This window comes from Scomber japonicus, chromosome 21 (genome assembly GCF_027409825.1).
Source record: "Scomber japonicus isolate fScoJap1 chromosome 21, fScoJap1.pri, whole genome shotgun sequence".
NCBI classification, from domain to species: domain Eukaryota; kingdom Metazoa; phylum Chordata; class Actinopteri; order Scombriformes; family Scombridae; genus Scomber; species Scomber japonicus.
Genome location: NC_070598.1, coordinates 2,627,175 through 2,686,463, shown reverse-complemented (window position 1 = coordinate 2,686,463; position 59,289 = coordinate 2,627,175). Strand labels below are relative to the sequence as shown.

General features: G+C 36.1%; 7 protein-coding genes across 7 annotated transcripts; 3 read left to right on the top strand and 4 right to left on the bottom strand.

Annotated features, from left to right (window-relative positions):
- Positions 1 to 8,384: 8,384 nt before the first annotated feature.
- On the bottom strand, positions 8,385 to 9,642 carry LOC128382795 (GTPase IMAP family member 7-like). Its single transcript, XM_053342801.1, has 3 exons — positions 9,419 to 9,642; positions 9,201 to 9,238; positions 8,385 to 8,968 (listed from the first exon to the last, which is right to left on the bottom strand). The coding sequence occupies exons 1-3, from the start codon at positions 9,640 to 9,642 to the stop codon at positions 8,385 to 8,387; spliced, it is 846 nt and encodes a 281-aa protein (XP_053198776.1).
- Positions 9,643 to 10,294: 652 nt separating this feature from the next.
- Positions 10,295 to 11,190, top strand: LOC128382794 (GTPase IMAP family member 7-like). Its single transcript, XM_053342800.1, has 2 exons — positions 10,295 to 10,313; positions 10,475 to 11,190. The coding sequence occupies exons 1-2, from the start codon at positions 10,295 to 10,297 to the stop codon at positions 11,188 to 11,190; spliced, it is 735 nt and encodes a 244-aa protein (XP_053198775.1).
- A 12,494-nt stretch (positions 11,191 to 23,684) lies between these two features.
- Positions 23,685 to 24,683, bottom strand: LOC128382793 (GTPase IMAP family member 9-like). The gene is made up of 4 exons (XM_053342799.1): positions 24,662 to 24,683; positions 24,542 to 24,574; positions 24,346 to 24,378; positions 23,685 to 24,262 (listed from the first exon to the last, which is right to left on the bottom strand). Exons 1-4 carry the CDS (start codon positions 24,681 to 24,683, stop codon positions 23,685 to 23,687), a joined length of 666 nt encoding a protein of 221 aa, XP_053198774.1.
- A 2,858-nt stretch (positions 24,684 to 27,541) lies between these two features.
- Positions 27,542 to 28,745, bottom strand: LOC128382792 (GTPase IMAP family member 7-like). The gene is made up of 3 exons (XM_053342798.1): positions 28,600 to 28,745; positions 28,389 to 28,426; positions 27,542 to 28,128 (listed from the first exon to the last, which is right to left on the bottom strand). The coding sequence occupies exons 1-3, from the start codon at positions 28,743 to 28,745 to the stop codon at positions 27,542 to 27,544; spliced, it is 771 nt and encodes a 256-aa protein (XP_053198773.1).
- Positions 28,746 to 29,387: 642 nt separating this feature from the next.
- On the top strand, positions 29,388 to 30,261 carry LOC128382790 (GTPase IMAP family member 4-like). The gene is made up of 2 exons (XM_053342797.1): positions 29,388 to 29,406; positions 29,546 to 30,261. The coding sequence occupies exons 1-2, from the start codon at positions 29,388 to 29,390 to the stop codon at positions 30,259 to 30,261; spliced, it is 735 nt and encodes a 244-aa protein (XP_053198772.1).
- Positions 30,262 to 49,806: 19,545 nt separating this feature from the next.
- On the bottom strand, positions 49,807 to 51,135 carry LOC128382789 (GTPase IMAP family member 8-like). The gene is made up of 3 exons (XM_053342796.1): positions 50,912 to 51,135; positions 50,588 to 50,700; positions 49,807 to 50,504 (listed from the first exon to the last, which is right to left on the bottom strand). The coding sequence occupies exons 1-3, from the start codon at positions 51,133 to 51,135 to the stop codon at positions 49,891 to 49,893; spliced, it is 951 nt and encodes a 316-aa protein (XP_053198771.1). The 3' UTR covers positions 49,807 to 49,890.
- Positions 51,136 to 51,773: 638 nt separating this feature from the next.
- LOC128382788 (GTPase IMAP family member 7-like) lies at positions 51,774 to 52,672 on the top strand. The gene is made up of 2 exons (XM_053342795.1): positions 51,774 to 51,795; positions 51,939 to 52,672. The coding sequence occupies exons 1-2, from the start codon at positions 51,774 to 51,776 to the stop codon at positions 52,670 to 52,672; spliced, it is 756 nt and encodes a 251-aa protein (XP_053198770.1).
- The last annotated feature ends 6,617 nt before the right edge of the window (positions 52,673 to 59,289 follow it).

Sequence of the window (59,289 nt, the reverse complement as noted above, 5' to 3'; positions counted from 1 at the left end):
GCCAAATCACAACAAAGTTATCTCAAGGCACTTTACACATAGAGCAGGTTCTAAACCAAACTCTTCAGGTTTTAACTTTAAAGAGACCCAACATTCCCACATGAGCAACAGTGGCGAGAAAAAACTCCCTTTTAACAGGAAGAAACCTCAGGCAGAACCAGACTCAGAAGTGGGCGGACATCTGCCTCGACCGGTTGGGGTTGAGAGGAGAGAAAGGAAGGATAGAGGAGAGAGGCACAAAACTACACTGCCCTACAAAGCAAAAAGGCAGTAACTGCATTTTTGGTCGAAAATGAGTTATTATCATTTTCATGACATTCAAAGCATCCTTTGTTATGTGATGAAATATCTTATCTCAAATGTGTGTCGTTTTGGAGAAAAATGGTAGTCGTTTGTACAGTAACTGCAAAAAGCCCTAGTAAAACAAAGCAAAAGTACAGTAACTGACATTACTGTATTCTTGCTTTGTTTTTATGTCAGTTACTGTACTTTTGCTTTATTTTACTAGGGCTTTTTGCAGTTACTGTACAAACGACTAACATTTTTCTCCATAACAACACACATTTGAGATAAGATATTTCAATCTTTTAAATATGTTAACTATTGATTGTTGGCAAATGTTAATGATAGGTCTACTACAAAGAGAATCGTTTTAGGTGTTCATCAATTTATGTATTATTTCCTAATCCAATGATTATTGTAGATAGAGTTAGAGTAGAGATAGAGTTGTCTTTGTAATATATAATATACTGCACCACATAAAATCATCAACTTGTTCATCTTAGTTATCTTCGCAAGAGTTTGAAAAGCCTTAGAAAAATCAAGGCAAAATTATTTTCTTTTGCTCTGTTGAATTGGAGTTGTTTTGCAGTGCTTTAACGTTAATGTGATTTGTTATATGTATAGCAGATACATTACAGATACAGAAACACACCCAGATACACATAAATTGAATACTTACACATAATAATGTGGTCCTATTCAAAATAAATTGTCCCTATTTGGGCCTTGATACAGCTTAGCAATGTGAGATACTTTAAGCAGCAAATTCAGCACCAGAACAGCTTCCGGGTGGCCTAAAATGGTCAAATTACTTTGAGTTTGTTATATTCATGTTCAGGAAAACAAATAGTTCCAATTAGTCCAAATACAGTGTATCTAACACACCTAGAGCCCAAGTTGTGACAAAATAGTTCTTGAAGAATCTGCAGTTACTGCCTTTTTCCTTTGTATGGTGCCACATTTTTGGTAAGTAATACAAAGCAAGAATACAGTAACTGCAAAATAGGGGTAAAACATCAAATCAAATATGAAGATTAATATTTACAAAGAATAAGCTAATATAAAGTAACAAAACGGCCACATGTCCATTAATCTACCTACAACTACTTGGGCTGGACAACCGCATAACTTTAAAGTCATTTTTCTCAGTTCTGCACTCTGCGTAGTTACTGCCTTTTTGCTTTGTAGGGCAATACATTCCTTTCTCAAGAATCACACTTCTGCTAAAAAATATAAAGCATAAAACATTTGTTTTATTTTGTTACAAATTGGTATGAGTAAGCAATATGTTTATAAAACACTTTTTTTTTGTTTGGAGATGTAACATTGTTCATGGTTCCAGTGACTTTGGTCAAATCTGTCTATATCTCTAAATTAAATTGAAAGGAAAGTATCTTTACTTTAAGTAGAATGAAAAAGCACTGTGCGTTGTCTATTGCTGACACAGGAATTAACACTCAAGCAAAGACAAGAGGATGGAAAATAAACAATAATTATTTTACTCAAGAGGTCATGTGACTGTTGATTGTCAGATTATCTAAATTTAACTGTTAACTGTTTTTGGTTGGTTTGGTTTATTTTTAATCTTAAAAAGCTAAATGAGTGGCAAATTAGATGAAGGTTCAAATCCTTTAATCATTTGCATAAGATTACAGCTCCCTCTAGCTTTGGTTTAGCTTCCACCAACTCCTGAGAAAAGTGTCTCTCTTCAGCTAGTGAATTCAGGTAGTTTAATTCATATATATACATACACACATTTATGAATTACAATATATACTGTTGAGAATATTGCTGTTGTTTATGTTTTTTGTTTGGTGTGTTTATATTGGGATACTTAATTTGAGCACAGTCTAGAATAGACAATAAAATAAGAGTTATTTAGAAAAAGTGGAGACAGTAAAAGCATTGTTACTAAGAATAATTGACAGAACTTAACATCAATAACAAACTATTTTCTGCCACACACAGAAAATACTGAAAACTTTCATCAATAAGGATTGTTGATAATAAAGACACAGGCAGCTGTATTCCTTCTCTCACACTGAAGATATGAAAATGTCACGTGTGGAAAGCGGAGCATGTGGACGCAAATGCAAGAAACTGCAAACCGGGCTGATTAAAGATGAAATAAATAACTTTACTCTAGAACTGCACAAAAAGCAGATACAGGACAGGACAGGACAAGACAAGACAAGACAAGACAAGACAAGACTAGGACAAGTAGAGTGAAACTGAACAAAAGCAGGTGAAAATCAAACAGAGAATCCAACAACAAAAGAACAGAAAACCACAAGACTTAAATACACAAGATGTGATTACAAACAGGACACAGGTGAGTTAAACAAGACACAGGCGAAGCACAGGAGGAAATCCATAGACATATATACATAGACACCGCATTGCCTGTGGAGAGGCGTGCCTAAAGCGCCGTCATCTTGGTACAGCGAGTGGCCCTGTACCAAGATGGCAGCTATGTAGGCACCATAGACTGTATGGTAGGCACTTCAAATCCAATCGGCAGCAGCAGTCAATGCGGTGTCTATCTATGTATATATGTCTATGAGGAAATCAACAAGAGCAGGAAAACACAGGAACTACAATGAATGGTCTCACTAAGGGGAGTAGCTCCATCTTGTGGTGAGAACTGGAAAACACCAGATCAATTCCATAATAGATTTCCAGTGAATGAACAAACACTGTACTCAAAAATAAATAATAAGTAAACCTAATAAATAATAAAATGCCATGAAAGTGACAAGCACATTTATGCAGAAAAACGTTCAACAATATTAAAGAGCGAATTAAATGCTACGTCTCACCAGTAAGAACAATAACACTGCAAATAAAATCAAACATTGGCTGTGAACAGAACAAGATCCTAACTCTCATCAACACATGATTATGATAATCAAACCGAGAGGGCGTCCATCTTCCCACCTTACCAACACAAATGGAGGAAAACCCTGGGTTAAATTACCGAGTTGATAACCAGCTTCGTAGTACCGCTTATCAAAATTGCAAATGTCTGGTTAAGTCAACCCTGGTAACGGAGAGATATCCCGGGTATGTTAATCCAGCTTCGTAGTACAGGCCTCAGGTCAGCACAATCCGCAAAACTCACAGGGCATTGTAAAGCTCTTTGCATACTTTCCCCCAATAAAATGCTGACAAAATACCACTGAGCTGTAAACATCAGCATCGAGGTGGAGTCAGAGGTCATCTCAGTAAACTGGTCCTCTTCAGCAGAACTAAAATCAGTGGGTGCTTCAGATAAAATATAAATAAATAGGCAGCAGGAGAATCGCATGGTAAAAGCTGCAGCAGTTAACAGTAAAGCACAAATAGCTTCATACAGAGTTGCATACAGAAATGCTCAATGCAAAAAAACCCAAATACACACGATAACTGAGCAGGCATTAATTAAGAGGGTCACACCAGATGTGCAGTGAACACACTGTCATTCATAGGTAAGCGGCAGCATCAATGTAGCTCAGCCCTTAACTAAATGAGGTTGTGAATGTGGTAAATTTGATCATAACCCCCTGATAACACAACTGTTCTCTGCACTTTGTGAGGAAATGGGAGCTAATCATACATCTGTGTTGTTTTCACAGTGAAACAAGTTGGTTCTCCAGGAGCAAAGTGTTGTCACGCGTCTTTGAGCTGAGAGCGGAGTTTTGGACCATTTCGGAGACTGATTGCATGTATGAGGCTGAAAGCAACTTAAGTGATGAACTGACTTGTGTTTCTCAGCTGGCGCTGGATTGCCAACTTTGTATCCATTTTGTAACGTTAACATTATTGCCCACACCAGTCTCCTACCTCACTGTGTGGAAGTTTGTGTTGTTCTGCTGCCATTAACATGCCGACGTTAATCATTATTTTCAAACTATTTTCTTCTGGTCTCCTATCTAATGTTCTTTTAATTTAGGCTACATGTAGGTTAGTAATGATTGCTTTGTTTGTGTGTGGGTTTTTGTTTTGAGTGTTTGATCTTTATTGTCAATAAAGTAAGGCATTAATAAAGATAAACATAAAAAAGGGCAAATTTCCTCCTGTTTGTCGCACCCCACCTGTGATGTCTCTATTCCCCACCACACACTTTGAGAAACATGGTGTAAAGAGTTACCCCTTGTCTCCACCCCTAATTAGGGCCCCTCTTTATGTTATTTTATTTTACTTAAGCTTACCTTAATCCAAGTGGAGATCCAGAAGACAACCCAGCGTCTTGGCTCTGACTCACATGTGACAGCAGTGGTCCTTCATAAACCTCCCACTTGCTGAAGATCCTCTGTCATCCTCCCTGAGAAAGCAACCATTAAAAAAACAATGCTTACTGTATAAATTAACTTTAGTTCATTTTTTTAGTGTACAGATTAATATAAAGATCTTAGAGTTACTGTCTAACCTTCTGTCAACTTATCGCTGGCTTAAATGTTCACAAACAGAACATCAAAAACATGGCCATAAAAATAAATAAATAAATAATATTCACACAATGTCTGCTACAGCAATAATATTTCACATTCTCATATCACTTCTCAGAAAATGCACCCGACACATTTTTACAGTTTCTTCCGTTTTAGTCACTCACAACACTTTTATCTGATAGTTTGTTTGTTTTTTGCATCCAGTCAAAGTGAACGAGCTAACATCGATCTTTAAGCTAGCAAAGAAAAAAACACTCACCGGAGAATTTGTCATCAAAAAACATGTCTACAGTGATCCTCCTTCATCCTCTGGCGAATTCCTGAAACAGGGTACGTCTCTTCTGGACAATGTTATATAGTATAACAAGTTTTTCTCTCTTTTACTCATGCTCATCATACAAACGCTAGGCTCCATTTTCTTTTTCTGTCTCATACTGCCCCCTGTCTGTCTCTTCCGCATCACTACTGACAACAACAGGCTAATTCTGCAGGTGTTTACCGCCTCCCTGTGGACATTTAGTGGAACTGCAACAATAACATTAGCATTAAATTTGACTGAATATCTTTTCTTCTCACTTTGCTGCCCCGACTCTCACTCTCCAAATACCTTCGTGACTGCTTTTAATGTTTGATTGATTTATTGATATTTATTTAATTTATTGTTTTTATTTATTCTGTATAGTTGTATTGTTTAGTTGTTAATTGTCTTGCTCTCCTGTAAAGTGTATTTGGGTATTGTTAAAACCGCTCTATAAATAAAATGTATTATTATTATTATCTTTTGAGTGTTACATGAATCACCACGGTTGTGAAGGTTACTTTGGAAATGTAATAGATTACAGATTACTAGTTACTCTATTTAAAATGTAATAAGTAATGTAACTATTTCTATTACTTAAACAAAGTAATGCAACTTATTACATTTGATGACTTTTTGATTACTTTTCTAATTTTCAGCTGTTTTTCATGGATACTGACATGATTTATAAGGGAGATAATTTCTTACAAAGCAACATTTATATCTCATTTGAAAATGTATTCATTAGTTCATGTAGATTTTGGAATATAAAATAAAGATATTTGATTAATAAAGTGGGTTTAATTGGTACTGTGACTCCATTTAAGCCCATGTGTGGTCCAAATAAGCCCACGTTATGAATAATTAATAAATATATAAAACATATTGATTTCATAGGATTAAAAACAGCAATATATGTATTCAGTAACATGTTAAATATTAAACAATGAGGAAAAAACCCTCCTGAGCAAAATTCTTAAAGGTGTGACTTCAGATGTAACCTCCTTTGTAATCATCAACATTTTCATCAGTAACAGTAACAGATTACAGTTACATTTATTTTGTCATTACACAGCTACATGTAACTTACTTCCCAACATTGTGAATCAGTGTGTATACAAAATCAATGAAGATTTAACTATAACTGCAACTTTCTTATGCCGAATACAAACAATAAACAATGGGAGTTTAACAATAGTCTGTTAAATTTATGGGGGTTAATGTTTCTATTTCTTTCTATGAAATGTTATTATTATTGTTATAGTGTAATGTAATCCAACCCCTGCTGAAACAATCGCTTGTGTTAGTTAATTACTTAGTGATGTTACTTATTGTCAAGTGTCTAGTCAGACTTATAAGACAGCAGATGTGCTTCTTTAGTGGTGAGACAAGAAAATCTTCTTACATGACAGAACCCCCTTTGTCTCTTTACAAAGAGAATCTGCAACAAAAAAGGTTTCCTTTAAAAACACAGCTTGACTATATCAAAAAAAAAAAACTTTTTAAAAATTTTATTTTTTTGTGTAATGAACTATAAAACACAAAATGGCCTTCTGGGCTCATGATAACTTGATCTAACCAGAACAAAGTCTCATGATATTAAAACTGTCATTTACAGCAGTAAAACATGAAGGTTAAGTTAACATACAGGACAAAATTAAAAGAGTACAATATGAACAAAATAATCAGAGATCAGTAAAATAAATACATGATTAAAAAGGTAAATATTAAAATGGATGAAATAACAGTAACCAATATACTGTTGACAGGGATTAAAAGCAGATACAAGTCAATTAAAATGTATGTTTTAATGTTTTAATATGTAAATACAATAATAAAACACTGATAATCACTATATATCCCAGTATTACAACAAATAAGATGCAGTTGAAGTTTATGTCTAACTGAAGTCCAGTGCGACCAGAGTGAGCACCTTCAGGACAGAAAGAACATTTACACCAAACGTCCAGCAGATGGTGATATTTTACCTTTTATTGTACAGTTTACTGTTCGGTTTAGGCCGACAGAGTTCAGTTGATCCTCACACAGAAACACAAGTTTGATTACACAGTTTAACATACAGGATGAGGAAAAAACATTTAGACATTAAACATTTTAACATACCAACATGAGAGGAACCTGTTTATTAATTAAACCAGCAGTAAGAACATCATTGTGTTACAACCAAAGGAATCAGTTTGTGGAATAACTGCAGTGATGAGCTGAAAACAGGTGAGACTTTATCCAAACTAATACTAAACAGTTAAGAGATGGACCAGTGATTTTTATTTTGTTTTGTTCATGGGTTGTTTGAAGGATTTAGTGAATCTGTTTGAATTGTATTTTGGTCTTGTTTTGTCCTAAAGGGTTGATTTGTTTGAGTTGATTGGGTTAGATAACACAGACACTGATGGCTGTAAATTGAACTTTTCTATTATCAGTGTATGTACAGCATGAGGGTGTAGGACTAGAATGATTCTCTACTTCTTCCTACCTTTTATGAACATGATTGGTATTGTTTGAGTTGTCAGTTTGTTGTTCATATGTTTGTTTTTTGTTTTATTTTAATATATTCGATGAACTAAATTCATTCATTCACATAACTGACCCAAATGTTATCAGATTTGAGAGTTTCAGGATACAATCTGATGGGAGGGAGAGATTGACTCTTTATATTGTAGAAAATAATTAGACCAGATTTAGTCTCAACTAAATATTTAAACTATTGATATCCATGTGCCATATTTGGAGGGAAACATGAAATTACTCCTTTTCTATTTACATATTTCTGTTGAAAAAGTTTTATAATTAAAATAAATACTGGTCAATGTTAGCCTAAATGTAATAAGGGGGATAAATCAGACAAACCATGTTACATTTTGCATTGTGACACACAGATAAAGAGTAAAAAGTAATGTATCTTTGTGTTATTCATTTTCTAATGTTTTATAAGTATCTGGTTAACCTCTGAGATGTGTGAGGTAATGATTATCAGGAATAGAGGATCAGTACTTCAATCACTGCAGAGACACTGAGTTTATCACACAACTAAAGTTTATTTATCTCATCAGTTTACAAATGTTAACATAAAAAGGGGAAATACTTTCATCAGTACAGAAATATTTGGCTGATTTTACAGACTTTATGCACCAATTTAAAACAAACATAGCATTAAAACAAAAGTGATTAAATACTGATTATTATTAAGAAGTGAGAGGAAAACCAGAAATGAAATTTGTAACTGACAAATAATTTCAAACTAAACACTCAGTTAATTTAATCTGTTGAATCATTTTACAGTCTGAACTGTTTTTATCTATATACAAGAAATCACATCCATCACTGCTCTGATACATGAACAGTTATTGTTTCTGCTATTTATTTAACATCCTGTTCACTGTCTGCATTAGCTCTGTTACTTGTTGATGCTGACGTGAGGTTTTGTTCTCAAAAAGAACACACCTTCCACCACACTGTTTAACTATATTATTGAGTTCAGGCTGGCATTCTTGCAAAAAAGCCTCAAAGCTCATTCCTGCACGCTGCAACTCTTCTCCACGAGTAAACAGGATGATTGTTTGTTCTTTAGCTCTGCGACCAAAAGCTTCTTCAACCTTTCTCAGTATGTCTCTCTCACCATCTGTGAATCTGCTAACATGCATCACAAGTAAGTAAACACAAGGATCTGACTGACAGAGCTGTTTACACATTGTCACATGACGGTTCTTATCTGATGATTTGATTTCATCATCAAACATGTCTGGAGTATCAATGACACGCACACGTGTACCGTTTATCTCAGTTTCTGCTGCCTGACACTCTCTGGTGATCGGCTTTGAACTGGCTTCTGAGAAGAACTGTGGGGTCCTCTTTCCAAGGATTGTGTTTCCAGTCGCACTCTTTCCAGTCCCGGACATTCCCAGCAGAACAAGATTCACTTTGGTGACAGAGTGATTTCCTGCATTGGTGTAAAACAAAAATATTAAATTTGTAATAATAATTGTCAACTAAACTGTTCAGACACAAATTGAAAAGCCTGGTCTCACCCTTTAAACTCTTATTGGAACCAAGAGAGTGTTCTGTGTTATTTCTGACAACTTATTACAAAGACCAAAGAAGACTTTATGTGAGTTGCTATAAATACTTTGATTTCCCTTCAAACATACAGTCATTAAGAGAAACTGACTTACCAATCTTCCTGTTTTGAGTGTGGGTTTGCGCAGAAGACCTGCAAAGTAGAGGCATAATCATATTAACTGAGCATTAACTGCCTATAACCAATTCATCTTTAGTGTTTTGGTATAACATATTATTTATAATAATTCCTATTTATAATAATACATTAATAGTTTGTATGTTAAGTTAGGTATAATTCTACATCTACATCTTTAATTTTAAACTTTTTTACCTTTTTTTGGTTGGAATGAGCTCTCTGACTTCAGCCAGTTTTCTCAGTGTCTTGAATAAATCCTCCACGGTGTAGAACTTGAATGGGTATTCTTCATGTTTACATCTTAATGGCACCACAACTATGAACTCGTCTGTGTGTTTTCCAGTTAAATGGTGCAGCTTTTCTATCTGCTGCCACACCTCTTGTGGTAAAAACCCATCCTTTACCACCAACAAACACATGTCAGGGTGTTGTTCTGAAGACAACAATTTTTTTATGTCCTCATCTGCTTCACACAACTTTGGGGAAAATGTGATCTGATATGTATCACTTTCACTTAGCCCATCACTACTTCTCTGTACACATACATCTCTTCCTAGGATGACAGATATTAGATGTTTCTTCAAATGTACATCAGTCCCCAGGACAGTAATTGAAATCTTCCTTTCTGTAAGAAGAAGAAAATTATATACACACACACACAAAGTTACATACATAAATACAAACATACATACATATAAATACACATGAAATGTATATCATAGACAGTGAAAAGTGATCTGATTTCTCTTGATAATCAAAAATTAAACTTTTTCGTCACTCTGAAAGTGCTGTCTTACTAACATTAAGAAATCAGAATATTATCATCATGCTGTATAGAAACTTATCATGGTCAAACTTACTCGGAGACATAGTCCTCAAATCCAGAGCCGGAAAGTACAGGAGACAAGCTGTGTGTCAGCTGCAGGAATCACTGGTCTCCACCTGCATTATATAGACCTGTTGTACAAATATTATGGGGCGTGTCAGCTGTAAAGCTATAGTATAAATTGTGGTAAAGTAATGATGTAACATTCATTGACAATTGTGCAGAGGCAACAGTGTTGGGAAAAGATGGCTTCATTTCCTACAGGTGAGATTTCAAGCAGTTGTTTTATTTCATCTAATGTATTTAACAGATTTGCTTTAAATGTATCACAATGTGGTTATAGTCACTAAGTTATTCATAAATTAAAACAATAAAAACATAAACTCTTTCAGGAACCTAAACAGAACACCTTCTTTGTTTTTCAGGTCCTGATTTGAGAATTGTGATGATTGGAAAAACTGGTGTGGGCAAAAGTGCTGTTGGAAACAACATCCTGGGAGACAATTACTTTGAATCCCAACCCTGGTCTAAGTCAGTGACTCAGTTCTGTCAAAAAGGTGTGACACGCTGGGGTAACAGAGTGGTTAGTGTGATAGACACACCGGGGATCCTGGACACGTCAAAATCTGCAGAATTCATCAAAAAAGAAATAGTGAGATGTGTCAAAGTCTCATGTCCTGGTCCTCATGTGTTCCTGCTGGTCATCCAAGTTGGTCGATTCACCACTGAAGAGAAAAACTCAGTGGAAGCTCTGCAACAGCTGTTTGGTCCAAAAGCAAACCAGTACATGATCGTGCTGTTTACCCGTGGTGATGATCTTGGAAACAGGACCATACAACAGTATCTACATCATGGCGACTCAGACCTCCTACGAGTCGTCCAGAGCTGTGGAAACAGGTTCCACGTCTTTGACAACACCAAAAGAGACAGAAAGCAAGTGGTGCAGCTGATCAAGAAGATCGATGACATGGTTGCTGGAAACGGGCTGACATACTACACAGATGCCATGTATCAACAAGTTCAGGACATCGCAAAAAAACATAACGTGAAAGCAGAAAACTTGGGCGATGACAAGCTTACATTTCTTGGTGCATTGCTGCAACGTGTTATCAATTTCCTCAAAATACTTCGTAAACGGTAAAACACACAGTGTGAAACCATAATCAGCGACCACAATACCTAATCAGTAATCATAAATTAAGTGAAATAAAGTGAAAATATCAAAATTTCTGTAGGCTGGATGTATTAAATAAATAATCATTTTGAATGAAAATGAATGTTGTAAACTGTATGATCGTAAATAAGGAGAGAATGAAAGAAATGATTAAGACTAATAAGTAACTATTATCTGTAAGTACTTTTTGTGGGGTGTATGATATACAAGTATACTGTATATGTAGTTTTGTAATTTTATTGGAAGTTAAATTTTACAGTTTGGTGGCATAAGAAATGGCTTAAAAAATAAAAATTAAAAGTGAAATAAAATGATCTGAGACTGAAGTGTTTATTGTAACTAATTTCACTGAATATGATTACTAAAACAGCAAATTCCATCTTACATTTTTAAATCCACCACCTTCTCAGTCCAACAATTACAAAACAAATTGGATTAGTATAAACATTTTCATAAAGTGCTTAAAATATTTTAGTATGAATAAAATATCATGAGTAAAACATGTCATATGGCTGTCCATTCTCATTATGATAATTATTTAAATAACTACTAATTATTTAATTAAAAAAATGTAAAATATGTAAAACTTTGAGTGGTGATGTTTTGTTTTTCTGCCTCTGTATATTTTACAGATTGAGCATCTCATTTCTCTGTTGTGAAGTTGTTACACTGCTGCTTCACTTCAGTAACATTACCAATAGCTATCTGAGCATTAACATTGTTAATATTGACATTACTGGTGCTGCTGTTTGCATTAGTCCTTTCGGGCTCTGTTGTTTTTTTCTGAGCAGGTTCCACTTCAGATTATGCAAATTTATGTTGAAGCCAGTGGTCCATGTTTGTATGACTTCAAGTTAATATCATTGCACGTTTGTCTGTATAAACTAACAAGAGATGCTGCAGCAGCAGAAGGGGCTCATAGCCTTGTAGAGAGCAGGTCAGAGTGCGCTCCAGGTGTGTTCAGGGTGGAAGCCAGACAGTCTGACGCAGCAGTTCCAGCCAGTCCTGCATCCTGCGCTGGTGCAAACCTTGGCTGAACATTAATATATATCACTGTAAATGTGTGCAAGAATCTCCTGCATAACAAGCATTAGATTTGGGGCAATCAATTAAACAATGCACAAAACCTGCAGTCCTGTACTGAAATTCAGGGCCTATACCCTACTTAGGTATTGTGCCCAAAGGTTAAACTCATCAACATAGCGTGAGAGATAACTGAAGCATGAATTCTTGACATGAGATGTCAAAAGATTATGGAAATGAATCTAAGATAAAAAAACAAGACTGATTCCTGACAGATGCCAGTAAAGATAAAAATGTTTGTACTTTGTCCTTTTACTTTTACTTTACAACATTTTTGTATTTACTGTGCATAGTTTCAATTGCAGGACAAAGAGCAACGGGTATAGTGAGGGGGATGTTTCACAATGAAAACAAGACCAAATGTTAACATCCACACTAGCAGCACTAAAATTGCAGATAAGCTAGACAATGTTGATGCTTCAGAAGTCAAAATTCCCTTTTTGTGTTTCCTTGGACAGTGTTTCCCTGTTGAGCTGTGGTGGAAGTAAAGTAACAAAAAGAGGGACTTTTATGCTGTCTATTTCTGATCCATATCTATCATTATGGAGGTAAATGTCAAAACTGACCAGGGGTGCCTTTGGTAACCTGAATTGACTGTTGACTGTCCGATAATTTAAAAAATATAACATAATGGTCCAGACCCTGACTGTTTTTGGTTGGTTTGGTTTATTTTTAATCTTAAAAAGCTCAATGGGCGGCAAATTAGTTGAAGGTTGAAATCCTTTATGCAGTTGTATAAGATTAGAGCTCCTTCAAGCTCTGGTTTAGCTTCCACCAACTCCTGAGAAAAATAATCTCTCTTTAACTAGTGAATAAGAACTTCAAGTTTAAATGGGATCTCTACTGTATTTCCTATATTTCCAAGATCACAGGGAATCAAAATTAGAGAGAAAAATAGTACCTCTTATGCACAGGAATATAAAGTCCTGTAAATTAGTTGTATCAACGTTTTTTTTATAGTAGTTTTTAGTTTGGTTTGTAATTGTAATTTATAAATGAATTGTTGTAGCCTGTTGGGGAATGAGGGATGGGTTCAGAGGGTAGAAATATTGTGTGTACAATATTGAGAGTATTAGTCTAGAAAAATAAAATAAGAAGAGTTATTTTAAAAATGATGATAATGATGATGTCATACTGCTGTTGCAGTATCATTTGTTGCAGTCGTGGGGGAGCCGCTGCCAGAGGCTTTCGCATGATTGACTCCAGCGGTTTGTGACAACCACCTGTCGACTGTAGAGGTACTGATGAAACCGTTTGCATCCAAACAGCACTGCATACCTACTCCTTTTCTATTTGATCATAGTTTTCCTCAGTCTCAGTCAGTGCTTTAGATGCGTATGCGACTGGTTTCTTTCCTTGGAGTAGCAGAGCTCCTAACCCACATTTTGATGCATCGACCTGCAGCTTAACATCCTTTGTGTGGTCAAAGAGTACAGGGCCAGGTTCCTGTGTCAACAGGTCTTTCACTTGCCAAAAAGCAATGTCATGATTTGAGTCCCACACAAACTCATTGCTCTCTTTTAACAGTTGTCTGAGGGGAGCTGTAGCCTTGGAGAGTCTGGAAGCAAACCTGGAGAGGTAAGTGACCATGCCCAATATGGTCTCCAGCTCTGTCTTGCTGTGTGGTGGAGCCATTTCTCTGATCACCTTGACCTTGTTAGGGTCAGGCCGGATACCGTCTCGTGTCAATAGCTCACCTCAGGCACACATATGACGCTCTTCTCCTCATTGAGATTCATCCCTCTCTCTCTAGTCTTCTCCAACATGGCTCGCAGGTTTGCGTCATGCTCCTCCTTGGTGCGGCCATATACCAGGATGCCGTCCACGATGGCTGCGATGCTCTGAAGCCCTTCGTAAGCCTCATCCACCCTTCTTTGAAATTCATCCTGTGCAGAAATGATTCCAAAAGGGAGTCGCTTGAATCTGTACCTGCCGTAGATGGTGTTGAAGGTGGTCAACATTGATGATTTATGGCTTAGTTCAGTGTTCATGTCCAGTAGCCGGATCTGGCATCTAGTATGCTGAAATATTGTGCTCCAGCTAGTCTCGGTGTGATGTCATCTAGAGTGGGAAGCGGATAGTGTGGTCTCTCTATGTCTTTGTTTAGGGGGCGAGGATCAAGGCACACCCTAAACCTTCCAGTTTTAGGCTTTTCCACTGCTACTAAAGCATTTTTTGAATAATATCCATTTTCTCCATTTCAACCAGTTTATCCTTGAGCCTGCCGCGGAGAGCGTATGGGATGCGGCGAGACGGACACACTACTGGTATAGCTGAAGGCTTGAGGTGAAAGACACATTGTCCAGGAAATAGTCCAATGCCCTTGACACATCAGCAAACTCTGTTGTGATGCTTGTGTGTGTTCCTGGCTGTTCTTCAATTATGTGTACCAGTTGAACTATATTTAGGTCTAGACATGCTCTCAGACCCAAGACAGGGGGAGCATTTTTAACATATATTATGTAAAAATCTAACATGGCTGTTTCATTTCTGTATCTGCATGTTAGCCTGCAAGCTTCTTTGACATTAAGCCTCTGTCCTCCATATCATGAGATGTCACTGTCTAGTGGGCCTAGCATTACCCTTCCAAACATTTTGTGGAACATGTTTGCTGGTATCACATTAGCTTGGGCACCTGTGTCAGCTTTTAACTTTAATTTGTGCCTCGATTTGCCAATTTCTACTTCTGCAAGCGTCCTGTTCTCTGGCTGTGTTTGCATGTATAGTTTTGTTATAGTGTCAATATACAGTTCAGGTGATGTCTGCTCTGTGCAGTCTGAGACGGCATGCACTTTTTTGGGCATAAATTGTGCCTGTCTCTGTGGTGTTTGTGTCCTACAAACTTTAGCAAAATGGTTAAATTTCTTGCATTTGTTACAATGACATCCCTTAACTGGGCAGTCTTCTGTGCGGCTGTGCTCTCGTCCACATGCACCACACTCTCTGCTCCTGTCAACGTCTGTCCCAATGGTCATTTTACTTTGATGGCATGTTTTCTCCGTTTTGGTTGTCCTCCTGCTAACTGCATGCACGGACTGACTAGCCATATTGGCAACAGGGCTAACCATTGTTGCTGTGATAGCTCGTGTGAACGAGCAACGTCAATAGCTTTCTCCAGCGTGAGGTCTGGACCGTGGCAAAGTAGCTTTTCACACACTCTTGGTGAGTTTATGGCAAAAACGATATGGTCTCTAATCATCTCATCGATAAGGTAAGCCTTAGCTCAGTTACAAACTGGTCGAAACTCTAATTTTCCCCATGTGTCTTTTCATGGAACTAATATCGTGCAAAAATGGGGTTTGCTTTTGGCATCACATAGGCATCAAACCTGTCGTAGTACGTCTTCAGCAGTTTCCTTTCATCCGTTGTAAGAGTCCATGTGTTCATGTGTCCAGTTATGTCGGTCTCACTGGGCGAACGTATGCCTCAATCTTTATTGTCTGTGTAATACAACTACGCTCCGGCGCACCTTGCTTACGTCATCACAGTGGACAGTGGTTACAACAGACATGCTCAGAATACTACAGTTATATACAGAGCCCGTAAAGGGACATGGTAAAAAAAAAAAGACTTTGGTTTCTCGTGAGCATGAGATACAGTTTGGTGAGCACGAGAAACATTTCTTGTGCTCACAAGCAGCTGAAGATAGCATAATTAAGGGTAGTTGTGCCTCCTGTGCTTAGGCCTCAATGCTGCTCAAAACGCTAAGTGTACCTGAAAGTGTCAACAAACTAAAAGATGATAAGGTGAAGATAAATGTCAACTTTAGTCACATAAAGTAAGCAATACATGTGTAGCCGAATGTCCTAATTCTCCTTGCATTTTGTGTACATTCACCTATATCCACAGAGCTGGCCAGATGTTTGTAACTGTTAATGAATGAAATTAGTAGTAGTACTACTAGTAATAGTACGCGATCCAAGGCCAGTTGTTCCCTTCCGTGCTGAAGCACGAATGTCCCCCCTCCCCTGTCTCCCACTGACCCCCACTCAAACCCAAGTGTAGCCACTCAAACACGGTTGCCTCCCCGACACGTGTTGCGTGTTATGTACGTAACCGTGTGCTCATTAGGGTTTAGTCCCAGGATGGGAATTCCCGGGAAACCCAATCAAAACCATTTCCCAATTCCTGATAAATGTAATGACGGGAACCGGGAAAATATTGTTATTTAAAAGTTAAAAAACACCGAACATAGTGAAATATGTTTTAGTTTTAGTGAAATATATTCACTAAAACATCGGCAGACAGTTTACTCTCATAAAACATGCACAGGTGTGTGTTTGCGTGCTGTGTCCCGGTAAAACACAACACAGCAGATTAATTAACACAACGCACTATGATTAAAAAGTTCAAGCTTGTTCTTCTGAGTCATGCCTGAGTAGTATGCAGTACTACAGATACTTGTGTAAAAAAAGACTAAAAGCAGACGTACTGATTAAACTCTTTACTCCAGTAAAAGTAAGAAAGTTCGATCACTTGGAGTGATCATTTACGCTCACAGGAATAAACTTAGTTTAACTGAATGACTTAAAAGTCGCCAAATAACTTACTTTAACGAATTTGGTTAGTTTATATAATGCAGATTTTTAAAACATTACTTTTATGAGGATCACAGTCACAGACAATAAACTCAGCATTTCATAATTGTGGTAGCAGCGGTGCAGCAAATGAAGTCCACGCAGCACGCTGGATACAAACTAATATTAAGCCTATAGCCTATTCATTATAATGTTAATGGACATAAATTTAGTTATTTTGCCTTAATAATGATAAAATAATACACAAAAAATGGTCGGATTGGGAACCCATGCATAATGTCTCTTCTTTCACACATCATGTGCGCATGCAGTACTTTTGGGTGAGCACAAGACACTTTCTCGTGCTCACAAGAAAAGTTTCTTGTGCGCACCAGAAACATTTAATTATTTTTATTTTCCCCATGTCCCTTTATGGGCTCCATAGCTATATGTAAATCTATTAGTTTTTGTTGACAAGGAGGTAATAATTCTACTTTACGTTTATTATGAAGTGATGGAGGTGCATTAGGGTACATTATATTGAAAGGTGTTCCTAATATTTTGCCCATCCCATTAACATACATGAGGAGGGCAAAATATTAGGAACACCAGTCAATAAAATGCACTAGAATTATCACTTTTCTAACAACGTTAACAAAAACTGGAAATGTATACAGTAAACTTCATAAAAGTAGAATTTATAGCAGAGCTGTTGTATTGGTTTGAGTTAGATTACACAGGTGTTCCCCTCATGAAGTAGACGGTGACTAGTTAATAGAATGTAACTACTTAAGTATATACTAAATAACTTAATTACTATATAATGTAGTTCAGAGAATACTTCAAGTTGAAGGAGAGCAACAAAATGCAATCTGCGGTGAGAATAGGACACAGTTAGACCTATAGTCCCCTTCAACAAAGTAAAATAACCCCTATGGGAACCATTTACGGGGAAATTCTCCTGGATTTTATAAAATGAATTTCAGGCCCTGTATATTGAGAACATTGTTGTTTAAGTTTTTTGTGTAGTGTGTTTATGCTGGGACACTTCATTAAAAAACAAAAACAATGAGTTATTTTAAAAAGTGGAGACAGTAAAAGCAATGTTATATTTACTAAGAATAACTGATTGAGCTTATAACTTAATAACTAGCTATTTTCTACAGCATACGGGAAATACCTTACTTAGGTATTTTGCCCAAAGGTTATATACAGCAACATTACGTGAGAGACAACTGAGAACAACTTCTTGACATGAGATGTTACCACGTATAAAAGATTATAGAAATGAAACTAAGATTTAAAAAAACGATAAGAAAGATTCCTGTCAGATGACAGTTAAGATAAACATGTTTGTACTTGCATGTTAGACACAACTAATTGTCCAGTCACTCTACAACATTTTTGCCTTTACTGTGCACTGTCTCTATCATCTGATTGTCTGTGAAGCAAGCTCATGACAAACAACAACAAGTATAGTGAGAGGGATGCTTAATAATGAAAACAAGACTACATGTCAACACTCACACTAGTAGCACTAAGATTGCAGATAAGATGGACAATGTTGAGGCTTCAGAAGGCAAAATTCCCTCTTTGTGTTCCCCTGTTGAGCTGTGGTGGAAGTACAGTGACAAAACAGGAACCTTTATACTGTTGATTTCTTTTCTTTTCCATAGCTATCATTATGAGGTAGATGTCAATACTGGCTGAATTAAAACGGTTTATGATGATTTAAGTATGAAAGGGTTAAGAGATGTTCATTACATTGGGTTTTTTTGTGTGGGAATGGTGAAACAGAAAGGAAAATATATTAGGCAACTTATGAGATTTTATGAGCAAATGAGCTCATAAAATTAAAGTGAAGTAGCATAAGCACGCTCTTTCTACAAGCTGGTAATGTTTAAACTCATCATCTTAGCTTAGCATATTAGCATGCTAACATTTGTTAACATGCCAATTAGCACTAAACTCAGCTGAGGAGGATTTTTTCTGAGCAGGTTCCACTTCAGATTATGTAATTTGACATTGTAGCCAGCAGCCTATGTTTGTATGGCTTCAAGTTAATCACTGTAAGCTTGTCTATGCTATCAAGAGATGCTGCAGCAGCAGAGAAGGCTCATAGCCTTGCAGAGTGCAGGAGAAAGCGCTCCTGTGACCTACTAACGCAGGAGTGTCAAACTAATTTTCACTCAGGGCCACATCAGCATTATGGTCGTCCTCAAAGGGCCGGTTGTAATTGTAAGACTGTATAAATACGTTGCTGAATAATGGGGGCTGAGGGATGGGTTCAGAGGGATACTATTGAAATTATTGTTGTTTATGTTTTTTGTTTATATTGGGATACTTAGTTTGAGCATAGTCTAGAAAATAAAATAAAGAGTTATTTTAAAAAGTGGAAACAGTTGAAGTACTGTTACATTTGACTAAGAAAAACTGACAGAACTTAACGTCAATAACTGCCACACACAGAAAATACTGAAAACGTTGATCAATAAGAATTGTTGATAAGAAAGACACAGGCAGCTGGATTCCTTCTCTCACACTGAAGATATGACATTTTAACATGTGGAAAACGCAGCACATAGACCCAAAGGTAAGAGACTGCAAACAGGACTGATTAAAGCTGAAAAATAGCTTTACTCCAGAACTGCACAAAAAGAAGATGCAAGACAAGGACAAGTAGAGTAAAACAGAACAAAAGCAGACAAAAATCAAACAGAGAACCCAACAGCAAAATAACAGAAAACCAATACTTAAATACACAAGATGTGATTACAAACAGGACACAGGTGAGTTAAACAAGACACCGGTGAAGCACAGGAGGAAATCAACAAGGGCAAGAAAACACATGAACTACAATGAATGGTCTCATTAAGGGGAGTAGCACCATCTTGTGGTGAGAACTGGAAAGCACCCGATCAATTCCATAATAGATTTCCAGTGAATAGACAAACACTGTACTCAAAACCTAATAAATAATAAAATGCTGTGGAGGTGACAAGCACTTTTATGCAGTAAAACGTTCAACAACATTAAAAAGAGAATTAAAAGTTAAGCCTCACAAATAAGAACAATAACACTGCTAATAAAAAAACAATGACTGTGAACAGAACACGATCTTAACTCTCATCAACACATGATAATGATAATCAAACTGCACTGTGATGAAGCCTACAAGACCAAGAACTAATATTAAGCTGTAACTGTAGTGACTGAGATTTGAGGGAACATCCAGATTTATACAGTCAATATCTCACAATACCATCACTGCACTGGAACTTTAGTCTGGTAAAACTAAAGAACTGTATGCTTTACCTCAGCCCCTCATAATCACTGTTCAACTAGTGGAAGGCTCATTCTCCACAAACAGAACATGAAAAACATGCCCATAAATTAAAAAAATAAATAAATTCACACAATGTCTGCTACAGCAATACTCCATATACTATTTCACATCTCATATCACTTCTCAGAAAATGCACACGACACATTTTTACAGTTTCTTCCGTTTTAGTCACTCACAACACTTTTATCTGATAGTTTGTTTGTTTTTTTCATCCACAGTCAAAGTGAACGAGCTAACATCGATCTTTAAGCTAGCAAAGAAAAACACACTCACCGGAGAATTTGTCATCAAAAAACATGTCTACAGTGATCCTCCTTCATCCTCTGGCGAATTACAGTATCCTGAAACAGGGTACGTCTCTTCTGGACAATTTTATATAGTATAACAAGTTTTTCTCTCTTTTGCTCATGCTCATCATACAAACGCTGGGCTCCATTTTCTTTTTCTGTCTCATACTGCCCCCTGTCTGTCTCTTCCGCATCACTACCGACAACAGGCTAATTCTGCAGGTGTTTACCGCCTCCCCGTGGACTTTTAGTGGAACTGCAACAATAACAGTAGCATTAAATTTGACTGAGTATCTTTTCTTCTCACTTTGCTGCCCCGACTCTCACTCTCCAAATCCCTCAGTGACTGCTTATAATGTTTGAATGCTTTGATTGATTTAATATTTATTTAATTTATTTGATTGATTGTTTTTATTTATAGTATGTATAGTTGTATTGTTTTTAATTGTCTTGCTCTCCTGTAAGGTGTATTTGGGTATTGTTAAAAGCGCTTTATAAATAAAAAATATTATTATTATCTTTTGAGTGTTACATGAATCACCAGGGCTGTGTTGGTTACTTTGGAAATGTAATAGATTACAGATTACTAGTTACTTTATTTAAAATGTAATAAGTAATGTAACTATTTTTATTACTTAAACAAAGTAATGTAACTTATTTGATGACTTTTCTAATTTTCTAACAGTTTTTTCAGCTGTTTGGGTAAGTGTTCCCATGAAGCACCAAAATCTAAGTTCAGCTGTTTTTCATGGATAATGACATGATTTATATGGGAGATAATTTCTTATAAAGCAAGATGAATCTCTCATTTGAAAATGTATTTATTAGTTCATGTAGATTTTGGAATATAAAATAAAGATATGTGAAAGAGGGTTTAATTGGTACTGTGACTCCATTTAAGCCCATGTGTGGTCCAAATAAGCCCAGGTCCATGATTTATTTACTAAATATATAAAACATATTGATTTTGTAGGATTAAAAACAGCAATATATGTATTCAGTAACGTGTTAAATATTAAACAATTAGGAAAAAACCCTCCTGAGCAAAAATCTTAAAGGTGTGACTTCAGATGTCCTTTGTAATCATCAACATTTTCATCAGTAACAGTAACAGATTACAGTTACATTTATTTTGTCATTACACAGCTGCATGTAACTTGCTCCCCAACATTGTGAATCAGTGTGTATACAAAATCAATGAAGATTTAACTATAACTGTAACTTTCTTATGTCAAATACAAACAACAATAAACAATGGGTTTAACAGTAGGGTGTTAAATTTATGGGGGTTAATGTTTCTATTTATTTCTATGAAATGTTATTATTATTGTTATAGTGTAATATAATCTAACCCCAGCTGAAACAATCGCTTGTGTTAGTTAATTACTTAGTGATGTTACTTATTGTCAAGTGTCTAGTCAGACTTATAGTCAGACTTATAAGACAGCAGAAAAGCTTCTTATATGACAAAAAACCCTTTGTCTCTTGGCCCAAACAACTTGACTATATAAAAAAAAATTAACCTTTTTTTTTTCAATGTAATAAACAATAAAAAACAAAATGGGCTCATGATAACTTGATCTAACCAGAAAAAGTCTCACAATATTAAAACTGTCATTTATAGCAGTAAAACATGAAGGTTAAGTAAACATACAGGACGAAATTAAAAGAGTAAAATATGAACAAAGTAATCAGAGATCAGTAAAATAAATACATGATTAAAAAGGTAAATATTAAAATGGATGAAACCAATATACTGTTGAAAGGGATTAAAAGCAGATACCAGTCAATTACATTTTTAAATATGTAAATATAAAAATAAAACACTGATAATCACCATATATTCCCAATATTACAACAAATAAGATGCAGTTGAAGTTTATGTCTAACTGAGGTCCAGTGCAACCAGAGTGAGCACCTTCAGGACAGAAAGAACATTTACACCAAACGTCCAGCAGATGGTGATATTGTACCTTTTATTGTACAGTTTACTGTTCGGTTCAGGCTGACAGAGTTCAGCTGATCCTCACACAGAAACACAAGTTTGATCACATAGTTTAACATACAGGATGAGGAAAAAACATTTAGACATTAAACATTTTTACATACCAACATGAGAGAAACCTGTATATTAATTAAACCACCAGTAAGAACATCATCTTGTTACAACCAAAGGAATCAGTTTGTGGAATAACTGCAGTGATGAGCTGAAAACAGGTGAGACTTTATCCAAACTCATACTGAACAGTTAAGAGATGGACCAGTGATTTTTATTATGTTTTGTTCATGGGTTGTTTGAAGGATTTAGTGTATCTGTTTGGATTGTGTTTTCTTCTTGTTTTGCCCTAAAGGGTTGATTTGTTTGAGTTGGTTGAGTTAGATAACACAGACACTGATGGCTATAAATTAAATTATATTTTCTATTATCAGTGTTTGTACAGCATGAGGGGGTAGGACTAGAATGGTTCTCTACTTCTTCCAACCTCTTATGAACATGATTGGTATTATTTGAGTTACCAATTGGTTGGTCATGCGTTTGTTTTTTGTTTTATTTTTGTATGTTTTCGCTAGATACTACTTGTATAGCCTGAGAGAACCATAGAAAAGTGCAGACAGTAGTTTTGAATGCATTTTTACAGCCGTGGAACAGCCTTGAATTCTTTGGCAACATATATTCTTATATACTGTACAATAAGGAATTCAACTTCAAAGTAATAGTCTCACATTTTTTTAATATGTTCAATAAACTAAATTCATTCATTCACATAACTGACCCAAATGTCAACAGATTTGAGATATTCAGGGTAAAATATGATGAGAGGGAGAGATGGACATATTATTCTTATTGCAGAAGTCAATTACTGCAGAGACACTGGGTTTATCACACAACTTGGTTTTATTGGTAAATGTAAAGTTTATTTATCTCATTTCATCAGTTTACAAAGATTATCAAAGAAACAGGGAAAAATGTCACCAGCTTAGAAATATTTGGCTTATTTGACAAACTTTAAAAACAAACATAACATTAAAATAAACTTGGTTAAATACTGATTATTAATAAATGAGAGGAAAACCAAATATGAAATTTATAACTGACAAATCATTTCAAACTAAACACTCAGTTAATTTAATCTGTTGAATCATTTTACAACTGTTTTTATCTATATACAAGAATCACATCCATCACTTTATTGATCTGGTCTGATACATGAACAGTTATTGTTTCTGCTATTTATTTAACATCTCGTTCACTGTCTGCATTAGTGCTGCTACTTGATGCTGACGTGAGGTTTTATTCTCAAAAACAACACACCTTCCACCACACTGTTTAACTATGTTCCTAAGTTCAGCCTGGCAGTCCTGCAAAAAATCCTCCAAGCTCATGTCTGAACTCTGCAGATCTTCTCCACGAGTAAACAGGATGATTGTTTGTTCTTTAGCTCTGCTACCAAAAGTTTCTTCAAACTTTCTCAGTATGTCTCTCTCACCATCTGTGAATCTGCTAACATGCATCACAAGTAAGTAAACACAAGGATCTGACTGACAGATGAGCTGTTTGCACTGTGTCACATGTTGGTTCTTAACTGATGATTTGATTTCATCATCAAACATGTCTGGAGTATCAATGACACGCACACATGTTCCTTTTATCTCAGTTTCTGCTGCCTGACACTCTGTGGTGACCGACACTGAACTGGCTTTTGAAACAAACTGTGTTCTTCCAAGGATTGTGTTTCCACTCGCACTCTTTCCAGTTCCGGACATTCCCAGCAGAACAAGGTTCACTTTGTTGACCGAGTGATTTTCTGTGTTGGTGTAGAACAAAAGGATTAAGTTTGTAATAATAATTCACAACTGTTCAGACACATCTTTAAAACCCTGGTCTCACCTTTTAAACTTTTCTTGTTGTCAGTAGAGGACTCTGTGAGATAAAAGCCAAATAAGAGTTTGTGTGAGTTCTTCTATAGAAATTTTTGTCTGGTTGAAATAATTACTTCAACCAGTAATTGGTGTAGAACAAAAAGATTAAGTTTGTAATAATAATTCACAACTGTTCAGATACATCTTTAAAACACTGGTCTCACCTTTTGAACTCTTCTTGTTGTCAGTGGAGGACTCTGTGAGATAAAAGCCAAATAAGAGTTTGTGTGAGTTTCTATAGAAATTTTTGTCTGGTTGAAATAATTACTATTCACCACACTTACTTTTGGACTGAAAAAGACCCATGTCTGTTTGAGTGTGTTGCTCTGCAGACCTATAAAGTAGAGACAGGATCATATTAACTGAGCAGGAAGTTTTTTGTAGACCAGTTTAACTTTTGTGTAATAATATTATTAAATATATTAGTTGTTGTAGTTGAAACAACAACAACAGCTACAACAATAATAATAATAATAATAATAATAATAAGAACTGTGTAGAAAGTTATCATGACCAAACTTACTATCAGACATGACCCTCAGATGCAGAGCAGTGCAGTACAGGAGTTATCTGCAGGAATCGTTGGTCTCCACCTGTTTATATAGAGCTGTTATGCAAATGTTATGGGGCGTGTCAGCTGTGAAGCTATAAATAAAAAGCATCTTAACCCTTGTTTAGTCATATCATTCTGTATACGCCTCTTGTCCTAAGAGGAGAGGGAAACGACCTACCTTCACTAAACCCCTAGAGTAAAGCAGATGAAACAAACTGTCATTCAAAACAAACTTTATGAATATCTGGGTTTTTCCTCTTCAAAGTGCAGGAAGAATGCATTTAATCAGTGGACAACACACCTGTCATAACTGTTTTATTTACTAGAGGTTTACTATGTCTATTATGATTATTATTGCTAAAGGTACTGCATAGGGGTGGACATTATTTTTCTGCTAGATACTACTTGTATAACCTGAGAGAACCGTAGAAATGTGCAGATTGTAGTTTTGAATGCATTTTTTGAAGGGTAATAGCTTTGAATGTTTTGGCAACATATATTCTTATATACTGTACAATGAGGAATTCAACTACAAAGTACTAGTCTTCTCCCTTGTTTGAACTATTGCCCCCACCCACAAGGTGTATCTGCTGTTACTTCAGGTCCTGGGTTGTAGAGGTATAGCAGATGATTCACAGTTATCAAATCATACATTCTTGAGAAAGTGTGAAAGACTTTCAGTGATATTGTGGCACGCATTGCTCTTCCACTCTGCATCCCAGAAACTAGATGAACTATACAGACCTGCTAAGATTAGCAGTACTATACACAGATCAATCTAATCCATCCTTTTCCAATTGTTCCCATATTTACAGAAACACAAATTTCTATCTCCAAGATTACTTTTTCTAAGACGGGTAAGATGAACATGTAGAGCATTGAGGTTGTGTCCTGAACAAGGACAACTGCATGTCTTGTAGGCTCTGGAGTCATACTTACCACATTTTGTGCTGCCATCTTACTCTGGTTGCCATGGTGATAAGAACCATGACATTTTTGCTGTTGTTTGACAAAGATGTCTTGGGAGAATACATCATCACGGTCTGGGTTATGTTCTTCCCCATCTTCTTCTTCAGCCACCTCTTCCTCTTCTAAATCATTGTTCTCTTGTTACATCTGAAAAAAATCAGCTCTACAAACTGTTGGGTCCTGAAACTCATGGCTCCAGCTAAGAGAGAACTGGGGTTAATTTCATCTGCAGCACCTTTATAGCCTGTGACCACATTCATCATTAGTAAGCAATGATTTAAAGAAATGTTTACTTTGTCTTAAATTGTTTTTATTTTGTCTGTGAGTTGTGTGTGGTTGTGAATGGAGATACTGCATAATGCACAGGAGAGTTCAATCATTAGCACACATAATCTCAAGTTATTATTGAAATAATAACAATAATAATAATGATATAACAATAACGCTAATAATAATCATAATCATATACTACTACTGCTAATAATCATTATAATAATAATTGTATTTGTATAGCACTTTTCATACAAGAAATACATGAAGTGCTTCACGTTATATAAGGTGGAAACAAACCCAGTTGATGGTATTAATAGAAATAAAATGAAATAAAGATCTCTCTTTTCACAATACACACAGACCCATTACCAGCTTTAATTAACCTGAATAAGCCTATATATGCTTACTCCATGATTTTAACCTCGCTGTGGGTCTGATTTATGTCAGCTGCAGCCTGGAGCTCCATGGTGCACACTAGGTGGTGCTGTAGAGGTTAAAAACACACACACACCACAGTTTGTTGTTTTTTTTGCTCAAACCTACCTACCACTGACCTCAGCACTTTCTCTCTCTCTCTCTCTCTCTTTGTGTTAATGATTAATTACCTATGTACTATGGTGGTGCACCATATCATGAAATATGAAATGTGAACAAAGGAGATATTTCACTTTTGTTGGAGTCAATCTTGGACAATTAATCCAATTTCAAGCTGAAAAATATAACTAAGATGTTTTTCTCTGCTCTTTAACATAGTGGTGGGTATTTTTTCATTCTTGAGACATCACAAAAGCTTTAACATTCAAACTGTCAAACTGCAGAGACAGCAGTGCTGAGCAAAGATGGATTCAATTCTGACAGGTGAGATTTCAAACAACTGTTTTAATTTCACCTCATAATTTCTATTTTTCTGTTATTTATTTTTTTGTTTTAGGAGGATCTGAACCTCTGAGATGTGTGAGGTATTGATTATCAGGAAGAGAGGATCAGTACTTCAATCACTGCAGAGACACTAAGTTTATCACACAACTTGGTTTTATTGGTAAATGTTAAGTTTATTTATCTCATTTAATCAGTTGACAAAGATTATCAAAGAAACAGGGAAAATGTCACCAGTAGAGAAATATTTACTTATTTTACAGACTTTATGCACCAAATTCAAACAAACATAACATTAAAATAAACCTGGTTGAATACTGATTATTAAGAAGTGAGAGGAAAACCATAAATGACATTTATAACTGACAAATCATTTCAGACTAAACAATCAGTTAATTCAAGCTGTTGAATGATTTTACAGTCTGAACTGTTTTTATCTATATACAATACATCACATCCATCACTTTATGGATCTGGTCTGATACATGAACAGTTATTGTTTCTGCTTTTTATCTAACATCATGTTCACTGTCTGCATTAGCTCTGTTACTTGATGCTCATCTGGGGGTTTGTTCTCAAAAACAACACACCTTCTGCCACACTGTTTAACTATGTTCTTGAGTCCAGGCTGGCAGTCCTGCAAAAAATCCTCAAAGCTCATTTTATCACGCTGCAGATCGTCTCTGCGAGTAAACAGGAGGATTGTTTGTTCTTTAGCTTTGGGACCAAAAGCAGCTTCAAACTTTCTCAGTATGTCTCTCTCACCATCTGCGAATCTGCTAACATGTATCACAAGTAAGTAAACACAACGATCTGACTGACAGAGCTGTTTGCACTTTTTCACATGTTGGTTCTTGTCTAATGATTTGATTTCATCATCAAAGATGTCTGGAGTATCAATGACACGCACACATGTACCGTTTATCTCAGTTTCTGCTGCCTGACACTCTCTGGTGACCGGCTCTGAACTGGGTTTTGAATCAAACCGTCTCTCTCCAAGGATTGTGTTTCCACTCGCACTCTTTCCAGTCCCGTACATTCCCAGCAGAACAAGGTTCACTTTGTTGACAGAGTGATTTCCTGCATTGGTGTAGAACAAAAACATTAAGTTTATAATAATAATTCACAACTGTTCAAACACATGTTGGAAACACTGGTCTCACTTTTTAATCTCTTCCTGTTGTCAGTGAAGGATTCTGTGAGAGATCCCCAAACTGAATAAAAAGCCAAATAAGAGTTTATGTGAGTTGCTATAAAAGGTTTTGTCTGGTTGAATTAATTAACCTTCACAAGGCAAACACACATGCAGTTGACAGTCTTTGAGAGAGGCTGTGGCTTACCTGCCCCACTGGTTTGAGGGTGTGTTTCATCAGCAGATCTATAAAACAGATGCAGAATCATATTTACTGCCCAGGAAGCTTTTTGTAGAACACTTCTACTACTACTAATATTACTACTACTTATAATGATACAGAGAAACAGAAGAAGAAGAAAAAGAAGAAGACGTTAGATCTAATTCTAAATCTACATCTTTCACCTTTTTTTTTTTACCTTTGGTTAGTTGACATGACATTTCTCTTTTTGGCCAGTTCACTGAATAAACTCTCCAGGGTGTAGAACTGGAATGGGTAAGATTCTTCAGTTTTATATCTTAATGGCAGCACAACTATGAACTCCTTTGTGGGTTTCTTAGTCATCTTGTGCAGCTCATCTATCTGATGCTGCACCTCTTGTGTTGAAAACCCATCCTCTACCACCAACAAACACATGTCAGGTTGTTGTTCTGAAGAAAATAATTTTCTTATGTCCTCACTTGAATTGTACAAATTTGGGGTAAATGTGACCGCATATGTCTCATTGCCATGTGTCTCAACTTTCACATCACTAATTCTCTGTGCAAATACATCTCTCCCCAGGATGACAGATATTAGATTTTTCTTCAAATGATCTGCTGTTCCCAGGACAACAATCTTTGTTTCTGTGGAAAAAAAACACAATGAGTTTCTATTATATACATATAGTGAAAAATCCTACATGTGCTTAAATTTCCCATGATAATCCAAAAGACTTTCTCTCTGACAGTGCTGTCTTACACAAAGCATCAACAATCTTGCTGTGTAGAAAGTTATCATGGTCAAACTTACTGTCAGACATGGTCCTCAGATCCAGAGCAGTACAGTACAGGAGACAAGCTGTGTGTTATCTGCAGGAATCACTGGTCTCCACCAGCTTTATATTGACCTGTTACACAAATGGGGCGTGTCAGCTGTGAAGCTACAGTATAAATAAATGTCTTAAACAAATGTTCTAACATTCATTGACAACTGTGCAGAGAAAAGATGGCTTCAATTCTTGAAGGTGAGATTTCAAATTGTTTTATTTCTTCTACTGTATTTAAATGTATCACAATATGTTTATATTCACTAAATGAATTGTCCATCAAGCCAAAGATAAACTCTTTCAGGAACCTAAACAGAAGTTCTGATTCATTTTTCAGGTCCTGATTTAAGAATTGTGATGATTGGAAAAACTGGTGTGGGCAAGAGCGCTACTGGAAACACCATCCTGGGAGAGAAGCGCTTCAGATCCTGTCCTGCCTCTGAATCAGTGACTGCGACCTGTGAAAAACAAATAACACGCTGGGGTGACAGAGTGATTAGTGTGGTAGACACACCAGGGATCCTGGACACTGCGAAATCTGCAGAATTCATCAAAGAAGAAATTGTGAGATGTGTCAAAGTCTCATGTCCTGGTCCTCATGTGTTCCTGCTGGTCATCACAGTTGGTCGATTCACCACCGAAGAGAAAAACTCAGTGGAAGCTCTGCAAAAGCTGTTTGGTCCAAATGCAAACCAGTACATGATCGTGCTGTTTACCCGTGGTGGTGATCTTGATGGTATGACCATACAACAGTATGTACGTGAGGGCAGCCCAGACCTCCGACGAGTCATCCAGAGCTGTGGAAACAGGTTCCACGTCTTTGACAACACCAAAAGCAACAGAAACCAAGTGGTGCAGCTGATCAAGATGATTGACATCGTGGTTGATAGAAATGGGGGGGAATGCTACACAGATGCCATGTATCAAGAAGTTCAGGCCACTGCAAAAATACAAAACATGAGAGTAGAGGACTTGAATGATCACATGCTCACATTTAATGATTCATTGCTGAGACGTGTCTTAATCTTCCTCACGATACTTGGAAGAGAGTAAAATACACAGAAACCATAATCAATCACCACACCACATAATCAATAATCAGTGAAAATAGGACAGCTTTTGTAGGCTGGATGTGAAGATTTTTGAGAAGACAAAATATTATAATCTAGTAATGTGAAAATGTCACTGCTGCAGGGTTATCATCTCCAATAATACATCAATGAAGAAAACTAATGTAACTATATGATCATTAAGAAGAGTATGATGAAGAGTTTTATTAGGGGGTATAATATACATATGAATTGTTCAGAATTTTATTGTTATGTGAAATTTTACACACTTTAATGAAGTATGACTGGAAAGGTATGGAAATATAATAAAAGTTAAATGAAATGATCTGAAACTGAAGTGTTTATTGTAAGTCACTTTACTGAATATAATCATTAAAACACAAAATTTCATCTTATGATCTTAAATCCATCACATTTACAGCCTGACAATTAAGAAACAAATTCTATTAGTATGATGACCATCATAAAGTGCTGAAAATATGTAAGAGTAAAATATAACAGGTAAAAAAAATGTTATTAGTACAGTAACATTTATGTTGTATGTAGATCATTCTTAGCTTATTCTTAACATGTTATATAAACGAAACAAAATAAACACTGTATTCATATAATTACAAAACATATCATATATATATATATATATATATTATATATATAATATATAGGTGTTATAACAGAAAAGAAATTTAGACAGACAACAAATTAACAACCATCCAATGCAATGAAGAGCTGGTTCCCTTTAATTAAATAAATAAACCACCACCACAACTACCCATAATAATAATAATATATTATTGACAATAATGAATAATATATAATAATGATATTAAATAATAATGATAATAAATCATTTTGTGTGAATAGATATGCTTTTATGTTATATGATTTTATGTTACTAAAAACTAAATAAATGAACAATTAAGCAAAGTCACCAAAGTCAAAAGTCAAAGTCAACTTTATTGTCAATCTTGCTACATGTACAGGACATGTAGAGGATTTAAATTATGTTTCTCTCACAACAATGAAATAAAAAGTAATAATAATAAAGTGGCCGGTGCAGAGGTGGGAGCGAGGGGAAAGAGTTCAGCTTCCTCACAGCCTAGTGGATGAAGCTACAGTCTTGAGGTGCGTAAGGCTGCATAATCTAGGGGTGGGTGGGGTTATGTGCAATGTTGGGTGCTTTTCGGGTCAGACGTGTGCTGTAGATGTCCATAAAGGAGGGGGTTGAGGTACCAATGATCTTCACTGCTGCATTCACTATGCGCTGGAGGGCTCTCTTGTTGGATGAGAGGTGCAGCTTCCAAACCACACAGTATTGCAACTCGTCAGGATGCTCTCAATCGTGCCATGGTAGAAGGAGCACATGATGGGTGCCGGAGGTCTGGCTCTCCTCATCATTAGTTGGGGAGGTTAATGAATGTTGCCCAGGTACTTGGTTCTTTTGTGTTTTTAATGGAGGCAGACAGGTTTTATATTAATATGTAATCAGTAGGAGGTTTTTCCAGTATGTTTTTTCTTAATTTCACGTTAAAATAGGTTTTGGGGTTTTTTGAAAAAAGTTAGAGCTATGAAAGTATTCAACTGTTTTTCTTGTCTTGGTTAATTGTTGTGTCCTGGTAGGCAAAATGGGGGCAGTGGGATGGGACAGTCCAGGACAAGGCATAGTGAGCCATTGATGTTTTCCCAGAAGTGGACCTATTATGCTATTTCTTATTTTCAGTCATATACATCAGGGTTTGCATACTCGGGAAACTGATAGGAGGAGACACGAAAATATAAGAAATAAATAAAAGAAAGGCATCTGAACAGCTGTGGTTAAAGCATCTGTATTAAACTGTTTTAATAACCCCTCAACAAAAAAACTCCATATGTTGTTTCAACCAGATTCTTGCACTGGTAGTGGATCTCTGCTAACCGAGTGAGGAACACATTTAATTTGAGTAAAAGTCTCCTGTTATTTAGTAATGCCATAAAGAAAGAAATGTTGAGTAGCTTTACATGACTCTGACTTGGCTGCCCCTTGTTCTTCTTCTTTCCTCTTTTTGTGGCCAAAGAAATACTGAAATGATTTTTCTTCTTACTACGCCTTTGTTTCCTAGAGAATAATTGGTGTTGCTGAATAATCACTTATAATACTTGGAAGGATGTCCACTCTTTTGATATAGCTGTCAAACACAGGAACTTCGAGGAGAGAGGTATTCAAGGACCACCTAGTGATTGGTCTGTGCAGACAGTTTATATTTCATGACAGTGATACAAAAGCATGGTTACAAATGGTAATAGAGTGAATCTGTGAGTCTTAAATATTAGATACCTGTGAGAAAAATGAGTATTCTCTGTTGGGCGCTGTAATTGTCAACTATCGTAAAGAACAAAATCACACATGCACTGTTTCATTGTTTCTGTGGATTGCCAGGTATGTTTATTGTTTGAAATGCTAGATCTGTCACATGGTGGAGCCTGTGAAGACACAGGCTGATCCTCATCCCAAATTAAGGCCCTTACTGATGCTGACTGCAGCACAATAACCATGAGACGGCATTTGCGAGAGAAGGGCTTAAAGAACAAAAAACAAAGAACACGTCTCCTCCCATGCCACAAACTTACCTCGTCATTCTGCTTCTATTGCAAAACAATGGTGAGCAATTCTCTAGAGCAGTTGCAAGGACTAATTAAATAATGAACCTAACCTCTTAATATCTGCAGGATACCTGTGTAAAATTAGTAATATATAAACTTCCAAACAGATTCTTATTATTATTAACACAATTTCTGTTTTATGATTTCCTTTCCTGTGTTTTCCTTCCTCAAACACAGGATTCTTGAATGATTACAGTTGATGTGCAGAGTCAGAAAACTGTTGCTCTCCCTGATCTAACCTGACAAATCAAAGACCTACTTACTTCTGACACAAACCGTGTACAGTGTCTGAGTACACATGCAGTCGCCTGTGATTAGCATGTGATGATAGCATTTGTTAAAAAGCATGCACATTTGCCATGGGAATCAATAGAGACTGACGGAGCTGTCCAGTTAGTATCTGTCATCTTCTTCTCTCTGTAGAACAATGTAATATGGTGGGACCTGAGCAGGACCTTAACATTGCTGAAATGCAGTACCAGGTTGGCCAATACCTACAGTGGGGCAAAAAAGTATTTGGTCAGCCACCAATTGTGCAAGTTTTCCCACTTAAAAAGATGAGAGAGGCCTGTAATTTTCATCATAGGTACACTTCAACTATGAGAGACAGAATGGGGGAAAAGAATCCAGGAAATCACATTGTAGGATTTTTAATGAATTAATTGATAAATTCCTCGGTAAAATAAATATTTGGTCACCTACAAACAAGCAAGATTACTGTCTCTCACAGACCTGTAAGTTCTTCTTTAAGAGGCTCCTCTGTCCTCCACTCGTTACCTGTATTAATGGCACCTGTTTGAACTCGTTATCAGTATAAAAGACACCTGTCCACAACCTCAAACAGTCTCACTCCAAACTCCACTATGGCCAAGACCAAAGAGCTGTTGAAGGACACCAGAAACAAAATAGTAGGGAAGCCTGAATCTGCAATAGGTAAGCAGCTTGGTGTGAAGAAATCAACTGTGGGAGCAATTATTAGAAAATGGAAGACATACAAGACCACTGATAATCTCCCTCGATCTGCAGCTCCATGCAAGATCTCACCCCATGGGGTCAAAATGATCACAAGAATGGTGAGCAAAAATCCCAGAATCACACAGGGGGACCTAGTGAATGACCTGCAGAGAGCTGGGACCAAAGTAACAAAGGCTACCATCAGTAACACACTACACCGCCAGGGACTCAAATCCTGCAGTGCCAGACATGTCCCCCTGCTTAAGCCAGTACATGTCCAGGCCTGTCTGAAGTTTGCTAAAGAGCATTTGGATGATCCAGAAGAGGATTGGGAGAACTTTTTGGTAAAAACTCAACTTGTCGTGTTTGGAGGAGAAAGAATGCTGAGTTGCATCCAAAGAACACCATACCTACTGTGAAGCATGGGGGTGGTAACATCATGCTTTGGGGCTGATTTTCTGCAAAGGGACCAGGACGACTGCCATGTATCGTGAGATTTTGAGTGAAAACCTCCCATCAGCAAGGACACTGAAGTTGAAACGTGGCTGGGTCTTTCAGCATGACAATGATCCCAAACGCACTGCCCGGGCTACGAAGGAGTAGCTTCGTAAGAAGCATTTCAAGGTCCTGGAGTGGCCTAGCCAGTCTCCAGATCTCAACCCCATAGAAAATCTTTGGAGGGAGTTGAAAGCCTGTGTTGCCCAGCGACAGCCCCAAAACATCACTGCTCTAGAGGAGATCTGCATGGAGGAATGGGCCAAAATACCAGCAACAGTGTGTGAAAACCTTGTGAAGACTTGCCAACAAAGGGTATGTAACAAAGTGCTGAGATGAACTTTTGTTGTTGACCAAATACTTACTTTCCACCATAATTTGCAAATAAATTCTTTAAAAAACAGACAATGTGATTTTCTGGATTTTTTTTTTCTCATTTTGTCTCTCATAGTTGAAGTGTACAGAATGAAAATTACAGGCCTCATCTTTTTTTGCACAATTGGTGACTGACTAAATTTTTGCCCAACTGTACCTTTTCCAACAATTTGTGAGATGAGACCACCCATGATGACCTGCTGCTACAGCATGACATATGTGGCTAAGCAAAGGCTAGGCACTGGAACGCATCTGTGTGATGCTGGATAACGTTAGGGTATTCCTTAGCTTGAGCAACAATAGAACAGTATCTGTAGGTTTTTAGCAGATATATTTTGCCACCGAAACCAACTTAACCTGCAGCTACAGAGGAGAGACAGGACCATAGTAGACATGGTTGAAAATCTTGAATCTTTCAGGAGGAAGCTGGCGTCGTTAGAGTTAGACCTATCAACCGGCAGCGTCCTTCATTTCAGTACACTGAAAAACAGACACCAGTACAATTGACAGGCTGCTGGTGGACTTCATCGAGCAGCTACAAGCCAACTTCTCTTCTAGGTTTGAAGACTATCCCTAAGGACATCATTGCTTTTGTACGTGACCCTCTCACAGTCCGACAGTGCAGACTTCTCCTCCCTGGTGGGGGGGAAAAAAACATCTGTTCCTTGGAGGAGGCTGCGTTACAGATTAAGTTAATTGATTTCCAGGCAAACTTCCTGGTCAGAGATGTGTTCATAAGTGTGTAGTTGGTGAGTGCCTTTTGGCTGGCATGCTCAGAGTAGTATATGATCAAGAGCCTTGCATTTTATGCGTCTCTGTTCTTACTCATGACAGGTGCGTACCGGCCAATTTTGATCTCACCATCTTGTGTTTGAAGCATTTTTGGCTTGTTAAAAAGGTGCAATTTAATTACTTTGAAAGACAGAATATCTTGTTTCTGTTGCAGAATATTTCTGTAATAGACCTCAGGTCTGGACAATGCTAAGTATGGACAATATGTTTTCCATAATAACACCTCTTTAAATCTAATCATCCAAAAAGTATACCTGCTAGAATGCTGGGACTGACACTATTTGATTAAGGGGTTACATTAAAAAACAAAAGGATTGAATTCTGCGTTTTGCACATTGCTACATCAGATTCCCTCTGTGCTTATTTGCCATCATCAGTTATGCTTTTAAGAAGTCAGGTGCACCTGACTATTTAAAAGCATAACTGATAACCTGATTATTTTTCAATGTAATGCCTTAATAAAATAGTGCCAATCCTTGTATCCTGGTGTTTACTGATGTACATGTTTTTGATTGTATTTTGCCCTGAATGAGCTGGCACACTGGAAACAGACACTACTGTGCATGGGCCATCTTTTACCTCTTAAGTCTACCCTACTTAAGTTTTGTACCCAAAGGTTGCACTTAACAACATTGCGTGACAGTCCACTGTCTTCTGGACGTGAGATGTTAGCACATCTTAAATATAATTAAAATTAAACTAAGATAAAATAAGATAAGACTGATTCCAGTCAGTTTCCAGGAAAGATAAATGTGTTTTTATTTGTTGTTTTATTGCATTATTGTATCATTCTACAATATTCCTGCATCTATCAAAGTGTCTCTATAGGCCAATTGTCTGCCAAGTGAGCAGAGGACAAACAGCAATAAACATTGTGAGAAGGATGTTGCAGGATGGAAAAAAGAATAAGCATCAACAGCCACACTAGCAGCACTAAGACTGCAGATAAGATAAGATAGATAATGTTAAGATCCAAGGTGTAATTTTGATCCACAGCACTGATTATGAGGTAAATGTATAAACTGTCCTGGGATGCCTTTGTTAACCTATAATAAAATGGTTTATGATGATTTGAGTCTGAAAGACTTAAGAGAGGTTTATTACATTGTGTTTTTGTGTGTGATGGTGAAAGCAGAAAGGAAAATTTATTAAGCAACTGTTAAGATTTTATGAGCAAATGAGATCTTAAAATGAAAAAGTGCTATGTTGTGATGTCTAAACCTTTATAGAGTTGCTATACTGGAAGGGTTATATGTATTTACACAATTATTCAAGGTAAGTTTTATGTTGTGAGCTCCTAGGTGGCTACTGAAGTAAATTGCATAGGGTTTGCTAGCTTACACCACACAGAATAGCCTCTATTTGCTGACATAACTTCATGTAAATTAACTAGTAGTTAAACATGTTCTGAGACAACAATGATTTTATATTCACAATTATTCACACAGGATATGACGGGTTGTGAAATGAGAATATTAATCAATCTGAGACGGTTGCAGAGTATAATATTTAAACTCAGCTACATGTTGATTATCATCCTTATTAGTTGTGAGTCTTAATTGCTAACATCAGGAAGCATTTACGGCCTGTTAAAATGGTGCAGTTTAATCAGTTTGAAAGACTCAACATGTTTCTATTGCAGAAAATTTCTAAGCGCAAACTCCATCTTAGGTCTGGACAATGCTCAGTATGGAGAATGTTTTCATTAGTAACACATCTTTAGTGAGGCAAATAACAATTTCTTTAAATAATTGATTAATTGGCCGATTATTTTTTTGATTACTTGATGAATCGGATTAAAAAATAAATACAAAATGAATTCCTGCCCCTTTATTCGAAAAGAGAACATTATTTTCAAATTGCCAATGCAAAAAAGTGCACAAACACCAAATTTCTGCTTGAAAATCCCTGAACTGTTAATGTATATCAAATTATAAATAATAATTTATAAAAACAACAAAATGTAGACTCCTTTCTTAATAAAGTGCAAAAAAAGGGCTATTTTCTGTTGTCTGACCTGAGCTGCTAGAACAATAAATTAAGTCTAAATAATAAAATAAAATGCACATCAGCACACTGTTAACAGGATTTGTTTCAACATTCTGTGGCGGTTCTAGCTTGTGTGCCACCCTGGGTGAACTTCCCTTCAGTGCCCCTTAGATGTATGCATGTATGTATATAAACAATTGTAGTATATCAACATAAATAAAATAAAATAAAATAATTTATCACAAATTATATCATATTGGCAATAGATACTCTATATCACACAAATTCACAAATCAATATTACCATCCTCCAGCAGTGTCAACCAAGAGTCAAGTCTAAACCAGTTCACCTCTGTGGTGTTCTGGCTGATTTTACATTATTTTTAATGATTTCACACACAATTCACAAAAAATACTACAACGTGTCTGAAACTACATATTACCAGTATGAATTGTGGTTCATTTATTTTTTAGTGTAATTTTAATTGTTGCATCACTATGCTACATACAAAATTAGGTCTGCTTGATTTCCCTGCTCATCTTACCTCAGCCTTTCAATGTAGAGACCTTAACCTATCACCACTCCTCTCTCTACCTCCTACTTTTGACTGTGAGAAGAAGCCTGCTAGTTCACAAACTAGAACAAAGAATGAAATTCTTTGTCAACACTTTTAATAATTGAATTTTATCAATTCGTTGTTGCAGCCCTACATGAAGATTCTTTAAATCTAATCATCCAAAAAGTATACCAACTCACACCAGAATACTAGTACTGACACTATTTAATTAAGTAATTACATTAAAAAACAAATGCATTTTACACATTGCTTCATCAGATTCCCTGCTTATTTGCCATCATCAGTTATGCTTTTAAGTAGTCATGTGCACCTGACTACTTGGTGTGTCCTGGTGTACATTTTTTTGATGATTGTATTTTGCCCTGAATGAGCTGGCACACTGGAAAGAGACACTGCTGTGCATGGGCCATCTTCAGTTTTTTTTAACCTCTTTAAATTTACCCTACTTAAGTTTTGTGCTCAAAGGTTACACCAAACAACATTGCGTGACAGTCCACTGTCTTCTTTACGTGAGATGTCAGCACATCTTAAATATAATTAAAATTAAACTAAGATAAAATAAGATAAGACTGATTCCAGTCAGTTTCCAGGAAAGATAAATACGTTTTTACTTGTTTGTTTATTGCATTATTGTATCATTCTACAATATTCCTGCATCTATCATAAAGTGTCTCTATCAGCCAATTGTCTGCCAAGTGAGCGGAGGACAAACAGTAATAGACATTGTGAGAAGGATGTTGCATGATGAAAAAAAGAATAAGCATCAACAGCCACACTAGCAGCACTAAGACTGCAGATAAGATACGATAGATAATGTTAAGATCTAAGGTGTAATCTTGATCCACAGCACTGATTATGAGGTAAATGTATAAACTGTCCTGGGATGCCTTTGTTAACCTGTAATAAAATGGTTTATGATTATTTGATTCTGAAAGACTTAAGAGGTTTATTATATTGTTTTTTGTGTGTGAATGGTGAAAGCAGAAAGGAAAATTTATTAAGCAACTTGCTTTGCTATTTTATGTTTTATTTGCTATATTAGAAGTGTTATATTTGCAAAGCTATTCAAGGTAAGAACTTGTGAAATGTTAATCTGGTAATGTTGAAGTAAACAAAAAAAAAGGAAAACTTGATTCTTTAAGTCATTCAGCAAGTTATACTGAGTTATTTTTTCATAATCTTAGTTTTTATGTTATTTGAACTTCTAGTTGGCTCCAGAAGTAGCAAAAGCACTCTTTCTACAAGCTGGTAATGTTTGCAATGTTTAAAAAAGCTGTCTTAGCTTGGCGTGTTAGCTTGCTAACATTTGTTAATGTGCCAAAGAGCACTAAACTCAATTATTTTCTCTTTAAACAAAGTACTGAACAAATTAACATTATAACCTGGTGATGGTGGAAGATGAAAAGTTAAAAGGATCACCAAAGTTATTACACTTTATCTGTCTGAGTGTCAAAATTTCATGGCAGTCCATCTATTGGGTTTGTCAAGATATTTCAACCAAAACCGGAGGTGGACTGGGTTGATTCCTTTTTCACTTTTGGCATTATTGTGACCTTGTTTTTTTCTGTTAAAATAAAAACTTGTCTTGTGTTTATTCAACTTTGTTTACATTGTTTTTGTCTTGCCCTGGTTAACATCACTGTTACTTCCTTCATTCCCTATATTTCTATTCAGGACGTAACACTACAATTGTCAGTGTACTGAAGTCGTTGATGAAAGGTTAACAAAATAATTCCTCCTACTGTATACATCACCTGAGAAACAGACATGTATATGAGCTAAGTTTCATGGCAGTGGCAGGGCGAGATATTTTGCTCTGAGTCAGTGTGAATTACATTGCCTTCTTGAGAGCCAAGCTGTTGGTGTTGAAATAGATAACATAAAAATGTTGTCTACTTTGTGACAAACTGGTATGAGTAAATAATATGTTCATAAAGCACAATAATGACTTTGTGAATGACATTGCCTTCTTCACATTGTCTACTGTTGTGTTGTTATGGATTTCTTTCATACACTTATTTTTAAGGATTTTTCATGTAACAGTCAAATGAATATTTTTTGTTCATGCCATAATCACTTATCTAACATATGACTGAAGTTCTGTGAGTGTTTGACATCAATATAAAAAAAACCCACACAGAATAGTCAATATTTGCTGATAAAGCTGAACATAAATGAACTAGTAGTTAAACATGATCTGAGATAATAGTGTTTTTATATTCACAATCATTCAAACATGATATGAAGGACTTTGATATGAGAATATTAATCAATCTGTGAGTGAGACGGTTGCAGAATGACATGAATATTTAAACCCAGCTTCATGTTGATTATCATCCATTTCATTTGCAAGTCTTAATTGCTAACATTAGGAAGCATTTCTGGCTTGTTAACATTGTGCAATTTAATCAGTTTCTATTGCAGAACATTTCCAAGAACAAAATGCACCTCAGGTCTGGACAATGCTCTGTATGGACAATATGTTTGCCATAATAACATCTCTTTAAATCTAATTATTTTATTAAGTGATTACATTAAAAAAAAACAAAAGGAGTGAACTATGCATTTTGTACATTGCTTCATCAGATTCCCTCTGTGCTTATTTGCCATCATCACATCTGCTTTTAAGTAGTCAGGTGCAACTTGATGACCTGATGATGATTGTTTTTCAATGTAAGGCCTTAATAAAATAGTGCCAATCCTCCTATCCTGGTGTTCACTGCTGTTGATTGTATTTTGCACACTGAAAAGAGACACTGCTGTGCATGGGCCATCTTCAGGTTTTTTTTAACTGCTTTAAATCTACCCTACTTAAGTTTTGTGCCCAAAGGTTACACTTAACAACATAGCATGACAGTCCAGATGTTAGTACATCTTAAATATAATTAAAATTAAACTAAGATAAAATAAGACTGATTCCAGTCAGTTTCCAGGAAAGATAAATGTGTTTTTACTTGTTTATTAATTGCATTATTGTGTCATTCTACAATATTCCTGCATCTATCATAAAGTGTCTCTATCAGCCAATTGTCTGCCAAGTGAGCGGAGGACAAACAGTAATAGACATTGTGAGAAGGATGTTGCAAGGTGGAAAAAAGAATAAGCATCAACAGCCACACTAGCAGCACTAAGACTGCAGATAAGATAAGATAAGATAATGTTAAGATCCAAGGTGTAATTTTGATCCACAGCACTGATTATGAGGTAAATGTCTAAACTGTCCAGGGGTGCCTTTGTTAACCTGGTTTATGATTATTTGATTCTGAAAGACTTAAGAGGTTTATTATATTGTTTTTTGTGTGTGAATGGTGAAATCAGAAAGGAAACTTTATTAAGATAAATTAAACTTTTGAGATTTTTATGAGCAAATGAGATCATAGAATGAAAACGTACTGAACTGTAATGCATTCAATTTTAAAGGTGCACGTGTATATGTATTTATACCATATTCAGCTCTCAAACTGAGTTTGAGAGCTTTATTTCTTTGTTACTTAAGGTCATATCTGCTAGTGAAGTAGTATAAGCACATTCTTTCTACAAGCTGATGATGCTCAATGCCAATTACTACTAAACTCAGCTGAAGTGGATAAGATGGTCATTCATTCTGCAGGTATTTTTCTCATAAACCAAAGTATTGAACAAATTGGATGAATAATTAGGTGGTAGATGAAAACTCACCAAAATTACTGCAATTTATCTAAGTGTCAACATTTCATGGCAGTCCATCTATTGGGTTTATCAAGGTATGTTACTCAAAACCACAAATCAATGTACTAAAGGTGCTTGATGAAAAGTTAAGAAATCATCATCTATGAGCCATGGGTATGTATGTTAAGTTTCATGCCCATGCAGACCAACATTTTGCTCTGAACCAACCTGAACTACATTCCTTTCTCAAGAATCACTCTTCTGCTAAAAAATATAAAGCATAAAACATTTGTTTTATTTTGTTACAAATTGGTATGAGTAAGCAATATGTTTATAAAACACTTTTCTGCCTGTTTGGAGATGTAACATTATTCATGGTTCCAGTGACTTTGGTCAAATCTGGTTATATCTCTAAATTAAATTGAAAGGACAGTATCTTTACTTTAAGTAGAATGAAAAAGCACTGTGTGTTGTCTATTGTTGACATAGGAATTAACACTCAAGCAAAGACAAGAAGATGGAAAACCAACAATAATTATTTTACTCAAGAGGTCATGTGCTGTACTGCTGATTGTCCGATTATCTAAATTTAACTGTTAACTGTTTTTGGTTGGTTTGGTTTATTTTTAATCTTAAAAAGCTAAATGAGTGGCAAATTAGATGAACGTTCAAATCCTTTAATCATTTGTATAAGATTACAGCTCCCTCTAGCTTTGGTTTAGCTTCCACCAACTCCTGAAAAAAAAGTGTCTCTCTCTTCAGCTAGTGAATTCAGGCAGTTTAAGTGTGATTTCTACTGTATAGTGCTGTATTTTCTATATTTCCAAGATCACAGGGAAACAAAATTAGAGACACATATCGCACCTATTACGCACAAGTATTTAAAGTCCTGTAAATGAGTTGTATCATTGCAGTTTTCATTTAATAATTCTTATGGTTTGTTATTGTAATTAATAAATGGATGGTTGTAGCCTGTTGGGGTACTAATGGATGGGTTTGGTAGAAGGATGGGTTCAAAGGGATATATATATATATATATATATATACTGTTGAGAATATTGTTGCTTATGTTTTTTGTTTGGTGTGTTTATATTGGGATACTTAATTTGAGCACAGTCTAGACAATACATTAAGAGTTATTTTAAAAAGTGGAGACAGTAAAATCATTGTTACATTTTACTAAGAATAATAGACAGAACTTAACATCAATAACAAACCATTTTATGCCACGCACAGAAAATACTGAAAACTTTCATCAATAAGGATTGTTGATAATAAAGACAAAGGGAGCTGGATTCCTTCTCTCACACTGATGATATGAAAATGTCACGTGTGGAAATTAACAAAAGAACAGAAAACCACAAGACTTAAATACACAAGATGATACAAACAGGACACAGGTGAATTAAACAAGACACAGGTGAAGCACAGGAGGAAATCAACAAGGGCAGGAAAACACAGGAACGACAATGAATGGTCTCACTAAGGGGAGTAGCTCCATCTTGTGGTGAGAACTGGAAAGAACAAGATCAATTCCATAATAGATTTCCAGTGAATAAACAAACACTGTACTCAAAAATAAATAAGTAAACCTAATAAATAATAAAATGCCGTGAAAGTGACAAGCACATTTATGCAGTGAAACATTCAACAATATTAAAGAGTGAATTAAATGCTACGTCTCACCAGTAAGAACAATAACACTGCAAATAAAATCAAACATTGTGAACAGAACAAGATCCTAAATCTCATCAACACATGATTATGATAATCAAATCGGGAGGGCGTCCATCTTCCCAACCCTACCAACACAAATCAGCATAGTGTAGCGCAGAAAGCTGCAAGCTGCACTGTGATGAAGCCTACAAGACCAAGAGCTGTTAACAGTTCGTACACCTGTCATGTATTTCTGTGACATAAGAGGCCTGTACTACGAAGCTAGATTTTCTCTTATCGAGGTAACTTCAGGGTTAACTCTGGGTTTTCCGTCCTACGACGCTGGTTCACTTCTTACCAGGGTAAATCACCATGGTAACTTATGCTGAACGGCTAACCTGCTCCGGAGCAGGTTATGTTCTGGATAAGAGTTTTTAGGGAGATGCAATCCTTTAGATGTCCCCGATGACATCCTATACGAAAGGTACAGAATGATTTTCATGTGACATTAAGTTAGTTTAATATTCAACATTCATTTGACTTTCAAAATACAAACCTATTATGCGCTTCAGCCATTTGAGTGAATGATGTCAAACCAAATTTATGACATTCAGACTAATATCCCTCATGTGCAACCAGGCTTATTTTTCAAATATATCTTTTCGTCAATTTTTTACATATACAATAAATAATAACTTGTGTCAGGAAACAAAAAGTCTCAATAAAAACATCTTGAGAGTAATCGCTGCAAAAGTGCAGAAAAGCAGAATTGTATTCATATTTTTTAATTGTAAAAATTGACCAAAATATATATTTAAAAGAATCGTTGTGGCACATGAGGGATATTAGTCTGTATGTCATACAGTTGGTTTGACATCATTCACTCAAATAGTTGAAGCGCATAATAGGTTTATATTTTGAATGTTGAATATTAAACTAACTTAATGCCGGCAATTTTCTGCCAGCATACTTTCCTGGCTTTTGCTGCAGCAACAGTGTTGCTTTTGGCCTGGATGATGTGATTGAATTCTTCATATTTTTGAAGAATAATTGTCTGCTCTGCCATAGTAAAGTAGGCTGCTCTGCAGGGTTTCTCATTTGCGATTGGTCAGACGCTGCAAACACCTCCCCTTTATGTGAGCGCGCAGTGATCCAGATTGGAAAACCCTGGGTTAAATTACCAAGTTGATATCCAGCTTTGAAGTACCGCTTATCAGGATCGCAAATGTCTGGGTAAGTCAACCCAGGTAACGGAGAGATATCCCGGGTGTGTTAATGCAGCTTCGTAGTACAGGCCTCAGGTCAGCACAACCCGCAAAACTCACAGGGCATTGTAAAGCTCTTTGCATACTTTCCCCCAACAAAATGCTAACAAAATACCACTGAGCTGTAAACATCAGCATCGAGGTGGAGTCAGAGGTCATCTCAGTAAACTGGTCCTCTTCAGCAGAACTAAAATCAGTGGGTGCTTCTGATAAAATATAAATAAATACGCAGCAGGAGAATCGCATGGTAAAGGCTGCAGCAGTGAACAGTAAAGCATTAATAGTTTCATACAGAGTTGCATACAGAAATGCTCAATGCAAAAGAAAAAATACACACAATAGCTGAGCAGGCAATGATTAAGAGGGTCGCACCAGATGTGCAGTGAACGCACTGTCATTCATAGGGAAGCGGTAGCGTCAATGCAGCTCAGCCCTGAACTAAATGAGGTTGTGAATGTGGTAAATTTGATCATAACCTTCTGATAGTGCAACTGTTCTCTGCACTTTGTGAGGAAATGGGCGCTAATCATACATCTGTGTTGTTTTCACAGGGAAACAAGTTGGTTCTCCAGGGGCAAAGTGTTGTCACGCGTCTTTGAGCTGAGAGCGGAGTTTTGGATCTTTTTGGAGACTGAGCGCATGTATGAGGCTGAAAGCAACTTAAGTGATGAACTGACTTGTGTTTCTCTGCTGGCGCTGGATTGCCAACTTTGTATATCCATTTTGTAACGTTAACATTATTGCCCACACTAGTCTCCTACCTCTCTGTGTGGAAGTTTGTGTTGTTCTGCTGCCATTAACATGCCGACGTTAATCATTATTTTCAAACTATGGTTCCAGGTCAAATTTTTCTACTGGTCTCCTATCTAATGTTCTTTTAATTTAGGCAACATGTAGGTTAGGTTAATGATTGCTTTGTTTGTGTGTGGGTTTTTGTTTTGAGTGTTTGATCTTTATTGTCAATAAAGTAAGGCATTAATAAAGATAAACATAAAAAAGGGCAAATTTCCTCCTGTTTGTCGCACCCCACCTGTCATGTCTCTATTCCCCACCAGACACTTTGAGAACCACAGTGTACAGGGTTACCACTTGGCTCCGCCCCTAGTTAGGGCCCCTCTTCATGTTATTTTATTTTGCTTAAACTTATCTGTAATCCAAGTGGAGATCCAGAAGACAATCCAGCGTCTTGGCTCCGACTCACATGTGACAGCAGTGGTCCTTCGTAAACCTCCCACTCGCTGAAGATCCTCTGTCATCCTCCCTGAGAAAGCAACCATTAAAAAAACAATGCTTACTGTATAAATTAACTTTAGTTCATTTTTTAGGTGTGCAAATTAATATCAAGATCTTAGACTTATTTTCTAACCTTCTGTCAACTTATTGCAGGCTTAAATGTTCACAAACAGAACATAAAAAACATGCCCATGAATAAAAAATAAATAAATAATATTCATACGTCTGCTACAGCAATACTATTTCACTTCTCAGAAAATGCACACGACACATTTTTATAGTTTCTAACGTTTTAGTCACACGCAACACTTTTATCTGATAGTTTGTTTGTTTGTTTTTTTTCATCCACAGTCAAAGTGAACGAGCTAACATCGATCTTTAAGCTAGCAAAGAAAAACACACTCACCGGAGAATTTGTCATCAAAAGACATGTCTAATAGTGATCCTCCTCTGGCGAATTACAGTATCCTGAAACAGGGTACGTCTCTTCTGGACAATTTTATATAGTATAACAAGTTTTTCTCTCTTTAACTTATGCTCATCATACAAACGCTAGGCTCCATTTTCTTTTTCTGCCTCATACTGCCCCCTGTCTTTCTCTTCCGCATCACTACTGACAACAGGCTAATTCTGCAGGTGTTTACCGCCTCCCCGTGGACTTTTAGTGGAACTGCAACAATAACAGTAGCATTAAATTTGACTGAATATCTTTTATTCTCACTCTGCTGCCCCGACTCTCACTCTCCAAATCCCTCCGTGACTGCTTTTAATGTTTGATTGCTTTGATTGCTTTATTGATATTTATTTGATTGATTGTTTTTATTTATCGTATGTATAGTTGTATTGTTTTTAATTGTCTTGCTCTCCTGTAAAGTGTGTTTGGGTATTGTTAAAAGCGCTCTATAAATAAAATGTATTATAATTATCTTTTGAGTGTTACATGAATCACCAGGGTTGTGAAGGTTACTTTGGAAATGTAATAGATTACAGATTACTAGTTACTTTATTTAAAATGTAATAAGTAATGTAACTATTTCTATTACTTAAACAAAGTAATGTAACTTATTTGATGACTTTTCTAATTTTCTAACAGTTTTTTCAGCTGTTTGGGTAAGTGTTCCTTTGGAAATGTAATAGATTACAGATGACTAGTTACTCTCTTTAAAATGTAATAAGTAATGTAACTTATTACATTTGATGACTTTTCTAATTTTCTGCTGTTTTTCATGGATACTGACATGATTTATAAGGGAGATAATTTCTTCTAAAGCAAGATGTAGCCTATCTCTTATTTGAAAATGTATTCATTAGTTCATGTAGATTTTGGAATATAAAATAAAAGATATGTGATGAATAAAGAGAGTTTAATTGGTACTGTGACTCCATTTACATCCATGTGTGCTCCAAATAAGCCCACGTCATGATTTATTCACTAAATATATAAGACATATTGATTTCATAGGATTAAAAATGGCAATATGTTAAATCATAAAAAATGAGGAAAAAACCCTCCTGAGCAAAAATCTTAAAGGTGTGACTTCAAATGTAACCTCCTTTGTAATCATCAACATTTTCATCAGTAACTGTAACAGATTACAGTTACATTTATTTTGTCATTAAGCAGCTACATGTAACTTACTCCCCAACATTGTGAATCAGTGTGTATACGAAATCAATGAAGATTTAACTATAACTGTAACTTTCTTATGTCAAATACAAACAACAATAAACAAAAGGAGTTTAACAATAGTCTGTTAAATTTATGGGGGTTAATGTTTTTCTTTCTTTCTATGAAATGTAATTATTATTGTTATAGTGTAATGTAATCCAAAACCAGCTGAAACAATTGCTTGTGTTAGTTAATTACTTAGTGATGTTACTTATTGTCAAGTGTCTAGTCAGACTTATAAGACAATAGACGTGCTTCTGTAGTGGTGAGACAAGAAAACATCTTACATGACAGAACCCCCTTTGTCTCTGGGCCCAAACTTTACAAAGAGAATCTGCAACAAAAAAGGTTTCCTTTAAAAACACAGCTTGACTATATTAAAAAAATAAAACATTTATTTTATTTTATTTTTTTATGTAATGAACAATAAAACATAAAATGGTCTTCTGGGCTCATGATAACTTGATCTAACCAGAAAAAAGTCTCATGATATTATGACACGGTAGTCATTTATAGCAGTAAAACATGAAGGTTAAGTAAACATACAGGACAAAATTAAAAGAGTAAAATATGAACAAAGTAATCAGAGATCAGAAAAATAAATAAATACATGATTAAAAAGGTAAATATTAAAATGGATGAAATAACAGTAACCAATACACTGTTGACAGGGATTAAAAGCAGATACCAGTCAATTAAAATTTTTAATATGTAAATAATAAAACACTGGTAATCACTATATATCCTGGTATTACAACAAATAAGATGCAGATAAGAAATGCTGATAACTTGCCTCAAAAAAGCTTGTAAGGAAATAGTTTACTGAAGTTTATGTCTAACTGAAATCCAGTGCAACCAGAGTGAGCACCTTCAGGACAGAAAGAACATTTACACCAAACGTCCAGTAGATGGTGATATTGTACCTTTTATTGTACAGTTTACTTCGGTTCAGGCTGACAGAGTTCAGTTGATCCTCACACAGAAACACTAGTTTGATTACACAGTTTAACATACAAGATGAGGAAAAAACATTTAGACATTAAACATTTTTACATACCAACATGAGAGGAACCTGTATATTAATTAAACCACCAGTAAGAACATGATTGTGTTACAACCAAAGGAATCAGTTTGTGGAATCAGTTTGTGGAATAACTGCAGTGATGAGCTGAAAACAGGTGAGACTTTATCCAAACTAATACTGAACAGTTAAGAGATGGACCAGTGATTTTTATTTTGTTTTGTTCATGGGTTGTTTGAAGGATTCAGTGAATCTGTTTGGATTGTATTTTGTTCTTGTTTTGTCCTAAAGGGTTGATTTGTTTGAGTTGATTGAGTTAGATAACACAGACACATCAGAGTATGTACAGCATGAGGGAGCTCTCAACTTTTTCTTACCATTTTTAAACATGATTGGTGTTGTTTGAGTTGCCAATCTGCTGATCATGCATTTGTTTTATTTTAACATGTTCAATAAACTACATTCATTCATTCACATAACTGACCCAAATATCAACAGATTTTAGAGATTCAGGCAGAATTTGATGGGAGGGAGAGAAGGACTCTTTATATTGTAGTAAATATTTAGACCAGATTAATCTCAATTAAAAATTGTGAGTATTTTCTTGTCATTAGTAACATTGATTTTGTTATTGACTGTCCAATATCCATATGCAATATTCAGAGGGAAACATTACAAATCAATCTTTTTCTATATATTCCTGCAGAAAAAGTCTTATACTTATAATAAAAATAGGTCAATTTGAGCCTAAATGTAATAAGGAGGGATCAATTAAGTGAACCACGCTACATTTTACGTTGTGTCGCACAGATAAGAAGACAAAAAAAGTCATTTATTTATCTTTATGTTATTTATTTTTCTAATGTTTTACAACGATCTGGTTAACCTCTGAGATGTGTGAAGTATTGATTATCAGGAAGAGGAACAAGGAGAGGATCAGTACTTCAATCACTGCAGAGACACTGAGTTTAACGCACAACTAAAGTTTATTTATCTCATTTAATCAGTTTACAAAGGTTAACAAAGAAATAGGGTATAGTTTCATCAGTACAGAAATATTTGGCTGATTTTACACATTTTATGCATCAATTTAAAACAAATATAACATTAAATCTTGTAAAATATTATTATTAAAGAGTGAGAGGAAAACCAGAAATGAACTTTTAACTGACAAATCATTTCAAACTAAACAATCAGTTAATTCAATCTGTTGAATCATTTTACAGTCTGAACTGTTTTTATGTATATACAAGAAATCACATCCATCACTTTATTGATCTGGTCTGATACATGAACAGTTATTGATTCTGCTGTTTATTTAACATCCTGTTCACTGTCTGCATTAGCTCTGTTACTTGATGCTGACGTGAGGTTTTATTCTCAAAAACAACACACCTTCTGTCACACTGTTCAACTATCTCACTGAGTGCAGGATGGCATTTCTGCAAAAAAACCTGCAAGCTCATCTTTTTACGCTGCAGATTTTCTCCACAGGTAAACAGGATGATTATTTTTTTATTTTTTTGTTTTTCAGCTTTGAGATCAAAAGCTGCTTCAACCTTTTTCAGTATGCCTCTCTCACCATCTGTGAATCTGCCAACTTGTATCACAAGTAAGTAAACACAAGGATCTGACTGACAGAGCTGTCTGCACTGTGTTACATGATGATTCCTAACTGATGAATTCATTTCATCATCAAACATGTCTGGAGTATCAATGACACGCACACGTGTACCATTTATCTCAGTTTCTGCTGCCTGACACTCTGTGGTGACCGGCATTGAACTGGCTTCTGACAAGAATTTTGTCTTTTCAAGGATTGTCTTTCCAAGGATTGTATTTCCAGTCGCACTCTTTCCAGTCCCCGACATTCCCAGCAGAACAAGGTTCACTTTGGTGTCAGAGAGATTTTCTGCATTGGTGTAAAACAAAAAGTTTGAATTTGTAACCATAATTCACAACTGTTCAGACACATCTTGAAAAAACTGGTCTCACCATTTGAACCGTTCCTCTTTTCAGTGGAAGACCTTTTAAAATAATCACATACACCTGAAATAAAGGATTTCGAAGTCTGTGCCTCCATTTCAGTGGTAGGTTTCCCAGCACACCTATAAAATAAAGGCAGAATAACTGAGATTAACTGAGCAGGAACAGTTTCTAGAAACAGTTAATCATTAGTCATGGAATAATACAATATAATTTATTATCATAATAATAATAATCTACAGTATTAGTAGTAGTAGCATTTGTACACTCGGTTAGGTCTGATGCTAAATCTACACCAACTCTTTCAAATCTTAGATTTTTCAACTTTTTTACCTTTTTTGGGGTGGCTTGTAATCTTTTTCAGACAGGTCTCTCAGTGTGCTGAATATCTCCTCCATGGTGCAGACGTTAAACATCTTAAAATGTTCAGGTTTATGTTTAAATGGCGGCACAACTATGAACTCCTCTCTGGGTTTTTCAGTTAACTTGTGCAGCTCGTCTATCTGCTCAAGCACGTCTCGTGTTGAAACTCCATCCTCTACTACCAACAAACACATGTCAAGGTTTCGTCCTGAAGAAAATAATTTTCTGATCTCCTCACTTGCTTTGTACAAGTCTGGGGTAAATGTGACCTCATATGTATCATTTTCAGATGTCTTAATTTGCTCATCACTATTTCTGTGTGTGTGTGTGTTCTGTGTGTTCTTCCCTATGATAAGAGATATTAGACTTTTTTTCAAATTATCTGCAGTCCCCAGGACAACAATTGAAGTCTTCCTGTCACTGTCTGTGAAAAAAACAAAACAAAGTAAAAGCATAATATAATTTATATCATACATTTCACATTAGAAAGATTAAGAAGATCTCTCTTAATAATCAAAAATTAAATTCTTTCTTCACTCTGGCAGTGCTGTCTTACTAACACAAACCAATCAGAAGTTTGACATCAATCATGCTGTATAGAAAGTTATCATGGTCAAACTTACTGTCAGACATAGTCCTCAGATCGAGAGCAGTACAGTACAGGAGACAAGCTGTGTGTTATCTGTAGGAATCACTGGTCTCTACAAGCTTTATATTGACCTGTTACATAAATGGGGCGTGTCAGCTCTGAAGCTACAGTATAAATAAATGTCTTAAACAAATGTTATAACTTTCATTATCAATTGTGCAGAGACAACGGAGCTGAAAAAAGATGGGTTCAGGTCAATCTACAGGTGAGTTTATTTTATCAGCTGTATTTAACTCATTTCCTTTCAAATTGATCACAATGTGTTATATATTCACTACATTATTTATCCATCAATCTAAAGATAAACTATTTCAGAAACCTAAACAGAAGTTCTGATTTGATTTGCAGGTCCTGATATTTTGGCAGGCCCTGATTTGAGAATTGTGATGATTGGAAAAACTGGTGTGGGCAAGAGTGCTGTTGGAAACACCATTTTGAAAAAAAATTGCTTTGATTCCGAACCCTCCTCTGATTCAGTAACTCATTCCTGTCAAACAGCTGTGACAAGCAGTGGTAGCAGAAAAGTTACTGTGGTAGACACACCAGGGATCCTGGACACTGAGATATCAGCAGATGTAATCAAAAAAGAAATTGTGAGATGTGTCAAACTCTCATGTCCTGGTCCTCATGTGTTCCTGCTGGTCATGCAAGTTGGTCGATTCACTAATGAAGAGAAAAACTCAGTGGAAGCTCTGCAAGAGCTGTTTGGTCCAGAAGCAAACCAGTACATGATCGTGCTGTTTACCTATGGTGATAAGCTCAGAAACAAGACCATACAAGAGTATGTATGTGGTGGTAACCCAAACCTCCGACGAGTCGTCCAGAGCTGTGGAAACAGGTTCCACGTCTTTGACAACACCATCAGTGACAGAAACCAAGTGGTGGAGCTGATCAAGAAAATCGATGACATGTATGCTGGAAATGGGGCAACATACTACACAGATGCAATGTATCAACAAGTTCAGGATGCTGCAAAAAAACAAAATGTGAGAGAAGAAGACTTGGATGTGGAGATGCTTCCATTTTTTGCTGATTTTCTGGAACATGTCAAGAACTTCCTTGAAATACTTGGAAAACCATAAAATGCAAATTATGAAACCATAATCAATGATCACAACGCCTAATAAATAATCAGTGAAAATAGCACAGCTTCTATAGCCTGGATGTGTTTACTGAAGAATAATTTTAAATGGCAAAATATTATATTATACTATTGTGAACATGTGACTGCCTCAGAGGTATCCTTTCTAATCAGTAAAGAAAAGTAATGTTATAAACTGTATGATCATGAATAAGAAGAGAATGAAAGAAATAATGAAGACTGTAAAGTAACTACTGCTTGCATGTTTTTGTGGGGTTATAATATACAGTACTGTGTAAAAGTCTTGGGCCACCACTAGCTTTGCTGTTTTAGCAAAGTTCTAATGACCATCCATATTCATTTGTTGGTCTCTTTATTTAGATACAAACAGAAAATACAGGAAATGTTAAATTATGATTTTTTTCTGTCAAATTCTGTAATCTTTGGCATCTTGAATGGAATGATGTATTTGAAAGTTGGTTTTATACATATTACCACGCTTCCAATGAGTTAAACAACATGTAATGCCTAAACCTGGCGTAACTGCGCTTTTTCACAGCAGTCATTTTAACATGAAATAACAGGACAAATACTGTACAGGTGTTAGCAATTATATTAAGTAGGATTCCACTCCATTTAGGTTGAGAGAGCCAGGTGCCTGCTATTGTTCAAGTGTAAAGGGAGGTCACACTAAATACCTGCCACTTCAGCCTATAGAAGCAGTTTTTTTCTGATTTGTTTCTGTTGTATAATACAGCATCCACATATGGTCATAGCATTGCTTAAAAACAAATCTAATGGTGGCCTAAGACTAGTACTGCACAGTATTGTATATATACACTGTATATGTGGTTTGGTGTTTGAGCATTTTATTGGAATTTTAAGGAATGGCTTGAAAAACAAATAAAAATCAAAAGTGAAATAAAAGAGTCGGAGAGTCATTTTACTGACTATGAATATTAAAACAGTAATTTTGATCATGGCATCTTAAATCCACCACATTCCTAGTCTGACAATTAAAAACTAATGTCATGAATATCAAAATGATCAAGCATCGGAACATATTTCAGTATGAATAAAACAAGTATAGAAATATAGTATATAAGTATAAAAATATGTTATTAGTATAGTAACATACACGTACATTCTGAAGACTTGGTTCCTTCTGTCAAGGTTACTGTGTATTAAAAGATCAGAGACTTTATGGCATCATGACACACATCATTTATCCAGAGAGAAATCCTGAGAATTAATATAACGTTAAAGCAAGAAGAGGTATTTATGTCCATAACTTCAACCAGTAACAAAGATACAAAGGTTTTATGGGTCTGACTGAAACTCAGCAAACTGTCCAATCACTATAAGATAATCATTTATATAACAAACTAATTACTTATTATTTTAAAAAATGTGACCATCTAAATATTAAAATTCAAAACAACAAACAATGAGGATTACCATCCATTTTACTGCAGCATACCTTTCTTACCTTTTACACTGGAATACACTTTTTTAAATTATTGGTGCATTATAGCATAACAAACAAACACAGGAACATAAGACAAAGAAGTAGGACAGTGTTAGAACATAGACATTAATACACAACAGTAAAACAGTTTACATTGAACTGGGAGGCTCACTTTAACAAGATGAGAACAGAACAGAAAAGTTTAGTGGAGGATTTTTTAAATTTAAATTGTATTTTTACTTTTTGGTTTCTCCATCTGACCAGCCCAATCTTTGCCCTCATTATGCAATTTTATTTATTCATTTATATTGTCTTCTTAACTCCTGGGTTGGGTGGTCATTCCTCTCTGGATGGCTCAGCTCACAGATGAACGTCATCAGACAGGAGCCTGCAGTCAAACTAGAACGCTACATGTTATAATAGAATACTTCATAATATTATCAGTGTGTATATATATATATAGTGCCAAATCACAACAAAGTTATCTCAAGGCACTTTACACATAGAGCAGGTTTTAATTTTAAAGAGACTCAACATTCCCACTGTCTGTGTATGCCAACCAACTACAACAGTTACCAGTAAACAATAAGTAGTTACCATTTCAAATAAATTAACAAATAAACCCATAACGATACTTTTTAATTTACATGCACAGGGCAAAATAAACAGGACAAAAACACAAAAAAAGAGTTTGCGATGAGTGGGGAAAGTGGGCATGACCGTTTTTCCACTAAGGAGTGATTATAGTGCAAAACAAAAGCTTGCAATCAATTCAAAAACCCTAGCTTGATCCCTGACAAGCTACTTAAGGCACAGATAAACATTTTCATTTTTTTTCAATTTTTTTCCATTTTTCACCAATAAGGTTCCAGGTACCCCAACTTTCAGCAGCTGTCACGGCTTTTGCCACAGGAGTTGAGTTTAAATCTTTTAATATGTGTTAGACACCTTTACAAACACATTGGTGAAGACATTTCTTAATAAGGAATTTGTTCCCAGATTTTCGCAATATGCCCTGACTATTAGGCTAAATTAGGAGCTCTGTGGGAGGACTCTCAGATTGAAGCTTATTTATCAAAGGTTCAGCAGCAGGACTACACCACAACTGCTCTGCTTCCAGCATTCTATAAATACCACCTAACTCGCTCCTCTTCTTCTGCTCCCATAGTCCTGCGCTGTGCCATGCTGACTGTCCTCCTAGTGAAGACTGATGCAGTGTGATTTCTCTTTTCTCTTCTCATCTTGCTTCAGTAACATTTTGGACTGGCTTTGACCCACTGGTGATGTATGAGCTTGACCAACTATTAGCTACTAGCTAACCTGATTGTCTACCACAGTGTTTTATTGTGTTTGCTTAGTCAGGAGTCAGGAGTCTTTCGGAGTCTTCAGACAGAGACAACATTAGTGATATAGCAAGCTAGTCAATACAGCAACATTGGGCACACACTCTTAATGGCTCAGACTATCAGCTGACACTAATCATCTTCTACAGTATACAGCCTACAGCAATGTACCACACACAGCTTACTCCAAACCTAACCCACCTGATGGCAAATGCAATATCAATTAACTTTGAAACAAGAAACATACAGAATGTTAAACAAATTCATTTGGGCAGGTATCACCTTACAAGTGCCACAGATACATCACATTCATTGTGGCTTACATTTTGAAACATTTGAAAAACATTTTCTTCTTTTCCTCTTGACACATTTTGGAACAGAAATACTGGATACGTTTTGATTTGGTAACCCAAATCAACCTAAATGGGTGTATGGACAAAAGGGCAGGCAGCTATGTTGTAGAATAACCTCACAACAAAGTATCTTTGCTATGTCATTTTTGCTTTACTCTAAACATGCTGTTTCAAGAGAAACATCTTTATCCTTCCTTGAGACTGATAACTATCTGTTCTTGTCCCACCAGAAAGACAAAGAAAATACCTCTTCTTTTTGAGAAAAAATCACAAGTCTCGACACTTACATGTCATAGTTCAGATATTCTCTGAACTAAAAAATATAGTTAAGTAATATACAATATAACTTGGAGGAGAGCAACTGCAACTTCTTTACCAAATCAGCTTTACACTTTTTCTTCAAGGCTGTTGCATAAGAAATATCTGAGTGGTGATGTTTTGTAACATTGGTTGGTAAATGAGCAGCACTGTTCATTTTACAGATTGAGCATCTCATTTCTCTGTTGTTAAGTTTGATATACTCAGAGCCTGTTTGCTTGACACTTGTTACACTGCTGCTTCACTTCAGTAACATTACCATTAGCTATCTGAGGATTAACATTGTTAATATTGACATTACTGGTGCTGCTGTTTGCATTAGTCCTTTCGGGCTCTGTTGTTTTTTTCTGAGCAGGTTCCACTTCAGATTATGCAAATTTATGTTTTAGCCAGTGGTCCATGTTTGTATGGCTTCAAGTTAATATCATTGCACGTTTGTCTGTATAAGCTAACAAGAGATGCTGCAGCAGCAGAAGGGGCTCATAGCCTTGTAGAGAGCAGGTCAGAGCGCGCTCCAGGTGTTTTCAGGGTGGAAGCCAGACGGTCTGACGCAGTAGTTCCAGCCAGTCCTGCATCCTGTGCTGGTGCAAACCTTGGCTGAACATTAATTTATATCACTGTAAATGTGTGCAAGAATCTCCTGCATAACAAGCATTAGATTTGGGGCAATCAATTAAACAATGCACAAAACCTGCAGTCCTGTACTGAAATTCAGGGCCTGTACCCTACTTAGGTATTGTGCCCAAAGGTTAAACCCAGCAACATAGCGTGAGAGATAACTGAAGCATGAATTCTTGACATGAGATGTCAAAAGATTATGGAAATGAATCTAAGATAAAAAAACAAGACTGATTCCTGACAGATGGCAGTAAAGATAAAAATGTTTGTACTTTGTCCTATTACTTTTACTTTTACTTTACAACATTTTTGTGTTTACTGTGCATAGTTTCTATTGCAGGACAAAGAGCAACGGGTATAGTGAAAACAAGACCAAATGTTAACATCCACACTAACAGAACTAAAATTACAGATAAGATAGACAATGTTGACGCTTCAGAAGTCAAAATTCCCTTTTTGTGTTTCCTTGGAGAAGTGTTTCCCTGTTGAGCTGTGGTGGAAGTAAAGTAACAAAAAAAAGGACTTTTACGCTGTCTATTTCTGATCCATAGCTATCATTATGAGGTAAATGTCAAAACTGACCAGGGGTGCCTTTGGTAACCTGAATTGACTGTTGACTGTCCGATAATTTAAAAAATATAACATAATGGTCCAGACCCTGACTGTTTTTTGTTGGTTTGGTTTATTTTTAATCTTAAAAAGCTCAATGGGTGGCAAATCAGTTGAAGGTTGAAATCCTTTATGCAGTTGTATAAGATTAGAGTTCCTTCAAGCTCTGGTTTAGCTTCCACCAACTCCTGAGAAAAAAGAATCTCTCTTTAACTAGTGAATAAGAACTTCAAGTTTAAATGGGATCTCTACTGTATTTCCTATATTTCCAAGATCATAGGGAATCAAAATTAGAGAGAAAAATAGTACCTCTTATGCACAGGAATATAAAGTCCTGTAAATTAGTTATATCAAAGTAGTTTTTATAGTAGTTTTTTAGTTTGGTTTGTAATTGTAATTTATAAATAGATTGTTGTAGCCTGTTGGGGACTGAGGGATGGGTTCAGAGGGTAGAAATATTGTTGTGTACAATATTGAGAGTATAAGTGTAGAAAATAAAATAAGAAGAGTTATTTTAAAGATGATGATAATGATGATGTCATGTTGCTGTAGTTGCAGTATCATTTGTTGCAGTCGTGGGGGAGCCGCTGCCAGAGGCTTTCGCATGATTGACTCCAGCGGTTTCTGACAACCACCTGTCGACTGTAGAGGTACTGATGAAACCGTTTGCATCCAAACAGCACTGCATACCTACTCCTTTTCTATTTGATCATAGTTTTTCTCACTCTCAGTCAGTGCTGTGGATGCGTATGCGACTGGTTTCTTTCCTTGGAGTAGCAGGGCTCCTAATACACATTTTGATGCGTCGACCTGCAGCTTAACATCCTTTGTGTGGTCAAAGAGTACAGGGCCAGGTTCCTGTGTCAACAGGTCTTTCACTTGCTGAAAAGCAATGTCATGATTTGAGTCCCACACAAACTCATTGCTCTCTTTTAACAGTTGTCTGAGGGGAGCTGTAGCCTTGGAGAGTCTGGGGGCAAACCTGGAGAGGTAAGTGACCATGCCCAGTATGGTCTCCAGCTCTGATCGCCTTGACCTTGTAAGGGTCAGGCCGGATACCGTCTCGTGTCAATAGCTCACCTCAGGCACACATATGACGCTCCTGTCCTCGTTGAGCTTTATCCCTCTTTCTCTAGTCTTCTCCAACATGGCTCGCAGGTTTGCGTCGTGCTCCTCCTTGGTGCAGCCATATACCAGGATGTCGTCCATGATGGCTGCGATGCTCTGAAGCCCCTCGTAAGCCTCATCTACTTTGGTTTCTCGTGCTCACCATTAATGTTTCTCGTGAGCATGAGATACTTTTTGGTGAGCACGAGAAACATAAAGAGGGCAAAATCCCGTCTTTATGTTTCCCTGTTGAGCTGTGGTGGAAGCTATTTTTGATGCATAGCTATCATTATGAGGTAAATGTCAAAACTGACCAGGGGTCCTTTGGTAACCCGAATTAAAATAGTTTATGATGATTTGAGAATGAAAGGGTTAAGAGTTGTCTATCACATTGCAGTTTTCTGTATGCATGTAATATACACTCACTGGCCTCTTTATTAGGTACACCTATTTAATCTAATTCAATCCAGTTACTTAATTGTTATATGTAAATTAATCAGTTTTTGTTGACAAGGGGTGGAGGTGCATTGGGGTACATTATATTGAAAGGTGTTCCTAATATTTTGCCCACCCCATTAACATGCATAAGGAGGGCAAAATATTAGGAACACCAGTAAATATAATGCACTAGAATTATCACTTTTCTGACAACGTTAACAAAAACTGGAAATGTATAAACTTAGTAGAATTTATAGCAGAGCTGTTGTATTGATTGAGTTAGATTACACAGGTGTTCCCCTCATGAAGTAGACGGTGACTAGTTAATAGAATATAACTACTTAAATGCAGTATATACTAAATA

What these genes read in the sequence shown, in the direction of transcription:
- LOC128382792 (XM_053342798.1), bottom strand. Translation starts at nt 28,745, where the DNA reads ATGACTAAGAAACCCACAAAGGAGTTCATAGTTGTGCTGCCATTAAGA. An exon ending in GTCATGTCAACTAACCAAAG is followed by an intron (nt 28,427 to 28,599) that starts GTAAAAAAAAAA and finishes TCTGTTTTATAG; the next exon opens with ATCTGCTGATGAAACACACC. An exon ending in CCCTCAAACCAGTGGGGCAG is followed by an intron (nt 28,129 to 28,388) that starts GTAAGCCACAGC and finishes ACACCAATGCAG; the next exon opens with GAAATCACTCTGTCAACAAA.
- LOC128382795 (XM_053342801.1), bottom strand. Translation starts at nt 9,642, where the DNA reads ATGTGTTTGTTGGTGGTAAAGGATGGGTTTTTACCACAAGAGGTGTGG. An exon ending in CTCATTCCAACCAAAAAAAG is followed by an intron (nt 9,239 to 9,418) that starts GTAAAAAAGTTT and finishes TCTACTTTGCAG; the next exon opens with GTCTTCTGCGCAAACCCACA. An exon ending in CACTCAAAACAGGAAGATTG is followed by an intron (nt 8,969 to 9,200) that starts GTAAGTCAGTTT and finishes ACACCAATGCAG; the next exon opens with GAAATCACTCTGTCACCAAA.
- LOC128382788 (XM_053342795.1), top strand. Translation starts at nt 51,774, where the DNA reads ATGGGTTCAGGTCAATCTACAG. An exon ending in GGGTTCAGGTCAATCTACAG is followed by an intron (nt 51,796 to 51,938) that starts GTGAGTTTATTT and finishes TTTGATTTGCAG; the next exon opens with GTCCTGATATTTTGGCAGGC.
- LOC128382789 (XM_053342796.1), bottom strand. Translation starts at nt 51,135, where the DNA reads ATGTGTTTGTTGGTAGTAGAGGATGGAGTTTCAACACGAGACGTGCTT. An exon ending in TACAAGCCACCCCAAAAAAG is followed by an intron (nt 50,701 to 50,911) that starts GTAAAAAAGTTG and finishes TTTATTTTATAG; the next exon opens with GTGTGCTGGGAAACCTACCA. An exon ending in AAAGAGGAACGGTTCAAATG is followed by an intron (nt 50,505 to 50,587) that starts GTGAGACCAGTT and finishes ACACCAATGCAG; the next exon opens with AAAATCTCTCTGACACCAAA.
- LOC128382793 (XM_053342799.1), bottom strand. Translation starts at nt 24,683, where the DNA reads ATGGGTCTTTTTCAGTCCAAAA. An exon ending in CAACAAGAAGAGTTCAAAAG is followed by an intron (nt 24,379 to 24,541) that starts GTGAGACCAGTG and finishes TTTATCTCACAG; the next exon opens with AGTCCTCTACTGACAACAAG. An exon ending in CAACAAGAAAAGTTTAAAAG is followed by an intron (nt 24,263 to 24,345) that starts GTGAGACCAGGG and finishes ACACCAACACAG; the next exon opens with AAAATCACTCGGTCAACAAA.